Genomic DNA, 72,089 nt, shown 5'->3' with positions numbered 1-72,089 from the left:
GCAACTAAATGCATTTAGGCATGTAGACATGGTCAAGACGATCTGCTGCAGTTCAAACCGAGCATCAGAATGGGGAAGAAAGGTGATTTAAGTGACTTTGAACGTGGCATGGTTGTTGGTGCCAGACGGGCTGCTCTGAGTATTTCAGAAACTGCTGATCTACTGGGATTTTCACACACAACCATCTCTAGGGTTTACAGAGAATGGTCCGAAAAAGAGAAAATATCCAGTGAGCGGCAGTTCTGTGGGCGAAAATGCCTTGTTGATGCCAGAGGTCAGAGGAGAATGGCCGGACTGGTTCGAGCTGATAGAAAGGCAACAGTAACTCAAATAACCACTCATTACAACCGAGGTATGCAGAAGAGCATCTCTGAATGCACAACACGTCGAACCGTGAGGCAGATGGGCTACAGCAGCAGAAGACCACACCGGGTGCCACTCCTGTCAGCTAAGAACAGGAAACTGAGGCTACAATTCGCACAGGCTCACCAAAATTGGACAATAGAAGATTGGAAAAACGTTGCCTGGTCTGATGAGTCTCGATTTCTGCTGCGACATTCGGATGGTAGGGTCAGAATTTGGCGTCAACAACATGAAAGCATGGATCCATCCTGCCTTGTATCAACGGTTCAGGCTGGTGGTGGTGGTGTAATGGTGTGGGGGATATTTTCTTGGCACACTTTGGGCCCCTTAGTACCAATTGAGCATCGTGTCAACGCCACAGCCTACCTGAGTATTGTTGCTGACCATGTCCATCCCTTTATGACCACAGTGTTCCCATCTTCTGATGGCTACTTCCAGCAGGATAACGCGCCATGTCATAAAGCTCGAATCATCTCAGACTGGTTTCTTGAACATGACAATGAGTTCACTGTACTCAAATGGCCTCCACAGTCACCAGATCTCAATCCAATAGAGCACCTTTGGGATGTGGTGGACTGGGAGATTCGCATCATGGATGTGCAGCCGACAAATCTGCAGCAACTGCGTGATGCTATCATGTCAATATGGACCAAACTCTCTGAGGAATGTTTCCAGTACCTTGTTGAATCTATGCCACGAAGGATTAAGGCAGTTCTGAAGGCAAAAGGGGGTCCAACCCGGTACTAGCAAGGTGTAGCTAATAAAGTGGCCAGTGAGTGTATGCCTTAAAGGAAATTGTAAACAAATACAGAGGCCAAAACTCATTGGTTCTTATGTGTTTTATTGATGCTTCTAAAGCTTTTGATCGTGTTAATCATAGAAAGTTGTTTGTTAAATTGAGTCAAAGAGGGGTCCCTAAATACATTGTGAGAATTCTGCCTTATTGGTATGCCCACCAGACTATGCAAGTGAAATGGGGTAATAGTGTTTCAGCCCCATTTGGGGTTAGCAATGGTGTCAGACAAGGGGGAATTCTGTCTCCAGTTCTCTACAATTTATATATTGATGATTTGTCCAAGCAGCTGAAAGCCTGTAACACTGGGTGCATGACTGGCAATACTTTGGTGAACCATATTATGTATGCAGATGACCTTGTCATTCTTAGTCCCTGTAGCGCTGGTCTCCAGCAGCTCCTTGATATACGTATGTTCTGTGTATGGAGTGGAGCGTGATATCAAATACAATGCTAGTAAGAGTGTTGTCATGATCTGCAGAACCAAAGAGGTCAATCATCTAAAATTTCCTGATTTTAAATTGTCTGATAATAATCTGGTGGTGTGTAATAAGGTGAAATATCTTGGGCACTATATTACTGAACAAATGACAGATGATGATGATATTTATAGGCAATGCCGCATGATGTATGCACTAGCAAACACTCTGTCATGCAAATTTGGTATGTGTTCAGTTTGTGTGAAGATGTCTCTGTTAAGAGCATATTGTACAACACTCTATACTGCACACCTGTAGTCAAACTATAAAAAAGCAAGCTTACAGAGGCTTCTAGTGGCTTATAATGATGCCATGAGAATACTGCTAAAAAGACCTAGATGGTGTAGTGCAAGTGAAATGTTTGTGGCTGCAGGAGTCAGTACCTTTCAGGCTCTTCTAAGAAATCTTATGTGTAAATTTATTTGCCGGCTCAATGACTCTGATAATGTAATAATCAAGAGTTTAACTAATATAAGATTCAGTGCCACACGCTACCAATCCTGGCTGTGGGACCACTGGTATAGCTGCCTTCTTTTAACACACTGACTTGGTCCATTTATGTAATTTTGTCGTGTTACTCTATGTATTGTCTAGGGATTGTCTTTTACCTATTTGTCTTTGTCTGTTATGGACCCTGAGTCTGCAATAAAGTTTTGAATTGAATTGAATTGAATTGAATTGAATTGAATTGAATTGAATTGAATTGAATTGTAGACCGACATGTTGGACAGAGGGCTGGGGGCCATTTTGTCCCAGGAGGTAGAGGGAGTTTTTTGCCTGGTGCTGTACATCAGCCACAAGCTGGCTGAGAGAGAGAGCAAAGGTACAGCACCATGGAAAAGGAGTATCTAGCCATCAGATGGGTGGTTGGCACAGTCCACTTCTACCTCCTGGGGTGCTCATTCACTCTCTGTTCAGACTATGCCACGCTCCAGTGGCTCCACCGCATCAAGGATGCCAACGCATGGATAACGCGTTGGTATCAAGCCTTACAGCCATTCAAGTTCAAGGTGGTCCATTGCTCGTGGCTAATTTCCTCTTGCTTAGGGGAGAGCATACACAAAAACACACAGATATACATACAACTATACACACATGTAAATTTATTAAGGCTGGGCCTACACACACACACACACACACAGCACCCTACATACACCACACACAATTTATTATTATTACTGCTTTTTTGTTCTGTTTTGTTGTTATTTATTACCATTGTTGCTGCAGTGTTGAAGAGCCAAAACACAAGAATTTTACTCTCTTGTACTTGTATATTGAGACATAAAAAAATAAAGAATCTTGAATCTTGGGGGGGGGGGGGCTGTCGGCCAGATGTAGCCCTGCCTAAGTCGGGCGGTGGGGGTATATGGTAGTGGGGTGTGGTTTAGCCTTGGTTGCAAACGGAGCGAGAGGGGGCATGGGTCGCTGGAGAGCAGACACGATAGCAGTTTATTAGTTATCAGCCTCAGGTGTACTCAATTGATATGCTATGCTTTATATTCTGGTGTGAGGCTGGGTCCCACACTGACACTGACAATCAGATGAGCGAACACAGCGGACATATGGAAGGGAGATGAAGGCAGAAAAGGCAGCTCCAGCAGTGTTGAGTACTGGCCAGTGCAGTGTGAGCGCAAAGACACTGACTGACTGTAAAAATTGTAAATAAAGTAACGCTGTGTTTTTGCTAACATGTGTCCGTTTGCTGTCTTTGAACCCTCCCATAGCACGAGACTTGCCACAGTAAGTAAATTAATGATAAGTGTCAAGTAAGACTAATTTCAGAGAGAAAAGGCGCTATATAAATGCAATCCATTATTGTTATTATTATTAATATTATTTTACTTATTCTTCTTCTTGTTATTATTATGGCAGCATGGTGGAGTAGGGTTAGCGCGGTCGCCTCACAGCAAGAAGATCCGGGGTTTGAACCCGGGGTTGTCCAACCTTGAGGGTCATCCTAGGTCATCCTCTGTGTGGAGCTTGCATGTTCTCCCCGTGTCTGCGTGGGTTTCCTCCGGGTGCTCCAGTTTCCTCCCACATTCCAAAGACATTTAAGTCAGCTGAATTGGCCATAATAAATTGTCCCTAAGTGTGAATGTGTTTGTCCTGTAATGGACTGGCAGCCTATCCAGGGCGTCTCCCCGCCTGCCGCCCAATGACTGCTAGGATAGGCTCCAGCATCCCCGTGACCCAAATTTGGATAAATGGTTTGGATAATGGATGGATTATTATTATTATTATTGTTACTGAAAATTAGGCTTTTTGTTTCAAATCTACTTAATACAAAATTTGTTTTTACTAATGTGGGTTCACTAGGATAACTGCTGAAAGACAGGCATTGGAGGGGGGAAAAAACAAAAAAACTCCCAACAGTAAAATCCCTCGAGTGCTAATATCAGGACCACACTGTAATGAATCATTGAATGACTAATTGTGATTACAAATCAAATAATTGTCATTCTACCTCATCTCTTGTTCTCTACTGACATTGAGCTGTTTCTGATACTTATAGTGGGAGTAGGGTGGTATGTTTCCAAGGTAAAAATTGTCAACTGATAGTTTTAATTAAAAAAAAGCATATATATATATAGTATATGTATATAAGAAAAAAGATAACAAGAAAAAAATCTATTTTTTTTGTGTTTCCCTCCAACACAAGATAAATAATTGAAAAGGCAATTTTCTTTTGCAAGTTGATTGATAGTTTTTTTTTCAAATAAATTATGAAGGACAATACTCTCAATTTGAAAATTAATGAATTAAATCAGTAAATTAATTAATATTTCATTTTGCTCATACTGAATTGCTAAGATCCTTATTACTCAATTAACATCAAAGTGCACTCAAAATGACCCTCGATTGAGTGTTCTCATGAGTACACATCAAAGTTTAGTAATAATTAAAACCTTTCTAAATCAAACAGTGGTTTTACTTTCTGCTGTGAAAATAGGTTTCCAGTTCAGCAATGAAAACAACACAGCATGGTGCAGCTTTTGAACTGTGTTTTTGCGTGGTGGAGTGTAGATGCGTGCAAGAGACTCATACGTTTTCTTTGTGTGAGTGCTTGTCAAGTACGTGCATGTGTATGCCTAGATATAAGGAAAACCAGGCCTCTGCATGAGTGAATGCTGCCATAACACAATACGCGTGTGTGCGTGTGCGCGTGTGTGTGTGTATGCATGTGTGTGAGATAAAGTCTGTGCGACAGTCTTGTTTGTTTGTGCATATTTATGTATACATGAATGTGTGATTGCTTATATACAGCCGCTCATTAGCCTTGCTGTATTTGCTTATCTGCCACTACTTATGTGTGAGTATGTATGTGTGTCCATCTTGTGTATATATTGGATTGCATCCACTTGCTGGTAAATGCCTATAGACAAGCATGTATCTGACTTTCAATCTGTGTGCGTGTGTATATACGTGAGCGAGTATGCACCCCTAGCCAAGCATGGGGAAGGAGCTAACCTACAGCATCCAAACACATCATTAGTGAAGTTCATGACTTTTTGTTGATCCAACAGGGGAATGTGCCTTGTGTCTGTGTTGATGTCTGGCCTTGCCTCAACCAGGGTTATCACAATAAAATACGCAACAGTGTACGAAGTCAAGTCCAATCAAGATGAGCTCCTTTTCTTTCACATCGGTTTTGCTTTCTCTTCATGAAAATTTATATCATTTTTCTCACTTAAATTAAATTGGTCCACACAGAAAACATAATCCAACTCACTGGGAGATGTAGTTATGCATGCTCAATAATCCAGGTAAGAAAATCACAGAAAGTCGAATCAGTTCATTTGCACACAAAGTTTATTGAGAGAAACACAAAGAAAGTTGAATCAGTTCATCTGGACACAATGTTTATTTGGAGAAACTTAAAAAAGTATAATCAGTTCATCTGGATACGTTTATTGGCTGATGCCTTTCATTACTCATCTAAGTGACCTCTTCAGTCTAAACTAACTGCAGGTATCCCGACCCTTATAAACAATACAGTTGCATAATGACCAAAACCAACGATCAGTTCCATATGCAAATGTGGGCGTGATCATTAACTAGAGTTTCAATGTCCATGTGTACTATTCACAGAGGATTTGGGAATGTTTGCACAATCCCAGCATTCAAAGAGGGCGACATATGTACACATAGCCCCCCCCCCCCTGTTCAAACCAGCGTTACTCCCTATCAAGGATGTGTCTGTGAATGTTCTCATTCATCCAGGTCATGGTTATCCAAAGGAGTTGAATCAAGTGCAACTGGACTTGGTATATATCCGTGAAGACGTTTCGCCTCTCATCTAAGAGGCTTCCTCAGTTCATGCCTTTCTGACTAGACCAAGCTAGTTCAGACCAGCCAGTCAGACCAGCCAGTCAGACCAGCCAGTTGATTCAACTCCTTTGGATATCAAGGATGTGCACATCATCATCCTTGAAAGAGTGGCCACTTGCCTGTAGATGGTTGTAGACTGCGGAGTCCTCGCCTGACGTGTTAGCTCTCCTGTGTTGTGCCATTCTCTTGGCCAGTGTCTGTTTAGTTTCCCCAATGTCCAGTCTCAGCAATCCTCCTGGCATTTAACAGAGTACACTATATTGCTCTGTTTGTGCCAGGGGCCCCAATCCTTGGAGTGGACCAACTTCTGGCGCAGCGTGTTATGGGGTTTTGAAAGCAACTGAGACGCGGTGTTTGGAAAATGCACGTTTCAACTTTTCCGACACTCCCTCCACATACAGAATCCCCACTGATTTACACTTAGGTAGCTGTTGTCCTTCTCTCTTTGATTGGCTGGTGCTCTGTTTAGGCATCTTCCTGGCTTTGACAAATGTTAAACAAACGTCAAACGTCCCCCATCACCAATTGCAATTTCAGAGTCTAAGAATACTAACCTGGGTGGCATGGTGGCGCAGTGGTAAGCACGGTCGCCTCACAGCAAGAAGGTCCTGGGTTGGGCTCCAGGGTAGTCAAACCTTGTGGTTATCCTCTGTGTGGAGTTTGCATGTTCTCCCCGTGTCTGTGTGGGTTTCTTCCAGGTGCTCCGGTTTCCTCCCACAGTCCAAAGACATGCAGGTCAGGCGAATTGGCCGTACTAAATTGTCCCTAGGTGTGAATGTGTGTGTCGGCCCTGTGATGGCCTGGCAACCTGACCAGGGTGTCTCTCCATCTGCCGCCCAGTGATGGCTGGGGTAGGTTCCAGCATCCCTGCGACCCTGAGAGCAGGATAAGTAGTTTGGATAATGGATGGATGGATGGGTGGATGGATGGATGGATGGATGGAGAAGGCTGAACTGTCATTTTTCTGTCACCATCTTACAATGCTGTGATTGCAAACATTCCCACATCCTCTGTGAATAGTACACGTGGCCGTTGAAACTCTAGATAATGGTCACGCCCATATTTGCATATGAAAGTGATTGTTAGTTTCAGTCGTTATGCAACTGTATTGTTTATAAGGGTGGGGATAATTGGAGTCAGTTTAGACTGAAGAGGTCACTTAGTGAGTAATGAAACATATCTGTCAATAAATGTGGTATCCAGCTGAACTGAGTCAACTGTCTTTGATTTTCTTACCTGGATTATTGAGCATGCATAAAGACATATTGAGAGAAATGTTTCATCACTCATGTAAGCGACCTCTTCAGTCTCAACTGACTGCAGGTATCCCCAAGTTAAGACTGAAGAGGTCACTTGATGAGTGATGATGAGTGATGAAATGTTTCTCTCAATAAACTGTGTGTCCAGATGAACTGATTCAACTTTCTATCACGGGAGATGTTTTCCTACTCCTTTGTTCAGCACTTAATATTCCAACCAAAGAAAACTTGAAAGTGCATTCAAAATAAAACAATTTATCTATAATATTGGAAAAGATGGCGGATGGGCTCGGCTGTCAGTTAATTACACTCTTACCTCACCAACAGAACTTTTTCTGTTGTTCTAGGTAACTCTACTTCCTCGATGGCTCAGTTGAGTTGTGGTGTCCCTCAAGGCTCCGTTTTCGCCCCCTTCTCTTTTCTATATACATGCTGCCCCATGGCCAGGTCATTCAAATTCACAATGTGTTTTACAATTTTTATGCTGATGACAGTGTTATACATGCAAACTAAAACCCACAGATCCTAGTGCCTTAGCAAATCTCACAACTTGCCCCTCTGTGGTTAAATCCTGGATGTCTGAAAATTTTCTCAAATCTAATGATGATACGTCTGAGGTCGGTCCTGAAAATTCCATCAGCCTTTTTGTTACTAATATTTGTGGTCTGTCAGGTAGTCTTAAACAGGCTGCTATGAATCTTGGGGTTATATTGGATGCTAAACTCGGTTTTGATAATCAAATCAAACATGTTGTTCAGTCATGCTTTCTACAGCTCACGCCAATCTCCAAAATTAGGTCATTTTCATCAATTGCCGATTTGCAAAAAGCTGTAAATGCTTTTATCTATTCTCAACTTGACTATTGTAATGCACTTTACTCTGGTATCAGCAAGGGCTCCCTCCACCGTCTGCAGTTGGTACAAAACGCCACTGCTCAGCTCATTACCAGGACAAAGTGGCATGCCATATCACTCCTTTGCTTGCCTCCCTACACTGGCTCCCTGTTGTGTTCCAAATTGATTTTACAATTTTATTGCTCATTTTTAAGGCTTTAATTTGTCTTACCCCTACATACTACATGTCTGATTTATTGACCTGGTATACACAGCAGATGGAGCCCTGCTGGTTATTCTTAGGTCTCGATTTGTCACAAAGGGTGATCTGACTTTTGCTGTTTACCCCCCCCCCACACACACACACACACACTATGGAACTCTTTTGCTGTTGAACTAAGACTAACCAAGTCTCTAGCTTCTTTTAAATCTGGTCTTAAAACGTTTCTTTTTTGAAAGCTTTACTAATGTTTAATATTTGTTTTTATTTATGTATACTGCTTTTACTTTCACTCTTACTTATTTTGGTCTTATTATTATTATTTTCCCCTTGTCTGGTTTTATTTCTTTCATTGTAACATTGTTTTAGAAAAATACTATATAAATAGTTATTATTATTATTATTATTATTATTATTATTATTATTATTATCGTTATTATTATATGTTGTCCTTAGTACATCCTTTGTTAATGTAAGTTAATGTTTGGACATCATTGCCCATCAACCAAAAAAACTTAATTTTATCATCACTATGTCCTGCCCATTGCTCATCTGCCAAGTTTAAGGTCAAGTTTGTGGGAGCATCAAGTAGGTTTTCCAATACAAGTAATTTGAATTTGCTGATACCACAGATAGAAGAGGGAAGGGACATAACAGAAGTCTAAAAGCATGGCCTTAGAAGAATATCTTAATGAAAAGTATTTAAAAATAAACACTATTTAAGAATCTTGACTTATCGAGTATGGTCATTTGTGACCTCAACACCAAAAGTAGCAATGAAAACATCTCTACTTTAAAGATAGGTGTGCCCCACGATCTGTATTCATTCAAAATAAATTGTTCCCTCAAACATATCTGCTTTAAGCAGTAATAATATTTAACTTCACATCTGTAGCAGCTCTTTAAAACAGATTGGCATGGATGATCATTCAGTACAGGCATATGAGACAGCCAATCAACTTATTCAACCTTGCGAGGGTAATTGCAGTGCAGTGTTGGGGAGTAATGAACTACATGTAATCAAAATAGAAGTTCAACTACATTTTGCAGTAGCTTGTTGGTAGTTCAGCTACCTTCATATTTGCATAATGATTCAAGTAGTTGAATTACTTTTTTACTATTTTTTGTGTAGTCAGCTACCTAAATTACAAACAATTTTGGGCCGTAAAAGGAAATTAATTTTATTTTACCATTGCTTCTCTCTGTAATTGAGCCCCCTTTGACCATTCTGCCTAGCTTTTCTCTCAATCTGACCGCTGTGGAGGCATATCCAGGCAATACCTTCTTCAAGCAGCCACCATCACATACTTGACCTTTGTGTAGTGCACGTGCAAAAGGGCAGGTGTTGCTCAGTGCTCACTAAGTGACAGCGTCATCATGTTTATTGGGAGAAACATTTCATCACGCATCATTAAGTGATTTCTTTAGTGTCAACTGACCGCTAGTATCCCCACCCTTATAAACAGCAGCGTTGCATAACAACCTAACCAATGAACGGCAAATTACCATGACCATTAAATAGAGTTCAATAGCCATGTGTAGTATTCACAGAGGATTGGAGAATAGTTGCAATCACAGCATTGTAAGATGATGACAGATGTACTGATGGGGGACATTAGATTGTTGATGTTTACAGTAAACCAACACATTACTTAAGGTTTGACTCTCATCAGTACTTAAGGTTTGACTCTCATCATCCACTGGAGCATGAACTAGGAGTCATCAGGATGCTGTACCACTGAGCTGGCAACATCCCCACCAACATAATGCCCGGGGAAAGGGAGACATCTCACATTAAACAGGCACTGGTTAAGTGTGGTTATCCTAGCTGGGCATTTGAAAATGCCAGGAAGATGCCCAAATAGTGCACCAGCCAATCAAAGAGAGGAGAAGGACAACCGCTGCCTAAGCATGAACTAATTTGGATTCCGTATGTGGTGGCGAGTGTTGGAACAGTTGAGAAGCATATTTTCCAAACACTGCGTCTCAGTTGCTTTCAAATCCCAAAACACACTATGCTAGAAATTGGTCCAACCCAAGGATTGTGTCCCCCGGCACAAACAGAGCAATATAGTATACGCTGTTAAGTGCCAGGAGGATTGTCGTGACTTGTACATTGGGGAAACAAAACAGACTCTGGCAAAGAGGATGGCACAACACAGGAGCTAACATCATGTCAGGCCAGGACTCAGCAAGCTATACCCATTTACAGGCCAGTGGCCACTCTTTCAAGGATGAGGATGTGCACATGCTTAATAGGGGGGAACGCTGGTTTTAATGCAGAGGTGGAGTCAAAGAGGCCATCTATGTGAAGCGGGAACAATCATCACTGAACCTGTACATGCTGCAATATTTCAATACTGTGATTGCAACTTTTTCTCAATCCTTGGTGAATAGTACATACGGACATTGTAACTCTTGTTAATACTAGACTGACCAAGGCCATCAATTTGGTAGTTTTGGATTTTCAAAGTTTAATAACTTTGTGGGGAAAAAAAAAAGATACAGACCCTCTGCTCCCTGAATGCTCCTAAAATTGCATATATTTGCTTCGTGCGCATCATATCACTATTTATGATGTGTGCTGGTCACGTAATTTCCTTCGCGAAGTTCATTACTCTTTCCTAGAAACACATTAAAGTTCTCCAGTGCAGAGTAAAAATCTAAACTTGATTTTTGATTATTGCCAGCGTGTCTTGGTACAGCCGCCATTTCAGATGTAGAGATATTTCTACAGCTGAAAGTGAAAGCATGGACTGTTGGAATGAGGTGTGTGTGTGTGTGTGTGTGTGTGTGTGTGTGTGTGTACACGTACAGTTTTCAACTGTGCACTCATCACATCCATTACACAATGTTTGAGCCCCAATACATCTCAATACATGTCATCTGGACAGATTTAAAATCTATCAGCCCGAACTAAACAATGTAACTTTTATCATCATGCTAACTTCAGCTAGGCTAGGCAAGGCAGCATCCAAGTCATAAGTCATACATAAGATAAGCATCATAAATTGCTACTCCGATTACTGTATACTGGATGTTTTTCATTTTTGCTGAGGGTAACCATTTGAAGACAGTGAGTTTGACAGTATTACATTTCATTGTAGAAATAAAATCAATTACTCGTCCCCAAGTTTACATTAAGTCAGAATCCATATGAGTCTTGATGGCATTGTTGCAACCACCAACCCAGAGATAGCAATGAGGTTTTAATTTTGACCCGATTAGAGGATTACCATGCTCTTATTCTGCAGTCCTTATACAGACTGCATTCTGATTGCCATGGTTGTTGCTGAGACCTCTTTTCATAAGAGAAGTAACTGTTGCCCATTTTATTGCATATACATTCATGCTCGCATATGTGGCAACAGGCATGGGTGCAAGTCCATGAATACTGGGATGGCATCCAGCGCTATATCTGTGCCCCAGTCCATAGTGGTTGTGTCAGGAAGGGCATCTGATGTAACATTTTGACAAATCAGTATGCAGACTGACAAGGCCATACCAGATCAGTCTAGGCTCCATACCGGATTGGTCAAGGCCCAGGTTAACAATGGCCATCATTGTTGCTGTGATCTCACAAGGTACCGATGGAAACTGTAAAATCCGCTGTGGTGACCCCCTGAGAAACAGAATAAGTCAAAAGAAGAAAGAAGAACCATTTGAGGACATAAACTTTATTCCTCACCATGGTATCAAAAGGTAAAATCCTTAGTGACACTTTCATATTTTAAGTTAGAATAATTTTCTCTTAAAACGAAGCACTCACTACGCCGAACACACATATAAGCAGCATGCACCACACATGCCATGTACCGTCCCCGGCCTTTACCAAATCTAGCTCAAAAAAATCCAGGGAAGACCCTGTTAACTCAAAAAGATTCTAACAGTGGAATGTGCAATAAGTGGTTTAAATTCAAATGTTTTGTATTGTTATTATTGTATATTGTATATAAAGAAAGAGAAAGCCACTTTATTTTGTCATTGTACATGTTACAATGAATTTGTTCTCTGCATTTAACACCATCCTATTGTATAGGAGCATGGGGCAGCTGCAGGGCCCGGGGACCAACTCCAGTTCTTCTTTCCATTGCCTTGCTCAGGGGCACTGACAGGAGTATTAACCCTAACATGCATGTCTTTTTGATGGTGGGAGGAAACCGGCGCACCCAGAGGAAACCCACACAGACATGTAGAGAACATGCAAACTCCACACAGAAAGAACCTGGGACGGCCTGGGGTTCGAACCCAGGACCTTCTTGCTGTGAGGCAACAGTGCTAACCACTGAGCCACCATGCTACCCCAGTGTTGTTTTAGTGTTTTATGTGTAATTTGAACAGTTAAGAGGCAATAATGTTACATTTATTTGCCTTTGCAAAAAAAGAAATTGTTTTATATCATTATTTGCTATCTATTTTAAAGAAGGTATCAGTTCAGGGACTGCTAAGGCACAGATACCATTTTAAAAGTATCGTTTTAGCAACAGTATCAGAAAAAAACATTAACAATATCCATCCCTAAAAACACACACACACACTAAAAGCTGATGGTTTCGATGGCTTCCTCTGTTGGAAATCATCAAGATTCACGATTCTTCCAATGGATTCTGTGTTTTTTTTGTTTTTTTTTTTAGCAGGGATAAACTTAGGTACTGAAATTTTGAAGTCTGAGTGGTTGAACACTGCACATTGCTTACCTCTCACGTAAAGTTCACTAGACTCTTCTGGGAGAATTGAGCGCAGTATCCTAATGTTCTTTTTGGTTTTTCTCTTGTTCTTTGAACTCTTGCCAAATAGGGTGGTGCCCATCCAACTGCAGTTGGAGTCTCTACCTGTTCTTGGTGATTCACTGTCACATTCAGTATATGGTACCATGACATTCATTTCGCACATATCCTCAGAAAGTTTATATTTTCAGTAGGTCATTGTTCTATGCTGGCAAGGATATAACATTTAGATCATGTCAGCATTTTGTTAAGAGGGAACTGTGCCCTTGTTAACCAGTTAAGAAAGATTCCCTGACATCCATGACAAACAAAACAATGCTTGGCTTATATGATTTCAATTCATTGTATTGTAATATTATGCATGTTTAAATCCTGTAAAGCATCAGTATTGGCTGCAGACAAAATAATATGTGCAATTGAATTGTAATCTGTATATTGCAAATACATTTTCATTCCATCTTCCGCTATTATCTGCCGGCAAATAGTGCATTCTTCTTTCTTCCTATCAGCAGACTTCAGTTTCAAAGCACTGAGCAGGGCAAGATAGAAAGCATTTGGCAGAGAACCTGCCTATTGATTGTAATATGGCTGAAATGAGAGTGCAGGTGTGAAATGAATATTAGATTTGTTGCTGTTCACTGTAATTTTCTGTGATGGAGCATTCTGTCTTATTTGTCCATCCACCGGCGTGTTAAAGGCAATTCAAGGAGACAAGGAGTGAAATTAGCTTGGGGCATTGTGTGAGGCCAAGCTTTGAAATCTGTGCTCACCCTCAAAGAAAATACCTGATGTTCCTCATTTGTCCTCCTCTTTTTCTTTCTCCCCTCACCTGTAACACCTGCAGCTTTCCAGTGAAATTATATTTGTAAACTCCAATCATTAGCTTTTTTACTGAATTCTTCTAAGCTGTACTTATCAGCCATTCCTATCCAAAATATTGGTACACTGTAACCATTTTCATGGAATTTGATATGTGAAGATTTGACAATTTGCAATTGACCCCCAACCCCCCATCCTAGAAGCTCATGTTTTGCTCATGGATCTGTTTGCTGTATGTTTCGTTAATAATCTAATGGATTTTACCTGATTTCAGGAGAGTCAGGCAAATGTACACAGCCTGGAGTCTACATATCATTCATTCTTAGTCAATACACAATCCTTGTCTTGGCTATGAAGTGTGTGTCTGGAGTGGCAACCGGGACGGCTCGGAAGAGTGGGGTAATTGGCTGGATACAATTGGGAGAAAAAGGAGGGAAAAAAATCAAGCAGTTAATAAAAGGCCTGGTGGAAAAAGGGTTGACAGAAATGAATAGATATTACCATAAATTATAAAATAGAATTATGAAAAGGAGACATAACAGACAACCATAATATATGCATGATAAATAATGCTTGTGTTATTGCAGATCATCCAAGTACATTATTCCTATCTACTGTACAGTGTGCAGTGTGTGTGAGATAGATGGACACATAGACAGACATAAATAGTCCCATGTTATTTTTGAGTTGTTCAGAATGTTGTGTGCATATTCACACAACTGAGACGCATTAACATACAGCTAATTTGATGCATAGGCATTTGAATGCAAATGATTGGGTTTGATTTAGGAACTTTACTAAATAATGAAAACATTGATTAATCAATTACAGTGTTTAACAAAGAGCTCTCATCTGAAATGCAATATTTGAGTGAGCAGAAATTCATTACAATGTCAATTGCAGTTCATTATTCACCATGTCTAAAATTTAGGAGTCCGTTAAAGTGTTATCCTTTTACAAGCACTGTAATTGTTTTAATTTAATGCTTTCAACACAGTATGAATTCATAAATGCAAGAGGAATTGGAAATTACTTGAAATCATAAATTATGTTTTTTACAAGCAGAGAATTTGTTCTTCGAGGGGTTGAAAAGGTAAAATAAGAAATAGATTAGAATCATTAAAAAAAATATGTCATGGCAGAACGAGACAAAATTGGCAAAATGCCTCACCCACCAAACCCCTCAAAGACACTCCACCCAGTGCTAGACCCCACAGAATGTGAACAAGTGCAGAATGAAGAAACACTGACGATATTTAATCAACAAATTTTGTAAAATGATGAACTCTAGTTCAGAATTCAAAATTATAACAGGTTAGTGTGGTGCCATATTCTCATAAGTCAAGTCAAGTTTATTTATATAGCACATTTACAACAACCACAGTTGAACCAAAGTGCTGCACAAGTTTAAAATACAATATAAAATAAGTGACATATATGAATATAAAAATATATGTAAAGAAGACATAAAATAAAGAATATAAAATGTAAACAGCGATGGACAGCGATGAATTTAAACTGTTTAAAAAATAGTATTAACATTGTTAAAATGTTAATTTTGGTGTCAGTCGTTTCTTAACGGACATACTAACATATGCAATACATTAATACATCAATTGGGAATTTATCTTGACAGAATATAGAGTTTAAAAACCGCCTGTCATTTCAACCGCCCATGATCATTCTAGTAGTTTTTAAGTTCCGGTCATTTTTTGGGGCTGTTTAAATGGTTATTTTCAGGTCTTTTATTACATGTCATGTTGTATAGGCCTTGTTACATTTGTTAGATTAGCAATATACCAATGCCAATACCCACTTTCCCCTCAGGGATGAATAAAGTATTCTGATTCTGAATATGTGTTTTTCGTTTTGTTTCTCAGGTAATATTTTCCTTTTTTCCCCCAAATGGTGGAAGTTGAAGTAGGAAGACTGTTGTGTTCAGTTCAGGCAGGAGTTAAGACAGACACTGGGTGGTAGTGAAGAGTTGCTGGATGGCTGGGCAACCACTGCAGAAATAGTGAGGGCGACAGCTTTGGTGTGTCATCAGGACAGAGGAAGGAAGACAAGGAGACTTGGTGGTGGAATGAGGAAGTACAGCAAATTATATGTAGGAAAAGGTTGGCAAAGAAGAAGTGGGATAGTCAGAGAGATGAAGAAAGTAGACAGGAGTTCAAGGTGATGCAGCATAAAGTGACGAGAGAGGTGGCAAAGGCCAAGGAAAAGGCATATGGTGAGTTGTATGACAGGTTAGACACTAAGGAAGGAGAAAATGACTTTTACTGATTGGTTATATAGAGGGACCGAGCTGTGAAGGATGTGCAGCAAGTTAGGGAGATCAAGGATAGAGATGGAAATGTGCTAACAAGTGAGGAGAGTATGCTGAGAAGGTGGAAGGAGTACTTTGAGGGGCTGATGAATGAAGAAAATGAGAGAGAGAGAAGGTTGGATGACATAGGGATAGTGAATAAGGAGTGCAGTGGATTAGCAAGGAGGAAGTGAGGGCAGCTATGAAGAGGAGGATGAGTGGAAAGGTAGTTGGTCCTGATGACATACCTGTGGAAGCATGCAGATGTTTAGGAGAGATGGAAGCGGGGGTTTTTAACTAGATTGTATAGCACAATCTTGCAAAGTCAGAGGATGCCTGAGGAGTGGAGAAGAAGTGTACTAGTACCGATTTTCAAGAACAAGGGCGATGTGCAGAACTGTAGCAACTACAGAGGTATAAAGTTGATCAGCCACAGCATGAAGATATGGGAAAGAGTAATAGAAGCTAGGTTAAGAGGAGAGGTGATGATCAGCGAGCAGCAGTATGGTTTCATGCCACGAAAGAGCACCACAGATGTGATGTTTGTTTTCAGGATGTTGATCGAGAAGTATAGAGAAGGCTAGAAGGAGTTATATTGTGTCCTTGTAGATTTAGAGAAAGCATACGACAGGGTGCCGAGAGAGGAGCTGTGGTATTGTATGAGGAAGTCGGGAATTGCAGAGAAATATGTAGGAGTGGTGCAGGATATGTATGAGGGAAGTGTGACATTGCTGAGGAGTGTGGTTGGAATGACAGATGGGTTAAAGGTGGAGGTGGGATTACATCAAGGATCGGCTCTGAGCCTTTTCTTGTTTGCAATGGTGATGGACAGGTTGATGGACAAGATCAGACAGGAGTCTCCATGGACGATGATGTTTGCGGATGACATTGTGATCTGTAGCGAAAGTAGGGTGCAAGTTGAGGAGAGCCTAGAGAGGTGGAGGTATGCACTGGAGAGAAGAGGAATGAAAGTCAGTAGGAGCAAGATGGAATACCTGTGCATGAATGAGAGGGAGGACAGTGGAATGGTCAGGATGCAAGGAGTGGAGGTGATGAAGGCATATGAGTTTAAATACTTGGGGGCAACTGTCCAAAGTAACGGGGAGTGCAGGAGAGAGGTGAAGAACAGAGTGCAGGCAGGGTAGAGTAGGTGGAGAAGAGTGTCAGGAATGATTTGCGACAGAAGGGTACCAGCAAGAGTTAAAGGGAAGTTTTACAAGATGGTTGTGAGACTAGCTATGTTATATGGTTTGGAGACAGTGGCACTGACGGAAAGACGGGAGGCGGAGCTGGAGGTGGCAGAGTTGAAAATGCTAAGATTTTCACTGGGAGTAACGAAGAAGGACTGGATTAGGAATGATTATATTAGACGGACCACTCACATTTGACGGTTTGGAGATAAAGCAAGAGAGGCAAGATTGAAATGGTTTGGACATGTGAGAGATGTTGGGTATATTGGGAGAAGGATGCTGAATATGGAGCTGCCAGGGAAGAGGAAAAGAGGAAGGCCAAAGAGGAGGTTTATGGATGTGGTGAGGGAAGACATGCAGGTGGCTGGTGTGACAGAGGAAGATGCAGAAGACAGCAAGAAATGGAGACGGACGATCCACTGTGGTGACCCCTAACGGGAGCAGACGAAAGTAGTTGTAGTAGCAGTAGTAGATTTTCCCTTTTTCAATTTTTTCTATTCAAGTTCGACCATGTCTCTCTGAAGTTTAAATTGTTTAAAAATAGTATTATAGTTGTTAAAATGTTAATTTTGGTTTCAGTCGTTTCCCAACAGACATACTAACATAAGCAATGCATTAATATCTCAACTGGGTATTTATCTTGACAGAATATAGAGATTGAAAACCAGTTGTCATTTTGACCGCCCATGGTCATTTTTGGTAGGAGTGAAATCCCGATCATTCTAGCTAAGTCTTTTTTTTTTTTTTGGTGAGAAGGCTATGCATGCCCATGTCCTCCCAGCTTCAGCTCTCCCCCTGGACCTGGTGTGTCATCAATGGGGAGCAGCCAAAATTTGACCTCTCTCAATTAAATTAAGCTGACTTAAGGCAGATGTGACTGCAACCCACTTCAACATAATGTCATCCAGGTACACAAAATGGTTTAACATTTCTTGAAGGACATTATTGGTGGCTGCTTGGAAAACAGTCCGGCCCCTGAACAGTCCGAAAGGCATGACCAAGTAGTCCAGTGGGGTTATCAAAAGCTGTTTCCCACTCATCCCTTCAAATATCCAGATGAGATTGTAGGCATTGTGGAGATCCAAATTTGTGAAGACCATTGCCTCTTGTAAAAGCTTGAAAGCAGTGACTTTGAGCAGGATGAAGCTGATGCAAAAGCAAACATGTCCATCTTTATTCTTCACAAAAAAGGGGTCAGGCTCCAGTAGGAGATGCGGAAGGGCAGGTAAAGCCGGTGGTGACTACATCACAAATATACTCTTCCATGGCAATATTCTCAGGAGCTGAGAGTGGGGACTGTGGTAAATTGCCAACTATAAGGCTAAACAATCAGCCTGTAATGATGACCCCAAGCTCCCTGATGAACTTAATGAATTCTACAGTCATTTTGAGAAAACCTCAACCCGCCAAAAGAGTCTGCCTTCAGTGGAAGCTCCCGAGTCTACCTTTTTTGATTGGGGAGCATGAGGTCAGGTGTCTATTGCGCAATCACAACAGCAGGAAAGCTGCAGACCCTGATCTTGTGTCCTCTGTAAACTGGTATGCTGCTGAGCTTGCTTCTGTTCTAACATATTTTTAATTGGTCTATCAACTAGTGTAAAGTACCAGCATGCTTTAAATTTGCAGTAATAATTCATGTCCCTAAGAAGCCCATTGTTAGCTGTTTAAATGACTACAGGCCCATATTTTAACATCTATTGCAATGAAAATGTTTGAGTGTATAGTATGTAAACATCAGTCCAGTGTTGCGCTAGACCCCAATCAGTTTGCTTACAGGGCCAATACAATGGTGGATGATGCTGTATCTTTCTGTCTCCACCCCATCTTGCAACATCTAGGGCACCTGCCACCTATACTCAGGGATTGTTCATTGACTGCAAATCAGCTTTTTATAGAGTCATACCCACAAGGCAATATAACAAACTTTTGCCGCTAGGTTTCCATCAGTCTCTATGACTCTGGGTCTTGGACTCCTTATTTGGCTGAACACAGGTTGTCAAATTCAACAATAGATTTTCTAACTCACTGGCCATTAGCACAGGTGCCCCTCAGGGGTGTGTCCTCTCACCTTTGCTCTACTCATTATACACCAACGACTGTATTTCACACTCTGACACTAAAAATGACTAAGTTTGCTGATGATACAACACTGATGGGACTGATTTACTGTAATGATGAGACATTTTATAGAAAGGAGGTATCCTCTCTTGTCGATTGGTGTAGCAATAACAATCTAGAACTGAACATCAACAATACTAAAGAACTTGTGGCTTACTTCTGTAAAAATCAGGGAGAGCTACTACAGCTGGCCATTAACAACCAGGTGGCAGAGAGAATTTATCATTTCAAATTTCTTGAGACGACGATCTCCTCCTACCAGAAATGGGAAGACAACTTCACCACCATCCAGAAGAAAGCTCACCAATTCTTTCTGAGGCAGCTTAGGAAATTTGGAGTGTCCAGTGTTGCAATGTTACAGTTCTACAGAGCTGTAATAGAAAGTGTGATCACTTTCTCAATAACTGTATGATATGGGAATTCTAAAGCCCACAAGAAAAAAAAAACAAAGAAACAAAAAAAAACTGTTGGACAGAGTCATGCACACAGCTTCAAAAAATAACTGACTGTGAATTTCCCACCATTTCAGAATTATACCATAGCCACATACAGCGGAAAGGTTTTAAAATTGTAAAGGAATCCTCACACCTGGCCAACCCCATATTCAATCACCTCCCTTCAGGCTAAAAAGACTCCATAGTATTGAGACCAGAACATCTTGCTATCATAATAGCACTTACCCTGAAGCAATTCGCATCCTAAATGCTTCATCCATCCATCCATTATCCAAACCGCATATCCTACTCAGGGTCATGGGGATGCTGGAGCCTATCCCAGCAGTCATTGGGGGGCAGGCGGGGAAACACCCTGGACAAGCCACCAGGCCATCACAGGGCCCCTAAATGCTCACTGATTGTATAAGTATAGTAAGTAAGCACCTGCACTTTAATGTGTCACTTTAAGGGTATGGCCATGTGGCTGCATTAAATTAATTATTGTAATGTAATTGTGACAGTATGTTTTTGTTGACACTCCTTGTATGTATTGTGTAGTTATATGTTTACTGTTGTTATCTTTGTGAACACCAAAACAAATTCCAAATCAACTGTAAAGTTGATATGGCAATAAATTATTGGATCTTGGATCTTGTGAGAGGATTTTGGCTGACAAGTATCCAGCAGCAGATGAATGGCGCAATCATACGGCTGATGAGGAGGAAGAGCAGAGTTGCACTCCTTACTGAAGACCTATTTTAAATGAGCATACTTGAAAGGCACTTAGTTAATTTCAGGAGGATCTGAAGAAATGGCAGGCTGAGGAGCTCATAAAAAGGAAGGTGGCATGACAAGTGGGCCACCGTTCAGTCAATGGGCCAGTCAATATGTGGGTTATGATCAATGAACAAAGGATAGTCTAGAACCAGTGGAAACTGGGATGAATAGGTGATGTGGTACTGGATGATGTCCTGGTTATGTTCTTCCACATATAAATGCAGGGAGATGGTCAAATGTTAGATATTTCCATTACCAAGGGGGTCTTCCATCTAGGTCATTGACAGTGACTGATGGTCAAGATTAGATCATCGGATTTTGAACTGTCTGGCTAACTCAAGATCCATACAGATACCTGCAGTGTCAGAGTCCACAGAGGCTTTAAGGGCATGTTGTTTATCCCCCCCAGGAAAGGGAAGATGTCAGCAGGACAACAGACGTTGCAGACTCGGGAGTGATGATAAAGCTTGTCACATTTTCCCCCATCTCTGGATGAGTCCTGGTGTTTTCCTGACAACTCTGAACACAGTAAGCAGAAGTGAACAGAATTCCTACAGTAAAGATAACATATTTCCTGAACATTTAAACATTTGTGTCTATTTATTTCTGGTCTGCATATACAAAATTCATATTTTATACATATATAAACACACAACAAAGGAGGTAGATACTTAAATACATCAACTCAAAACATCATCATTATTCAAAGATTTCTGCAGCCTGGAAAATAAATAAAAAAAGGTTTAGATTGGAACCACAGTCTATAACGCCTACTCTTTTAACACACTATGTTTGACCTTGAAAGGTAACTTCAAACAAAAAAAAATCAATCAAAACAAAACATTCAATAACAAAACAAAACAATCACACAAATAAATACAAATCACTCAAAACAAAAACAAGAACAAAACAATGACAAAAAACAAAGCAACACAAATAGAAAAACAACTTACCCATCCTGTACCCTGTTCTTTTATGCCTGTCCCCTTCTCCGATCATCCACCCCATATCTGTTCAATATATTATTTTCAAACATACATTTAAACCTACTAAATGTAATACTTTTTTTTCCCATTTCCTCACTACAGTTGTTCCATAAATTAACTCATTTGACTGTGATTGCAATGATTCTGCTCTGACAAGTAAAAAGATAGGCCCAATGTTTAGACCAGTGTTCAAGCTGTTCATACTGCCTAAAAGGGTGCAAGTGGAAAACTGTTTTAGTTGTAGTCAGATGATACAAAATTCAGATTTGTTTACAAAAAAAATATGAGGCTGTTTTGTTTGGGACAGGTTTAGGTCTCTGGGGTATTGCAGGAAGCTGGATTGTCAGCTCAACTGTGAAAAATATTTGGTTATAGTTTTTAATGTTTTTAATTTTAATTTGCAAAACTAATCTTGAATATATTAATGCTGAATATGGAGCTGCCAGGGAAGAGGAAAAGAGGAAGGCCAAAGATGTGGTTTATGGATGTGGTGAGGGAAGACATGCAGGTGGCTTGTGTGACAGAGGAACATGCAGAAGACAGGAAGAAATGGAAATGGATGATCCACTGTGGCGACCCCTAACAGGAGCAGCCGAAAGTAGTAGCAGTAGTAAATTTGAATATATTAGGCGTCAGTTCATCATAAGTAATATTTATTAACAAATGTTCAGAGAAGTTGTTGCATGCCTTTAGAAGATACCTGGCTAACCGAGTAAGCCTGCTTGATGCAATAAACCCCAACCTGGACTCTAGTTTCTGGAGGGCAGGTGTCTCAATGGTGGACATTGTATAAAAAAAAACAAAGCTGACATTCTTTGCAAATTCCCATGAATAGTGGGGTATTATTATTATTATTATTATTATTATTAAATATACATTTATTTATTTTTTGGTTTATGTATGACATGTAAACAAGTGGGCACTTTTTGCGATAAATTCAATTGAGTGGCATTTATTGCTGGCATGTGAGTTTTTTATATTTTGTTAAAATGTCATATCACATGTACATTGTCAATTTAATCATTTTTTATAACAAAGTAGTTTGAACTATTTTTTCAAAGTAGTTTTTGTTAACCAAACTAATTTCTCCCTAGGGTAGCTTTGCTGTAGTTCAATTTATTCCAGTGTGACATAATTGGTAGCTTGCAGAGCTATGCTTTCAAAGTAGCTTGCCCAACACTGTTGCAGCGTGGCTGACTACACCATTGAGTTTCATACTCTAGCTGCAGGGAGCAAGTGGAACTCTCATGCCCCAATTACCACTTTTCATCAAGGCCTCTCTGAGGAGATCAAAGATGAGTCATCATCTAGAGAGGTAGTGAACAACCTAGAGTTCCACATTTGCCTTCAGGAGAGGTGTAGAGAGCATCGTCATTCTTCACACGCAGTTCCAGAGTCTAGAGCCACCACTGATCCTACAGCATTTGAGCATCCCTGTGCCCATTGTCATCTGCCGTAGAAGAGCTTCGCTACGCAGAAATCAACTGTCTCATTCTGAACTTGACTGCAAAATGTAGGAAACCTTCAATAAAATAGTGATAAACCTGCAATAATGCTTGCAATAATAATTGGCTTTGTGAACAGAAAACAAAAGAATACACTGCTCAGACAAGGGAGAAAACTGAAGGGCTCAAACGTGTGTGTGAACAAACACCTGACAAAGAAAAATGCTGACATTGCAAGATGGGCACAAGTCCTGAGAAAACAGAACAAGATCCAATCAATGTGCAAACGGCAAGATTTTCATTAAACTGAATGAGTCGCCAGAGGAGACAAAAGTGCTGGTCATCAGGGAGATTAGAGAATTGGATAAGCACCAGTGATGAAAATTCCTAGGAAAGCAGCAACCAAGGTAAGGAAACTGCCACTTGAACTTGAACTCAGGTCAGACCACAAAGAGCATAAAGTGTGACTGACATTAAATATAATTCATGATAAGCTTGGACTGATGTCATTCATCTCCATCTGATGATAATGATCAGCAGCCAACACGGAATATGGGATATGAAAAACTATAGCTGAAAACCTTTGAATAAATAGAGAATAAATTTCAAGATATGGAGAAGGATTTAGTAATTGTGAATACCACACTGAAGAACATTTTAACAGGAATGTGAAAATGTATGACGCAATATGAATGATACATTTTAATAGTAGGAACCTTAATTCAAACTTTTCAGAGATCAAATATTGTTTAAGACAAATTGATAAGGAATTCACATTAATAACAATGGCTAAGACTTGGCTTAACAGGGAGCAAGCTGCTATGGCTGATATAGAGGGATATGAGATGTTTTTTTATTAATATGATGCAAAAAAAGGGATGGGGACATTGATTTACACTGGTGAATTCTATAAAAATAAAACTGTTAGTTGTGCGTCACTGGTTATAGATAATATCATGGAATGTATCACTGTAGAAATTGAGATTTAGAAATCAAAGAATATATTAACAAGCTGTGTCTACAGAACACCAGGTTCTTGTTTTGATACATTTAGGGATAATTTATCAGGGCTGTATGATATCATCAGCAATAAGAAAATGTTTTTTTGTCTGCAGTGATTTCAACATTGATTTGTTAAACCCACTCAAACACAATACAAATACAGAGTACATCAATTTAATGTACAGTATGAGTATATATCCCTCAATTACAAGGCCAACCACAATAACAACACAGAATGCCACACTAATTGACAATACATTTACCAATGTTATTAATAGGAAAGTAGTAAGTGCACTACTTATAAATGACACAAGTGACCATATGCCGGACTTTGCAGTCATTCAGAGCTATATTAAGACCAACAAAGACGTTAAAGATTACAACCTAATTAGACTCACAAAATAAGGTGATATTAATTTTAAAGACCTAATAAAACAAGATGGAAAATGTTAATGAAGCCTATGAGACATTTTTGTTCATAACAGCCACTCTCTATGAAAAAAATTGCCCCGTAGTAAAAGAAGTTGTGAAATAGAATGTCATGGGAAAATACAACATTGCCTTGACATGATGTGACCAGGTCAACAGGAAGGACTCTTTGCTTTATCAGATAGCAACACCTTGGCAGTAGGGGGGTGAGCAGATAATCACTGCAAGTGGCTGCTGAGCAGACAATAGATGAAAGCGGGAGTTCAAGTTCAGTACAAAAGTACTGAGAAAAGGGCAACTTCTTAGAAATGGTTGCAGAATGGGATAGAATATGAACTGGGTCAACCGTTAGCATAAGACAGGAAATGTGTGGGAATCGAACAATAAAAGGAAACGTTCACACGCGTGCAACTGCAGCCACACAATGTATAGACAGAGACTGAGATATGGAGGAGAAGAAACAACTGCCCTATAGTCATTCCTCACAGGGAGTGCCCCTGCTTACTGTATAGGAGGTGCACTCTCAAGGGAGGGTGCACACTTTGGTAACTGTGCTTTCTGTGTGTTAATAACGTGATAGTGCTGCAAAGAACGTTGTCTCTGAAAAATGAGTGGTCTGGTATCGTGTTACCACAGCAATTTGGGTGATCGTTCGGGATACCTAACTCACTGACTTTGGACTCTGCAAATCCCACAGGTTGAATCTGTGCAGCTGATGAAGGGATCAACAATTGCCTGAGATCCAGAAGGTCTACCTCCCTGGCAGGGAGACCGCAACCGACTCACAGGGTGAGAAGAGGCTGCCCGGAGGGAGCAGAGGACAGAGCCAATAATACGGGGATCCCAAGTCATAAAATTGTTAGTTGTGCAGCATTGCAAGTAAAGACCTGATATATACGTATCCATGATGATGCAGTGATTCTGCAATGGATTGTTAGGAAAGACCTGATATATACATATATATGTTGAATTCAGTGATCCTGCAATATTTTGAATGAAAAGAGACATCAGAATGGTCAGACCATATAAATTAAAAAAAGAATAGAAAGAGTATTGTTTTTGTGAGACCAAGTTAGGTTATGAGTGAATTAGATGTGAAAAGCAAGGACTTTTGAAGCAATATTGGTAAAATGCCATTATATCCCTCCTACTGCTAATGATCATATGTTTGTTTCAGTTTCATCATATGGTGGCTCTGAATGAGCTTAGGATAGATTGGAAATTTTATTAGGGACTGCATTGTGTCTGTGAAAAGAGAGTGAAAAAAATATGCAGACCATAAAAAGAAAAAAGTTAAGTATATGGTTAGGACAATATTTTGTCCACATGAAGCCAATGGGCCATAGGAATGAAACGATAGCTTAGGGAAAGGATAAAACAAAGACAATGAAATGGATATATACAACAGCAAATCAGGTGAGGGAGGAGAGGAGCAGACTGAATATCAGGGGCAGCAACAATAATATGTGAGAAATGTGGTCCGGAAGGGTGTGCACAGTTGGGACTCTGGGAAAATGTAGGGTTCCCATATAATGTCTATTTTAGTTTAAGGCAGCTGGAATAATTAAGAAATAAGCGAAAAGAGTATGAGAAGAGGCAGGAAAGTGAGAAAGACATAAAAATAAGGAATGTCAAAAAGGAGATAGCACAAAAGTGGAGCAGAGGTTACTAAACAGATGCTTAAGGATCACCAGATGGAGATGGTCCTGATGCCAGCACCAATGGCTCCACTCCTGCCACCTACAAACAATGAGAGAAGAAGACACATTCTTGACCAGAGACAGGTTTACCCAGGCCCACCACCCTTCCCAGTGCTGCAACCTGGCCCATAAGATGCACTCTATCCTGACCTGAGGTGACTACAACCAAGCAAGGATGAAGATGATGATGAGGCAATGACTATCAACTAGGACGGGAGGTCAACCCCGTGTCAGCACACACCAGTGGATAAGCTCATTGCAAACAGCAGGAAGGAGCAGCCCTAAGAGACAGCAGAAGCGGCTGCATCAGCAATGCCAGTGCCTCAACACCAGGACACATATTGCAGTACACTGATAAAGGCAAGGCTCCGAAGGATGAAGATGGCACAATGTGCTCCTGCCCAAATGGGTTTTACTGCAGGTTTAAAGAGCAAACTTTCACACCCCTCACCCTCTGTGGCCACAATACACAACCAACTGCACTCCCTGCCAGCCACTCCCCCCTCCCCACCGAACCCGCACCCGCACTCAGGATCTGTGTTGAGAACATGTGCCAGCTCTCAGAGACAGAAGACCAAGAAGGCACTGGGCTCATATGGCATGTCACTCTCCTGTCTTAAAGTCTGTGCTGACCAACTGGCCCCCATTTTCACACTGATCTTCAACAGATCACTGGAGCTGCGGGAAGTCCCCTCCTGCTTCAAGAGCTCCACTATCATTCCGGTCCCCAAGAAACCCCGTATCAAGGGATTAAATGACTACAGACCCATTGCCCTAATGTATCTGGTCACGAAATACTTCGAGAGACTGATGTTGGCCCACCTGAAGGAAATCACAGGCCCCCTGTTCAACCCCTGCAGTTTGCCTACCGAGCAAACAGGTCAGTGGATGATGCAGTCAACATGGGATTGTGCTACATCTTCCAACACCTTGAAAACCCATAGACATATGCAAGGATCCTGTTTGTGGAGTTCAGCTCAGTGTTCAACACCGTCATCCCAGATATCCACTACTCTAAACTGAACCAGCTCACTGTACCAGCCCCATCTGCCAGTGGATTAAAAACTTCCTGACAGACAGGAGGCAGCTGGTGAGGTTGTGGAAAATCACATCCAGCACCTGGATAATCAGCACTGAAGCCCCCCAGGGCTTCAGTGCTACACAAACGACTGTACCTCAGGTGACCTGTCTGTTAAACTCCTAAAGTTTGCAGACGACGCAACCATCATTGGCCTTATCCGGGATAGTGACAGGTCTGCATATAGACGGGAGGTTGATCAGCTGGCCCTCTGGTGCAGCCATAACAACCTGGTGTTGAACACGCTCAAAACAGTGGAGATGACAGTGGACTTCAGGAGGAGCCCCCCAACACTGCCCTCCAACATTGCCCCCCCCCCCACACCACCACCACCACCACCATACTCAACAGCACAGTGTCTATGGTGAAAACCTACAGATTTCTGGGTTCCACAGTCTCCCAGGACCTAAGGTGGGCATCCAACATAGACACAATCATCAAAAACGTCCAGCAGAGGATGTACTTTCTCTGCCAGCTCAAGAAATTCAACCTGCCTCAGGAACTGTTGATTCAGTTATACACTGCAATAATCCAGTCTGTCCTCTGCACATCCATCACTGTCTGGTTTGGTTTGGCCACCAAACAGGACCGGGACAGACTACAATGGACTGTTAGGGCTGCAGAGAAAATCACTGGTGCCAACCTGCCCTCCATTCAGGACTTATACATCTCCAGACTCAGAAAACGGGCAGGCAACATCCCTGCAGACCCATCACACCCTGGTCACAACCTGTTTCATCTCCTCCCCTATGGTAGGTGCTGCAGAGCACTGTACTTCAAAACAACCAGATATAAAAATATTTTCTTTCCATGGGCTGTCATTCAAATGAATGCTTAACACTGTCAATAAATCCAACTATTTTGTATATACTGTACTGTACATAGTGTGTATACTGGTATACTCTGTCATGTCCATCTACCTCGGGCGTGTATGTACTAAGTAACTTGTTGACATCTATTTCAGCATCTCTGATATAGTCTCTGCACCATTGCACCTTATCACCTCTTATTTTGCCTGTATAAGTCAATCCCTGTGTATATATCTGAAGATTGTAGTGTTGTTATTCTATATCTGAAGATTGTAGTTTTGTTATTCTATATTAAGTACACTGAGAGAGCCACAAAACCGGAATCAAATTCCATGTTTGTGTAAACCTACATGGCCAATAAACGTGATTCTGATTCTGATTCTGATGTGCACGCTGCTTCCCATGATTGAAGTCCCCAACCCAGTACCAGGGGAAAACACAGCCAATGCCCTGATGTGGGTCTTGAGGCCATGGTCATCAGCAGAAATTCAGCAGGTTGTAGAAGACCTGCCAGATATCAATACGGTAGGAGGAGAAGAATATGTGAGGGCACTATGAGAAATAATAAACTAATATCGCTTGACAGGATCTGAATTGAGAAGGCTGCTGCAATTCCAGCTCCAGTTGAAGTCGGGACAGGTGGAAGGAAACTGACCCCAACAAGATCAGAGAGACAACTGGGCAGTAGACCAGCAACCAACAGGCAATAGACCCATAGTAGAGGACTTCTTGAACAGGCTGCGAGACCAGTTCAACCCAACCATGAGATTGGATGCAGTCTGAAGCTGTAAACAACAAGAAGAGACAGTTGCTGACTATCTGATACACCTAGAAAATGTGTTCCTTGAAAACATTTACATGACGAGACCAAAAATAAAAAATAAAAATCCTAGTGGTGATTCAAAGTATGAACAACAGCTGAAGATGTGTGCACTTGACGGTTTCCGAGAAGAAATCACTCGCTACGTCAGGCAACATTGTGTTGGCTGGGCAACCGGCAGGCTGGTCCGAATAAGAGATTATGCCATTCATGCAGAAAAGGTGGCAATCACCTATGCTCAAAAGAACCGAGACAAACAAGAAAATTTAACTGCAAAACTCCAGATGGGCCAGCTCCAAGCATTACAGGCTAAAGCACTAGCCGAGGACATAACCAAGGAAGAGGCAGGGACAGAGGGCAAATGACAAGAGGTGGTGTCAGCATATAAATGATAGAGGGATGCTGGAACTGTGGGGCAACAGACCGTTGGTACAGAGAATGTCCGCCGCCCTAGCAGGGAGCACCCAACTCCAGAGGACCATGCAGTGAGGACGTAGCAGAGGCGGCATACCAAGGGCAGCAGACAATCACTGCTGGGTGGGGGATGAGGCATAACGAGTGGCAGAAGCAGATGGCAATGGACAATCTGGTGAACACACGAATATGAACGGACATGTGTGCATGCACACACACACACATACACACACACACACACACACACACACACACACACACACACACACACACACACACACACATGCTAGACAATCAGGTACTAAATGAGATAACTGAACAATTCCCAAAGCTAACTCTAACAATACAGGGAAAACAGTTCTCTTTCCAGGTAGATTCAAGCATAACGCTTTCAGTGCTGACAAAGGAAATTGACTGAGGCGGTAGTGGCAGATACATCACCACAGTTGGGGTAGGGGGAAGGATGTCAAAAGAAAGATTTATCACCCACTTAGGATAATGTCACCATTTGGCCAGAAATTCAAGCATTATTTTATACTATCAGATGTGTGTCCAGTGAATCTATACTAAGGAGAGATCTGATTTGTGGATTGGGATTGAAACTAAACTGTTCTGATAAGGGGGTTTAGAAAGAGCAGGAAGACACCAAAGCAATGCAAATTAGGGACAGGCCGACCTCTATACATAGTATATCAATGAGACTTATTATTGCATGGTCCCCTCTCAATCTCCAGGGAATTAGTGAAGGAAACTCATCAGCTCGTGCCATCAGGAGGCTTGTTCATATCACCAGCAGCCCTACACTGTACAGTGCATGTGCCACCAGAGGCAGATAAAGAGTTTGAGGAAATGTGGTTCAAAGAGGACAGGAAAGTGACATGCTGATGAGTAAGGTGATATATTGGGACAAAGAAAGGTGTGCATTGGCTTTATGTCTATTATCTGAGGTTACTGACGGGTACTTTTGTGTCGACGGCTCAGACTCCTATACATAAACATATTATTGGCAAAGGACAAAAAGGACAAATGAAAAGATAGTGGCCCTAGGGTGACAATGAGCAACAATATTACAGATTGGAAGGTAGTAGAATGGTAGTAGGGGCTGATGTATTCACCCACCATGGAAGCATATGTAACCCCATGGCAATCTACATTTGTGGGGAAAAAATGTGCACCTTGCACCTAAAAGACCAATAACACTATATTCACTTACCCAAATGACACAATTGACATTGAATTCAGCTGAGTTAAAAGATTTCCCCACCACATTGTGGTCAATGCAGAAATATGATGCGGGGTTGATAAAAGGGGTGCAACTATTAGTTGTAACTACCAAAATAAACATACAGACCATGCAAGTGCCAGTACCCACTCAGCAAAGAGGCAGGTGAGGGAATTACTCCTGTTTTCAACAGTCTGTTAGAAGCAGGTGTGATTGTGCCTTGTCTTGACTCCCTAGTGCACACCCCAATATTCCCTGTAAAGAAAATCAGGCCAGAGGGACAGCCCACAGAGTGGCATTTTGTACAGGACCTGCAAGCAGTTAATGTTGCAGTGCACACCAGGGCTCCAAATGTACCAAACCCACAAGCAATTTTGACTCAGATTCTGCCCACCAGCCCTCACTTGTCTGTTGTTGATCTTGTAGACTCATTTTTCAGTGTACTGGTACAACCAGACGCTCGGTTATGGTTTTTTATTTTCATTACAAGGGGAATCTTATAGAGTCACAAGAATGAGTCTGGGGTTTGTTGACTCACCAGCAGTGTACTCAGCAGCATCGCAGGAAAACTTAGAACAGAGAGTTTTGCCTGAAGGAAGTACATTGGTTCAGTATGTAGATAATATGATTTGTTCACCAAATGAGGATGTATGCAAAAAGGACACAGTGGCTAAAATTCCTCACAGAACAAGGGCACAATGCCACAAGGCTAGCCTATCCAAATTACAGTTTATGCAGACAGAGTTGACATTCTTGGGTCATGTAATGTCCCAGAATGGTAAGCATCTTAGCACAAATTGCATGAAAGTGATACTGGATATTCCAAAACCCAAAACTAGGTGACAGATGATGTTATTATTAGGCATGACTGGCTACTGCAGACAATGGAGACGTGACTATGCGTACTATGAGGGACCATTGCTGAACATCACGCATGGCCATAATTTGAAACCAAGGACAAGGTTAAGTGGACACCAAAGGCTGAAGAAACCTTCGGCAAATTAAAATAGCAGCTGACCACTACTACGATATTAGGGCTAACAGATGTGAACAGATCATTCACACAGACTGTGAATGAAAAACAGGGCTACATGTCTTCAGTGTTAATACAGGAGCATGGCGCGAAGCAGAGACTGGTGCCATATTTCTCAGCAAAGGAATATGCGGTGGCACAAGGCCAATTGCTTTGTCTAGGCACTGTAGCAGCAGCAGAGAAGTTAGTGTTAGCATCACGTTACGTTGTAGGTTACCAGCCACTCACCCTCCTCGTCCCCCATGCAGTGGCAGGTCCCCTGTTAGAACAAAATACTGCCCATATGTTTACATCACGCTGACTAAGGTACAATAACAACCTGCTCACAGCTCCTAATATAACTATCCAGCGATGCACAGTGCTCAATCCAGCCACTCTCCTCCGGACTCCAGAGGATGGAGAGCCACATGAATGTGTTGCCGTGTCTGCAGCAGCCTGCCAACCATGTGCAGATCTCAGTGAATTAGCATTTCAAATTCCAGATCTGGCATACTATGTTGATGGCTCACCAAGGAAAAATGCTCAAACAGGAGAGGCAGAGGTCGGCTATGCCATAGTGGATGACCACATGGCTGTGGAAAGTGCAAGATTACCATCACTCTTGTCAGCACAGGTGGCAGAACTTTTTGCTTTAACACGTGCATGTGAATCGGCAAAAGATCAAACACTGATTGCGTATACAGACAGCAACATGTGTTTTGAGTGGTGCATGGTTTTGGAAAGCTGTGGGAAATGAGAGGGTTTCTAAAATCCACAGGGAAGGCAATCTCACATGCTGATCTAATCAAAAATATTTTGCAGGCTGCTCTCCTACCCAGACAGCACACAGTATTTAAATGTGATGCCCACACTAACTGTAAATATCTAGTTTCTTTAGGCAGTGCAAGAGCTGACATGGTAACAAAAGCTGCCACAATGTCATTGGAGGTACAGCAAATGATCAAAATGTTAACAACACTGATTGCCACTAATGAAGATTGGAAGAAAGCTGCATGGAAAGCAGCAGGTTGTACATATATGTAAATAACATTGACAGGCCCCGGATGGGAGGCCATGCCCACCATGTAGGCTGTTCCCTATTATACAAAATTGTTACAACCCAGGATGGGGATGGTAGAAGGCACAGTCTGCTCACCCAGCACTACTGGCACCATTTGAACACATAATGAAGGATTTCATTGAACTAAACCCATGTGAAGAGAACAAGTATTGCTTGGTAATTGTAGATTTTTTTTTCCAAAATGGGTAGAAGCATTCCCAACCAATTATGCAGAGACAGTAGCAAAGATACCACTGAGAGACATTCTGCCAGATGGGGCATACCTGAATGCATCAGCAGTGAAAATGGCACACTTCACAAATCAGGCCCTGGTAAATGTGTCAAAAGTGATAGGGGTTGATTTAAGAAAATATTGTGCCTACCACCCAGAGACTGGAGGTGCACTGTTATTGTGGGTGAAGGTGTTAGTGTTAATGGCTATGAGAGACAGGGTAAAACCAAAATTTGGATTATCTCTGCATGAGATCTTCATAGGGAGACCCATGAAAACAGGCATACACCCACCCATAAGGGAGGTGCCAAATGCTGATCTCTTGGATGACACCATGATCTCTTGGATGACACCATGTGTATAATTTAACAAAGTGCTGATCTCTGTTCACTCACAGGTAGCAGCAGCACTGCCACAACCTCAGCAGGGCTAGCTCCACGGTCTGCAACTGGGGGACTGGATCTTGGATAAATGAAGATGTGTAATGCGGTCATATAGGTGAATGCACAAAGTGATGCTTCTGTTGCCTGTTACATATCAGGGCCCCAGATGGCAGAGGAAAACAGTGAGAGGATATTCCAGTTGGCAGCTCAGGCATAGTATTTTTTTTTCTGTAATGAGGAAATGAAATCTGCATTGTGTTTCGGTCCAGTAGGTATCAGTTACATAGGAATGGGTAGCATAGTCATACTGATTTTGGTACTCCAATCCTTATGTTTTTGAACACTGAGCTAATGGTTTCAATGGTTTCCATCTGAATCCATCAACCTGATCCTGATAGTTTCCTGCAGAGCTGATGGATTCTAGTAGACATACCAATACAGAACATTACATGCCATCAAAAACCATCACAGTTCCCAATAGAACCGTATAAAACAATCAGAAAATGCTGTTATGGATTTTGAGGATTTTTTGGGTTTTTTTTCAGCAGGGTCAATTCATGGTGCAAAGAAAATACCCTTTGGTATGTTGTGCTTTATCTTCAAACTAAGTGCCTACTTATCTAGCAAGCAAACATGAAAAAAAAACTAAAACATTACAAAAGGTCTTCATTCCCTGGTTATTGTCAGTTTCCTCATTTTCAAATTATCTTTCATAAGGGAAAAAAAACAGGCTGAGAGAGGAGGAGGGTAGGCAAAAGAGGGAAGAGAAGAAGACACAGGCAGCTAGGGGAGAGAAGAAAAGACAAAACAAAGTACAGAGGAAATAGAGGAGAGAATCTTGAGAGGAGCGATGGAAGACAGGAAAGGGCAAATGTAAAATACTACCTTATTTAATACTGTGTGTAGTGGAAAATTATAGCCAAGCAAAGGACATGAAACAATTTGATGGATAGATGAACTGAGGAATGAATTCATAGAGGAGTGTGGAGAGAATATATGAATGTAGGCGAGAAGAGGCAAGGGAGATGGGATATGAGGCACAGAGAGGGGGTGAGGAGAGGGAGGAGGAAAATGTGAAGGACAGCAAAAGGAGGAAGATGGGATGGAAGAAAAGGAGAGCGAGGAGAGAGCTGAAGTAAAGAAAAGGTGAGAGAATGGAGGAAAGAAAATGAGAGAAAAGGGTGAAGGGAAAAGAGAGCAGACAAAAGGAGGAAAGTAGAGAATAACAGAAATGAGGAGGGAGGAATTGGAGAGGGGAAAATGAAAAGAGCGGAGGAGAGAATGAAAGAGGACAGGAGTATATGGCGGAGGACAGATGTAAAATACTACCATAACTTTATACTCTGTGCCTGGCGGAAAGGATAGCTGAGGTAAGAGCATGAGACATTTTGATGGATAGATGAGTTGTAGAATGAATGAAAGCATGGAGGAGAGGCAGATGGAAAGAGAGGAATGAACGTCAGATTATGTGATGGATGAACGGATGTATAAAAGATAGAGAGAGGTGGAAGGATACAGACAAGGATGGACAGCATGAGATGAAGGAGTGAAATACTGTAGACAATCTTCTGTTATTTCCTCTCTCCCCGTCTGTCTACTGCTTTCCCTCTGCCTCCACACACACACACACACACACACACACACACTTGCTTGCTTTAGGTTGTCCGTCGTGTCCGATGATGACAATCCTGCCTCTGTCACTTGTGAGTCTTCTTATGGCTGTAAAGCCCAATCAGTGATCCACAATGTCTGCCGCAGACAGAACAGCTGAGATCACTGACTGGGGGTGTAGATGTGGTACTGGCTTCATGTCTCTTCAGACGTCTTCTGGTCCGTCGATCACCGCGGTCCTTCTCGAGGTTTTGCACCCCTTGTTGACAGAGCTGCCGCCAGATGGAGCGTCTGGCAGCAGTGTCTTCCAGCTGGCTCGGGTTCAGGCTGCACTTTTTTATGATGGTCTTCAGCTGGTCTTTGTACCGTTTTTTGGCCCCCTGCCAAGCGGCGGCCAATATGTAACTGGCCATACAGCACTTTACGTGGTAAGCGCTCCTTTGGCATCCTGATGACGTGACCGAGCCATCGAAGTTGGTGCTGGGTGATGGTAGCCTCCATGCTGATGCAATTGGTCTTGTGGAGTATTTCAGTATGGGGCACTCGGTCACGCCAGGTTAACCTCAGGATGCATTGTAGGCATCTGATGTGGAAGGCCTCAAGCATCCTGAGGTGGTGGCTGTACAGGGTCCATGCCTCACAGCTGTAGAGGAGAGTCGTGATGACAACTGCCAAGTAGACAGATATTTTGGTGTGGAGGTTGAGGTCTTTGTTTTGAAAGACCCTTCTCCTAAGTCTGCCAAAAGAGGATGATGCTTGTTGAATCCGGTTTTGTATCTCCCTGTCGATGCTGCAGTCATCAGAGAGGAAGCTGCCCAGGTATTTGAAGGATTCCACTGTTGCAAGTGGTTTGTCGGAGATGTTGAAGGTTGGTGAATGAGATGGAGGAGTAGATGCCCACTGGCATACTACTTCAGTCTTTGCCACATTTATAGAGAGCCCCAGCCTACCATACGCCCTTGCAGCAGCTGCAAGAGTAGCTTCCAGTGCCTCCAATGTGTGGGTCATCTGCGTACTGTAACTCGATGATGTGCTCAGATGTCATTTTTGTGACCGCTTGGAGCCTACGGATGTTAAATAGGTTTCCATCTAGTCTGAAGTCCACAGTAACCCCACTGTCCTTCCTGATTTCCTTGTGGAGCAGCAATGTCACACACAGGAGGAATATGTTGAAGAGAACTGGAGCAAGGATGCACCCCTGACATACCCCGGTGCACACCCTGAAGGGCTCGGATTTCTGGCCTCCAATGGTCACACGTGCCATCATCCCCACATGAAATCTTTGAAGGATGTCGACAAACTTTCATGGACAGCCAAACTTCAGGAGGATGTTCCATAGGATGTCCCTGCTGACTGTGTCGAAAGCCTTTGATAGGTCGATGAAGGCTATGAAGAGGTTCTGATGTTGCTCCCTACACTTCTCCTGGAGTTGCCGTGCTGTGAACACCATGTCCACAGTACTCCTATTCCTCCTAAACCCACACTGTGACTCAGGCAACAGCTCCTCTGAGATGTGTTTTACCAGCCTGTGTAACATGAGTTTGGCCAGGACTTTTCCAGCAACAGCCAGTAGTGAAATGCCACGGCTGTTGCCACAGAGGGACTTGTCTCCTTTGCCTTTATATATGGAGATGATGTTAGCATCCCTCCACTGCTGACGGACGGTTTCGTTCTTCCATACGTGTGAGATGAACAGGAAAAGTGCACGGGTGGAGAGGTAGCCTCCCTGTTTAAAGATCTCTGCAGGGATACTGTCAGGGCCAGGGGTCTTGTTATTTTTCAGCGACCTAACTGCACAATGAACCTCTTCAAAGGTTGGTGGAAGGTCAAGGTCTTGGATGGTGGGGCGGACAGGTAGTTCATCCAAGATCGAGGGATCTGTTGGGGAGGGCTGGTTCAAAAGAGTCTCAAAATGTTCTGCCCATCTTTTTGTGATGAGTTTCTGGTCCTTTATGAGGGTGGTACCATCATCAGACTTCAGGGGGGAGACAGAGCGGTTTCTTGGGCCGTAGATGGTTTTCACTGCATCATAAAAGTTGTGCATATCATTTCTATCGGCATGGGATTGTATTTCATTTGCCTTCGATATCCACCACTCATTCTGCAGGGCACGCAATTGTGACTGCACCTCTCTCCTGGATGCTTGCCATTGTTGCCGGAGTGTAGCTGATGTGGGATTGTTGGGGACAGCACTGTGTGCTTTATGCATGCCTTTGAGTATGGAAGTTATTGTGCCTGTGTGGTCATTGAACCAGTCCTGGTGTTTTCTGCTCTTGTAACCGATGGATTGGGATGCTGCCTTGTAGAGTCTGGAGCTCACAGAAGACCATTTCCTGTCAAGGGAATCATCCGTGCTCAAGAGAAGCTCAATGTCTTCCAGGTTTTCAGCCAGAGAGGCGGAGATTGTTCTGGACCTCAGCCTTTTCTAGCTGGGTACAGTCAAGCCTCTTCTTTCCTGACCTTTGGAGACAAACAGCAGGGCGTACCTCCACCTGGAGCCTGGTCATGATGAGCCGGTGATCTGTCCAGCACTCAGCACCTCTCATTGCACGAGTGAGTAAGACGTCTTTTGTATCAGCACGTCTCACAATGATGTAGTCCAATAGGTGCCAATGTTTGGAGCGTGGGTGCATCCAGGATGTTTTGTGCTTATTTTTTAATTGGAAGAGGGTGTTTGTGATGGTCAAGCCATGCTCAGCACAGAGGCTTAGGAGGCGCAGTCCATTTGCATTGACTTTCCCAATGCCATGCCCACCAATGACACCACTCCACACCTTGTTGTCTTTCCCCACTCTGGCACTGAAATCGCCCAGCAAAAACATCTTGCCCTCCTTGGGTATATGACGGAGAGCCTCATCTAGTGACTGGTAGAAGCGGTCCTTTACGTCATCCTCTGATGGCAGTGTTGGTGCATAGGCACCTAGGAGGGTGGCATAATGTTTCTTGGCCAGAGGGATCCTGAGCGACATGAGCCTTTCACTTATGCCAATCGGTGTTTCAGTGAGTCTTGGTAGGAGGCTGTTTTTTATTGCAAATCCCACACCATGCTGATGTTGTCTTCCTGCAGGGTATCCCTTCCAGAAGAAGGTGTAGGTGTCCTCCTTCAGGGAGCCTTCATCTAGGAACCTGGTTTCGCTGAGTGCAGCAATGTCAATATTGTAGCGATTGAGTTCCGCTGCAATTAGTGCAGTCCTTCGGTGAGGTCTTTCGGCATTAACGTCCAGCAGAGTTCTTATGTTCCATGTTGCCAGTTTAAAGGGAATTATTTTCTTTTTTTTATTTCGACCGCAGAGTGGAATGTCCCGATAGGTGCGGTAGCCTATCCAGGATGTTTTGAGTGGGCAATGTTTAGGCCACCTTTTCTAGGCCCCTCCCCAGTTGGGGTGAGCAGTGTGGCTCCTAATAGGGCTGCTCAGACACACAGGAGTCTGCCGAGAGCAGCTGCCACTCAAGCCCAGCTGCTGGCGACCATGAATAGCCCTGTGCCGCTGGCGTGCAGGGGTCTGATTAGGAGCTTCCAGTGCATTCATACCTGCTCCCGTTACCAGACACCCCATCGCCGCCAGACTTTGATTCATATTCCGGTTGCTGGTCTTACCGAGGCAGAGGTGGATATCTGCGCAAAGAGATTATTTACAGTGCCGCAGGGGGTGCGCATGTCCCAGCAGCATTTCTTCACTGTGAGAGGGTGGGATCTGGTGGCAAGGGGGGCCCAAGACGACCAGCACTCTTCCACAGCTGCAGGAGGCTGCCGGAGCTCCAGTCTGTCAGAGGACCGCCTATCGTGCGCCGCCATGCACATTGCTTTTCTCTCAGGGTGTGCTCCCCTAGCCTTTGTCGTCCTACACTTACCCACAAGGCAGTGGGACAGTGGTTGGTCAATGCCAGGGCGTATCCACTTCACATGGGCCTGCGCATTAGACCTCTGGGGACCACTGTAGCTCCGAGATCTCCTACAGTTTAGCCAGGGACCGCAAGGTACCCAGTTACCGTGTGTGGCCACGAGGAGGCACTGCAGGAGTCTTGGCGGTAGAGAGGCTATGTACCGGCAGGGGAGACTTACGCACTCGGCTCCTCTTTTCACCCCCGCAAAGAGGGCTAGCCGGCGGCAGTAGCTGAGAGCAGAGAGTAGCAAGCAGAAGCAGCATGCAGCATGCACTAACTACAAGCACTACTACCCCAGTATTACTGCACTGACGCATCACACACGCCCTGTGCTGCACGCACACACACACACACACACACACACACACTTCACTAAAGGGCTACTACCATTGCTGACCTTTTAAGATCATTTCTGTAATGCTACAAATGCTTGGCAGGCCACCGAAAGAAAGCGCTCCTATTCACAGGAGCAGCTTGAGACATCTGTGGGATGTCTGTGTTCGATAAGTGCCTACATGGCTGACCTTTCTCTTAATGGGTCGCTACTAATGCTGCCACAGAGCAAACATGAACGCTTTAAAGTTGTTATAAGTTCAGCCTCACTAAAAAAGGAGTCATCACTGCAGGACTTTAAAGACTAGGAGAAGGAGAACCGTGCTTTTGCATTGTCTCTCCCTCTTTCGTTCGTTTTCTTTTGAGTTTCATATATTTTTCCTCTCTCTGTGTTGCTGCGTTTGCCTTTCTCTCTTTTTTCTTTTCCTTCTCCCCGTCTTTGTCTTACAGCATTCTCCTATGAGTGCGATCATCTGTGCATACATATGTATGTATTTAAGCATGTGCATGTGTCTTTGTGCATCAGTGTATATATGAAACATCAGTTACCATAGACAAAAAAGTGCATGCTGACGCAATGCATCATATAAACCACACACACACACACACACACACACACACACATGTTGGAGTAAAACTAAATTAATAAACACCTTTTAAACTTTCAAAATACAGTATATACATCAATGAGGTCTGCAAGACCAGTCAGTCAGCCATTTACATATATTCTCCTAACCAGTCCTGGGGGGGGGGTGGGCAAGCATGATGCCCTAACCAGTCCTCCCAGTATGATGTCCTAACCAGTCTTCCCAGTCCTCCCAGTATGATGTCCTAACCAGTCTTCCCAGTCCTCCCAGTATGATGTCCTAACCAGTCTTCCCAGTCCTCCCAGTATGATGTCCTAACCAGTCCTCCCAGTATGATGTCCTAACCAGTCTTTCCAGTCCTAACCAGTCTTCCCAGTATGATGTCGTGTCACAGCCGCTGTCCTCTGGCACAGAGACACGAACAGCGGTGGGGGTTGTGGTTCAACAGCTCATTTATTAAAACCAAGACATTAAAAAACATGGAGGGTAAGGCATGTGGTAGTCTGTAGCCCTCCTCGGATCAGCAGAGGGGGTGGAGCAGCGACCGGGACGGCTCAGAAGAGTGGGGTAATTGGCCAAGTACAGTTGGGGAGAAAAAGGGAGAAAAAAATTTGACGCTGTCAAAAGGCAGAGTTAAGACAATTTCCGCTGATCTTTTTGTTTATTTATTCATTTATTATTTTATAATTGTGTTCTTATGAGGATGTTCCAATACTAAAAAAAACAAAACAGACATGTAGCCTATAAGTATGCAGTCTTTAACACATGGTTAAAGACCCTTACTGTCACTCACACTCACCAATATTCTTTCCTCGTAATCTGACTCTCCTCCTCCTCCTCCTTCACCTATGGGTTGTGATTTGACATATTTACCCTGTCAGGAATATGTTTGGTTGCAGACTCAGGATCCATTCAGAGCCCTGCCAGACCGTTGCAAAGTGTGGTAATTGAAACAGCTAAAGAAGCCAGCCAGCACCATGAGTCATATTAAGTGTGAACGACATTAGCGGATTTGTGCACCCGTCAAGGTTTTCTGGCACTGTCTCAAATAATATTACATGTGACCATAAAACTGTTTTTATGCCTGTTCAGCTCTACATTTTTTTTTTTACATATTTGGCTTACACCCCTGTCAAGACTTCGCTCCTCTCACATCCAGTGAATTAGCAGGTGGGGTTTTCAAAAATCCCATTTCACGTCACTTTTCTCCAACCACACACCATACCAGCCGCTGCAGAATTTCCACTTGCAACATTTTCATTACAGAATAATGTTTTGTAATCTCTAGAGAACACTGCTGCTTAGTCTACAGCTCTACAACCTACTCTGACCGTCCCTATAATTTGTATATTATTGATCGTCAAATAGAATAAATTAACATATATATATAAATTTGGTAGTTGTACAGGGAGTTGCATGTGCTTCCTTGGCAGCAACAATTTCTCAGGGCTGTCATTTTGTCTACTTTCAAAATATGGACACTTCAAAACCCATATCTTTCTTATCACTTGGACCTAATGTGTGTATATATATATATATATATATATATATATATATATATATATTGTGGCGGACACTAGGGGCTATGCCTCTCACCCAGCAGGACTGTGAGCTGGGGGCGTGGTTTACGTTCCCGGGCTCGCCGGGGCAGGGTTGTTCCTGCTGGAGTTGGTTTTTGGAGTTGAGGAATAAACATCAAACTCGCCTTGGTCTCATGTGTTTTTCCTCATTCCTGCCACAATATATATATATATATATATATATATATATATATATATATATATATATATACAGTGCATCCGTAAAGTATTCACACCCCTTCACTTTCCCCACATCTTGTTATGTTACAGCCTTATTCCAAAATGGATTAGATTCCTTTTTTTTCCTCATCAATCTACATATAATACCCCATAATGACAAAGTGAAAAAGGTTTTGTAGAAAGTTTTGCAAATTTATTAAAAATAAAAAAACTGAAATATTGCATGTACATACGTATTCACACCCTTTACTCAGTACTTGGTTGAGGCACCCTTGGCAGCGATTACAGCCTCAAGTCTTCTTGGGTATGAAGCTACAAGCTTGGCACACCTATATTTGGGGTATTTCTCCCATTCTTCTCTGCAGATCTTCTCGAGCTCTGTAAGGTTAGATGGGGAGCGTCGCTGCACAGCTATTTTCAGGTCTTTCCAGAGATGTTCAATGGGTTTCAAGTCTGGGCTCTGGCTGGGCCACTCAAGGACATTCACAGACTTGTCCCGAAGCCACTCCTTCATTGTCTTGGCTGTGTGCTTAGGGTCGTTGTCGTGTTGAAAGGTAAACCTTCGCCCCAGTCTGAGGTCCTGAGCGCTCTGGAGCAGGTTTTCATCAAGGATCTCTCTGTACTTTGCTCCATTCATCTTTCCCTCGATCCTGACTAGTCTCCCAGTTCCTGCTGCTGAAGAACATCCCCACAGCATGATGCTGCCACCACCATGCTTCACTGTAGTGATGGTATTAGCAAGGTGATGAGAGGTGCCTGGTTTCCTCCAGATGTGACATTTGGCATTCAGGCCAAAGAGTTCAATCTTGGTTTTATCAGACCAGAGAATCTTGTTTCTCATGGTGTGAGAGTCCTTTAAGTGCTTTCTGGCAAACTCCAAGCGGGCAGTCTTGTGCCTTTTATTGAGCAGAGGCTTCCGTCTGGCCACTCTACCATAAAGGCCTGATTGGTGGAGTGCTGCAGAGCTGGTTGTCCTTCTGGAAGGTTCTCCCATCTCCACAGAGGAACGCTGGAGCTCTGTCAGAGTGACCATCGGGTTCTTGGTCACCTCCCTGACCAAGCCCCTTCTCCCCTGATTGCTCAGTTTGGCTGGGCGGCCAGCTCTAGGAAGAGTCCTGGTGGATCCAAACTTCTTCCATTTACGAATGATGGAGACCACTGTGCTCTTTGGGACCTTCAAAGCTGTAGAAATGTTTGTACCCTTCCCCAGAGCTGTGCCTCGATACAATCCTGTCTCGGAGGTCCACAGACAATTCCTTTGACTTCATGGCTTGGTTTCTGTTCTGACATGCACTGTCAACAGTGGGACCTTATATAGACAGGTGTGTGCCTTTCCAAATCATGTCCGATCAATTGAATTTACTAGAGGTGGACTCCAATCAAGATGTAGAAACATCTCAGGGATGATCAGTGGAAACAGGATGAACCTGAGCTCAATTTTGAGTGTCATAGCAAAGGGTGTGAATACTTATGTACATGCAATATTTCAGTTTTTTATTTTTAATACATTTGCAAAAATTTCTACAAAACCTTTTTCACTTTGTCATTATGGGGTATTGTATGTAGATTGATGAGAAAAAAAAGGAATTTAATCCATTTTGGAATAAGGCTGTAACATAACAAAATGTGGGGAAAGTGAAGGGGTGTGAATGCTTTCCGGATGCACTGTATATGTATGTATGTATGTACTATGTATATATATATATATATATATATATATATATATATATATATATATATATATAGAGAGAGAGAGAGAGAGAGAGAGAGAGGGGGGGGGGGGGACTTTAATACTGCCCTTCTCAACTAAAATGAGGGCTTTTCACACCTTTTCACATCTTGCAATTTAGATTTAGCTCAAGGCTGAGAGGTCATATAACCCTGGGACAACTTTGCTTAAAGGTTTCAAAATATACTCATTAATTTTGCTCTGGGCCATAGTTAAGATTATGGCCTAATAGGGTAGCAGTCTCAAAGAGTTTGGGGCTAGCTTTTGCAAAATGAATACAGACAAAATTGTACCTGTTCTTAGTTTTAAGCATGCAATAAACATAACTATGCATATGGACATTTATAATGGGAAACAATCCTGGCAGTTGCAATTCTCAACATATACAATGTTTCCTGAGCCCATGACTAAACCAATTATTTTTTGACGAATTGTAAATTGTTAAAAATAGTATAAACATCAACTTGAAACCCCCCCCAAGCTCTTTCAGCCCTATATGTTCCCCACTTACTCATTCTTGAAACGAATGAGTAAATGGGGACCACAAGTCTCACTTGAGTGTAAGTCAAACTCAGCAGTAAACATGTTGTTGCGTGGAAGATAAAAAATACAAGTCACTTCAGTGTATAAGTTGTTTTTATGTTGTTGTACCGTCATTTCAGTTGAGTCACAAGAATAATCAGTACGATCTAGTGGCCTCAGTTGAAACGTAGTGTATTCGTCCAACAAAATTGGCTTTGGAATATAAGTCGCAGGACCACCAGACGAGTAAAAAAACAGCCACTTATAGTCTGGGAAATATGGTACTTCTAAGGAAAGACAGACAAACAGGCAGCAAACCATCCAGCCATAAAGTCAAAGTGACAACTGAAACAGACAGAAAGACAGCTTCATAACAAGACCGCCAAACCAGCCAAACACTCTCTCCCATACACACACATTCGCACATGCACATTGCTGTCTCTTTCCATCCTCAAGAGTGGGAGCTCCCATTTTAGATGGTGGGGAGGAGAGAATTGAGAGCTGATATTAAGAAAGAAAAAAATCCGGTCCCATCAAATTCCAACTTATCTAGCGGTGCAGCCCAAATGAATGCCTGACAGGCAGTCGTATGTCTGGGCAATAGCAAAAACAGACAGCTGGGAAATTGTCTTGGCAACACAAGGGCTACATGCCTCTTATAGTTTAGAACCAGACCTATCAAACTGTGTGTGTGTGTGTGTGTGTGTGTGTGTGTGTGTGTGTGTGTGTGTGTGTGTGTAAGAAAGGGAACAGCATGGGTGAATATTAAGTGCCATCATGTTCAAACCTTCTAACTCCAAATCCTTTTTTTTTTCAATTTGATTTGAGGTTTGAATAGACTCTGACTTGAAAAGAAGATTTTGTAAGCCAGTAAGGCCCATTCAAAAATAATTGTAATGTGTAATACTCTTTCTTTCCATGAAAGTTGATGTTTTGAAGGTACAGGAATTTCAGTGGATAGCAACAGATAAACATATAAATAGACAGAAGGGTAGGTATCAAAGCCAAGAAGAAATAAGGTAGGTGTGGCGGACACTAGGGGCTATGCCTCTCACCCAGCAGGGCTGTGAGCTGGGGGCGTGGTTTACGTTCCCGGGCTCTCTGGTGACGGGTTGTTCCTGTTTCAGTTTGGTTTTGGAGATGAGGAATAAAGTTCAAACTCGCCTTCGTCTCCTGTATTTTTCCTCATCCTGCCACATAGGTACTATTTTCTGGGATCTGACGAACATGCCAAGTATGCTGAGGAATCAAGCCACTAACATGATCAAAATATCTATCCCACGGCAAATGACAGAGGATTTAATTATGATAGACAAACTCAGCAACACATTTTTACACACACACAAACGTCGCCTGTTGCCGCTCTTGTTTGTCCTGGTTCTGTTTGTCTCTGTTGTATGGATGACGTACAAGCCACTTTTTTTGTGGCTATAGTGCGCTTTATATTGCTGACTGACTCCGAAACAAAATGTAATGCTTCAGCAATACGTATAGTCCATGGGCCAGAGCCCAAAATGTCCTATTTCGGTACACTCAAGGTGGCAAAACTTACTTATAATTTTTGAAAGGATCCATGTCTGTAGATGATATTTTGGTATGATAACCATTCCTGAGTGGCAGCTGTATCACAGTTATCAGCTCATGAAGTTAACCACCCCCTGAAGTAAATTGCATTTTAGACGCTGGTGCATATCCTGGTTTAGCCTCATGGTCAGGACAATTTTCAATGTTCTATAATATTGTCTTTGGTATCATTTTAAAGGGGACCTTCTTAGCTTTCATTCAAGCCCTGTTGCGGATATTTCTCACAAATATAGAGGTCACTTGAGCTCTTCAACCCGTCAATAACACACATCTTTCTGCAATGTTCGCCTAAACTATATACTTTCTTTTAGCCCTGTGGCATCTAGGAATATCAGGGACACAAAACACAAAAACCGGAATACTCACAGGACTGTAAAGATTCAGGAAATGTATAAGATACCCATACTATTTCATTGTGTGAGGTGATTGTGAACCTTAAATTAGAAGGGCATTATTACTAAGAAACTAACTAGACCAAAGCCAGTTAGTCCATGGGTCAGACCAGATATCGATATCACCCAAGGTGACACAACTTCACTGGTGCCATTTTATTTGGTACACTAACAGAAGTAAAATAATACATGATAACCTTTCCAAATGAGCAGCTATTTCATTTTTCTTTCAGGAAACCTGTTTCTGTGCCTCTCACGATTGTGTATTTGCCCAGATTTTTACAAATATAGCATTTCAACACCCCTTGTACTGATTAGCCTAGCTTAAACTCTGGGACAGTTCTTAGTTGGCCAACAACCAAGGATAACCAGTACTGTGTACTTCCATTCATTGTGCTAAGCTAGGCTAACGTGCGGCCAGATAGCTTTCTACTAAACACATATAGAGGAAACTGGTATCTATCTTCTTGTCTCACTCTGGAGAAGATTGTAAGCTAATTTCCCATAATGTTAGTGTAGCCGGGTGGTAAATCTGTTAAATATGTTAAATGATTTTCCACTTAAATTTAGTATAGTTTAACTGTTAATATATGTAATTGTTACACTGTCAAGCCATGTAAAATGTCATTTGATGTAGTTAAATTGTGAAGCAGATTGTGAGTGTATTTTTATAGTTTTGGTTGTCATTGCATGTTTTGACCAGTAAGTGGCAGTGTTGCGGACTTTTATTGTAACTCCGTGCAAGTTATCCAAGTGCATCTTGGGTATTCTTTCTTTTTTTCTTGTGTGGAGCGCCTGAAGATTGCGGTGTGACGGTGCTCTGACTCCGTAGTAAACGCTACTGGAGTTGATGTTCGGTGATTTTGGGCGCGAGCCGTCGACCACTGTTCGCCATTGCAGGCATGACAAGGTAACTGACAGAGTGAGAAGTTGCGCGATCTTCAGGAAGTTCCACATGTCTTTGTTAAACCCTGTTTAACGTACATAGTCCACTGCCGTATTTTGCACCGTATGTTGTATGTTGTATTTATTTTCCTTTTAAAATCTTTTCTGTTAAACTTGCCACATCTGTGAACATTTATGAGCTGTTTGCTCGAAAGACACAGGGATTTATGCACTCAGTAAAACGATCTGCATTCGAAGGTTCAAACAATAAAATTAAAGCTACAAGAACCCCGGAAGTAATTGTGTCCTGTGTGGTATCTAATTCCACGGGCTACATTAGCATGTTCTTTTAATGTATATGTTAATATGATTAGTTAAAGTGGCTACGAGGAACTTTCATCTTGTGTTGATTTTAGCGGCCTCATGTGGACAAAATACAGCTGTTGCATAGCAACTAGGTAATGTATCTATTTGTGGCTATGTAAGATAAATAATGGTAATATGACGCTGGTGAAGCAAAGTAAACTTTGTTTTAGTAGTGTTCATACACCTAAGTTACATGTATTTGTTTGTATGTGGCAGGTGAAAACTGACTGAATATGGCCACTGGTGAACAAGCAAGTTTTTACCCAATACCAAAGCGCCCACGGGTGGAGTGCATTATCCACTGTTCTGATGATACAGATAAGCTGGTTTCACTACAAAGTGTCGACTCATGGAGAACTCTGCTCAGGGCAGCTCAGATACGAAATCATGCACCAGTTTTGAAACTGGCAAAAGACATTCCTGAGGGACAGATTCCAGCAATCTACTACCACAGAAAGTGTAATGTCCGTAGACGCCTTGTCTTACTGACATAAGAATAATTCAAGAACGAGCCGACTTCGTAGGTTCTTAACTGTGTAGCTTTTACTAGCGTTCATCCGACATACAACCTTCATAACATGCGCTTCTAACTTCCTGTATACGTCACATGCACTGCACGTACATCCGTGAGTAGGTCAAGTTAAACACGTGACCTTTCATTCATTACATCTCCCCCTATAAGATTATTTTCTAAACATTTCTCTGAACATTTACTGCCAACAATTTTAACCTGTATATCACCCCCCTTTTCTCAAAAAATTAAAAATCTCCCACAGTACACAAGTCCATACGCCTCACAAATCCAGCCGGATTGCTGGCTTGCTCACCCTGCCAGAGCGAGTAACATATGGTGTGGAAGTTGGCATTTCTGCTGCTCGGGACTCATCCGTGTTTCCACTCTCCCCTGGAGTGACATGGTCAGGATCCCTGCTGACAGAGGTGAGTGTTTTGGGTGTGGCCAACAGGTGGCGCCTGTTCCTTCTGTAATGTTCACCTTGAGCTGTCTCCACTATGTAGGATCTGGGAGTGGAGCTCTGACTGTGAACAACTGCTGGCATTGTCCATGTTTTCTGTCCATCAGGTTTGGTGAGTACTGCGTCACCCGAGTTCAGTGGGCGCAGTGTCCGCACGCCGTTCCTGCGGTTGTAGTAGAAAGCCTGCCTCGATTTGGCTGCGGCGTCAGTGGTTTTGATCAGTTCCTCTTTAGGCCAGGCCGGTTTCAGGTTATGCTGCAATGTGGGTAAGGTGGTTCCGAGTCTCCTACCCATGAGCAATTCCGCTGGACTGGCTCCAGTGGAAGAAGAGGGTGTAGCTCTGTATGTCAACAGGGCGAGGAGAGGGTCTTCCTGCCTTAATATGCTTTTGGCTATCTGAACAGCCCTCTCTGCCTGTCCATTACTCTGGGGGTAGTGTGGGCTTGAAGTCACATGGATGAAATCATAATCCTCACTGAACCTCCTCATCTCTTCTGAAACTAGCTGTGGCCCATTATCACTAACTACAATTTCAGGGATACCAAAACGTGCAAATGTAGCCTTCAGCCTAGCTACAACCTGACTGCTAGTAGTTGTTGGTAGATTTAGGATCTCCAAAAACCTGGAATAATAGTCAGACACTATCAAGTAGTTTTGCTTTTTGTACTCACACAGGTCTATGCCAACTTTCTGCCATGGTCTGGATGGGAGCTCACTTGACATTAAAGGCTCTTTTCTCTGTGTGTTCTTGTGTTCTCTGCAGAATTGACATTGCTGTATCTTTGTTGTAATGTGCTCTGTCATTTTGGGCCACCACACTGACTGGCTAGCTCTCTCTCTGCACTTAACTATCCCCTGGTGCCCGTCGTGTATTCTGTCTAAGATCACCTCCCTCATCTCTGTGGGAATGACGATACGACTGCCTCTGATGACTAAACCATCTACCTCAGATAACTCCCCTCTCACCTGATAAAAGTCTCTGACTGTCTCCGGCACTTTATCGACATACTCAGGCCAGCCGTGTCTGATGAAGCCCAACACTGTCTGGAGCTGCAGATCCCCATCCGTGCTCTGTTTTATCTCCTGCATCCTTTGAGGTGTGGCAGGTACCTGGCACACGATGGCATCAATGTGCGCTGCAACATCTCCGTAGCACTGCTCTGGGCCTCTGGAGAGTGCATCAGCCACAGCTAAAGTTTTGCCTGGTGCGTATTCAGCCACTGCATTGAAACGCATCAGCCTCATTAACAGTCTCTGGCACCTAATGGGCACATTATCCAAGTCTTTGCTGTTCATGAGAGGCACTAGTGGTTTATGATCGGTGACAAGTCTGAAATTGTCAAGCCCAAACAAGTACTTCTCGAACCTTTCACATGCCCAGACGCTGGCTAAGCACTCTTTCTCGATCTGTGCGTACCTTGTCTCTGCGTCACTCAGCCGTCGGGAGCAGTAGGCCACAGGCTTCCAGTGTTCCCCGTGCTGCTGGAGCAGAACGCCTCCCAGCCCGTAGCTGCTGGCATCTGCTGACACCACCGTAGCCTTAGTGACGTCATAAAAGGTGAGTACCGGGGCGGTGGCGAGTGCTGCTTTAAGGTCTTGGAATGCTGTGTTCTGTGCAGGTCCCCACAGCCACTCTGTCGTTGCTTTAAGCAGTCCATAAAGCGGCTGACCTACAGTGGACAGCTCTGGGACGTATTTTGCCAAATAGTTCACCATCCCGAGGAACCTCTTGAGTTCCGTCACGTTCTGGGGCTGAGGAAAGTTCTCTATTCCGGCCACTTTGTCCGGGTCAGGTCTGATGCCTGCCTCGTTGATGATATGACCAAGGAAGCGGACTTGTTTCTGTTTGAACTTGCATTTCGCTTGGTTCAGTTTGAGACCTGCTGTTTCAATGACCCCCAGCGCCTCTGCTAGGCGCCGGTCATGGATTTCCTCAGTCTCTCCATGTATAAGGATGTCATCCATGTACACCTCTGTGCCCTCTAGCCCAGTCAGAGTTTCCGCCATCTTTCTCTGGAAAATATCTGGAGCACTCGTTATACCAAATGGAAGGCGGCAGAAAGCATACCTCCCAAATGGGGTGATGAAAGTGGTGAGCCCCCTGCTGTCTTCATGCAAGGGGATCTGGTAAAACCCACTTGCTGCATCCAACGTTGTGAAGAACTTTGACCCTGCGAGCCTTGGCATTATTTCCTCCATAGTGGGCAGCACGTATTTCTCACGTTTCACCGCTCGATTCAGCCTCCTGAGGTCAGCGCAGCAGCGAACCTCTTTCTTGTTCGGTTTCAGCACCGGCACCATAGCGGCGCACCATTCTGTGGGCTGAGTCACTTTTTCAATAATGCCCTCATTTTCCATGCGCTGCAGTTCTTTCTTAACCAGTGGTACAAGTGGCAGCGGTATCCGTCTGGCTGTATGCACCGCGTATGGCTGGGCACCCTCCACCAGAGCTATTTTCACTGGGTCTGTTTTCAGCAGTCCACTTGAACCGAAAACTCCACTGACCTCATTCATCCGCTTCACTAGACCCATCTCCACTGCCTCTGGACGACTCAGCAGACAGTTGCCTCTCCCCTTGATCACATACACTGGAAAGGAGTATTGTTTCTCCTTGTAGTTGGTTGTGGCTTGAAACTGTCCTATGCAGCTGATGTTTCCACCTGGGCTTATGAAGCATGTGTCAGGAGGTCCCAGTTTTATGTTTGGCTTCAGCTTTTTAAATGTCCCTTGGTTGATAACAGTAGCGTCAGCCCCCGTGTCAATTTTAAAGGTTATTGGTACATCACTTATTGTTAAACTAACAGTCCAATCTTCCTGACTGCTCTCTTTGCCAACTTCTCCCAGAAAGTACAGCTGTTTAACCTCTTCAGTGACTTCTCTCACCGCTTTAGAGTGACATACACGCTCCCAATGTCCCTTTTTATGACACTTGTTGCACTTACTGTTCGTTGCAGGACACTTCCGCTCATCGGTGTGCTGCGTCTTGCCGCACCTCCCGCATTCATCTACTTTGTTGGTTGCCGGACTGCCGCCACCATGACGCTGTCCGCCCTTTTTGTTTTGGCGTTCGTCCCGCCATCGGACAACATTGACGTTAGCCAGCTGGGCCTCTGGTTGGTTAGCTTGGAGGCTGAGCTGCTTTGTTATTGCCTCCGCCTGGCGCACTTGTTCAATGACTTTCACCAGAGTAAGGTCCGCTGTGAGCTGGAACTGACGGGAGAGCACCTTATCTTTTATGCCCACTACCAGACGATCTCTGATATGTTCATCCCTCTTGTCCCCAAACTCACAGTGTTCAGACAGCTCATACAATGTCCGGATGTACATCTCCGCTGTCTCTCCTGGCTGCTGGCTACGTTGATAGAAGCACGCCCTCTCATGTATGATGTTACGGCGGGGAATAAAGTAGTCGTCGAACCTTTTCAGTACAAAATCATAGTCCACTTTATCACCCTCCGCCGCGAAGTCAAACGAGCTGAATATCTTTTCAGCCTCGCCGCCCATTGCATAAATCAGCGAACTCACTTGAATCTCCCCGTCGTCTTTATCCAGCTTTGTCGCGAGCCTGAATCGCGAGAACCGTTGTTTCCACTGCGGCCATTCAACGGGGCAGTCAAACTTGAATTCACTCGGCGGATTAAACTTCGGCATGACCACTCGTGTTCCGATACACAGACTATTCTGACACCATGTAATGTCCGTAGACGCCTTGTCTTACTGACATAAGAATAATTCAAGAACGAGCCGACTTCGTAGGTTCTTAACTGTGTAGCTTTTACTAGCGTTCATCCGACATACAACCTTCATAACATGCGCTTCTAACTTCCTGTATACGTCACACGCACTGCACGTACATCCGTGAGTAGGTCAAGTTAAACACGTGACCTTTCATTCATTACAGAAAGTGTCGCAGTATCTTCACTATGAAGCAAATTCTTGATGACCTCCTTGCAAAAGAAAAGAAAAGTTGTGTCTCTGCTGAAGAGAAACAATCTAAGAGAGTAGCTCGACATGCTCCAAGTACATCTAGGACTTATGATGCAGAGTGCATATTTTGTCAGAAAAACAGCAAATATTCCAAGAGACAGAATACGAGAGAAGTACTGGTGCAGTGTCGAGAACTGCGAGCTGATGCAAAGATCAGGAGTGCAGCCACAAAGAAAAGGGACAGCAGAATCCTTGCCATTGTGAGTAGAGACCTTGTAGCAGCTGAAGGGCACTACCACAGGTCATGCTATAGACTTTACACCAAAGAAGAGGTTTCCAAAGGAGAGGTTGCCAGCAATGAAGATGATGATGCTGCAGCCCAGTATGAAGCTGCTGTGAATAAGGCATACAATGAGCTGTTCCTCTTCATCAGGATGGAGCTTTTTGGCAATCCTCAAGTGATGACAATGACTGATCTCTCTTCTAGACTGGTAGCTTCAATGAACTCCCAAGGCATTGCCCAAGTCAAGGAATCAACCAAGAAGCACATAAGGCGAAACCTGGAGAGTGAGTTTGCTGGAGCCTTGCAGATATTCCCTGATGAGAAAGGAAAATTCCTCCTCAATCCCGATAACTTGTCCATGAGGGAACTTGCCAAAGAAAATCAGTCTCTCAAAAGGGAGCTGCAGACCCTGAAAAGTGTCAGTGCACAAGATGTTATAACCAAAGCAGCCATCAAACTGAGAGCAGACATTAAAAGTCAAGATGTTCCTCAAACCTGGCCGCCTGAAGTCAAACCAGAAGCAGAATGTCCTACCATTCCAGAGTCGCTCATTATCTTCCTGTACTCTCTACTCACAGGCTCAAATGATCCTGATCATGCATCCCAGAGAGTGCAGTGCCTTCTGCAGTCATTTGGCCATGACATAGTATATGCAGTGACATGTGGAAATACCAAGCCTTCCAAGCACATTGTTCTGCCATTCAGTGTCAAATCGTTGACAGGAAATGTAGAGTTGATAAACATCCTCAACCGACTTGGTCACAATGTGTCCTATTCACAGATGGAAGAGATCAACACTGCCCTGTGTCTCCAGAAACTCTCATCATCAGGGAGTGGCATTGCCCTTCCAGCTAACATCCATCCTGGCATATTCACAGCTTTAGCCTGGGACAATATCGACCGTCTTGAAGAAACTGTCAGTGGTGAGGGAACATCTCACAGAGTCAATGGGATTGCTGTGCAAGCAAAGCCAGTCAACCCACTTCCTGTCCAACCCATGCCCACTGTTCCCAAAACAAAGAAGAGAAGCATTGATGGACCCCCACCAATGTTACCAACTTACAATGCTGGACAACGGGTAGGGCCACCACAAAGCAAAAAGTCAGATGCCGATACTGCAGCCAATACTAAGCTTGCCAGAGAGAAAAACCTTCTTTGGGTCCTAGCACGCATGTCACAACAAGAAGAACAGTCAGTCAGCAGCTGGACAGGCTTCAACATCCTGACTCGAGGAGAGATGACGGTCATCCCCGACAATATAGGCTATCTGTCTACCATCAATGCTCCAGCGACACAAATGTCTATTGTCAACGAGGTGCTTAACCAGTCACTGAGCATCATGCAGTGCTTAGGCCTGAGGAAGATTGTCTGTGTCTTTGACCAAGCCCTGTATGCGAAGGCTGTCGAGATCACATGGAAACACCATGACAAGTTCCATGATATCACCGTTAGGCTTGGGGTATTCCACACCATCTGCACACTGCTGGCAATAATAGGAAAGCGTTTCCAAGATGCTGGACTCAAAGACCTCTGCATTGAGTCTGGCATGATTGCAGAAGGCTCAATTGCTGGTGTTATGGATGGCCGCAAGTACAACAGGACAGTGCGACTACACAAGCTCCTGTATGAGGCTCTCATGCAACTGACCTTGAATGGTTTCCTGTCCTGGTTGGAAGAAACTCACAGGAATGACATGGTTCACCTGAATGAGACACTGAAGACCATTGACAGCCTTGGGAAAGAAGTCTCACAACATGCTTTGAAGGAGGTCCTCGAGAACAGCTCTTGTACACGCATCATGGATCTATTTGAAGTCTACCGTGAGTTCCTTAGAGGTGGAAACGGCAGCCTCTCGAACTTCTGGATGTCCTATTTGGACATGGTTGAAATCTTGTTGGGGCTCATCCGAGCATCCAGAGAGGGAGACTGGATGCTACACTTGGCTAGCATTCGAGCAATGATCCCATGGTGCTTTGCTTATGACAGGATGAATTATGCACGCTACCTCCCCTACTACTACGCCCAGATGTCTGAGCTGCCCATCACACACCCAGATGTGTACACAGAATTCATGGAAGGAGGCTTCTCAGTCCAACTGGGCTCCACCAATCCCTTTGGCCGAATCCCTGTTGACCAAGCTATAGAAGAAACGGTGAACAAGACACCCAAACAGCTGGAGGGACAAAGGGATTCAGCTTGAAGCCAGGAGCTGTGACCAAATATTATCTCACAGCTGAGTATAGAAGCATGTACCTCAGACAGCTGAGAGACCTGACAGGTCAAGGCAGGTGCAAATGGTCTCATCCAGATCTACAGAGTCCAAGGATCAAGAGAGATGAAGCAGATGTCCAGTCTCTCATGGACCTTATGGAGAATAACTGGCTCAATCCTATGTCCCCTGATGAGATTGATTTGGTTAGCCTCTCCACTGGCAACATGGCTCCACCTGATGTGACCATAGATCTCTTGAGAGCTCTTGAGAAAGGAGACGAGGCCTACCAAGCATTCCAGCAAACAAGGTTAGATGCAGACCCACCACCTGTGAAATTCCAAGACAAGATGACCAAGCAAAGTCTGAAAACATTCTTCAATGTCAGCACAAAACAAGCTCATGGAAAGAAAGCACAGGATGTGGTTCTGAAGGCAGATAGAAACCTTTTCAGTCACATGATCCTGGTGGCTGAAAGCAGGAAGGTGAATCTGAAGGATGTCCTTGCCTACCCATTGGGCCCACTACCATGGGCACTGGCAAATGCTGATGGGTCCTTACGAAAAAAAACAAGGCTGCACTTGCCAGAGAGCTTGAAAAGAATGTATCTCCTGCAGAAGACATCCCAATCCCATCTACTTCCATCATTGATGGGATGAGCCTGGTCCAAAAAATGAATGGCAACAACAAAACCTTTGCACAGGTGGCAGAGTCAGCCTTGACCCAGGTCCTCCATGAGGGAGCACAGAGTGGGAGGATTGATGTTGTTTTTGATGTCTATCACCAGACTTCGATCAAAGATGCTGAACGACTGAACCGGGGTGGAGACATCACTCTCCAGTACAAGAATCTTGCAGGGGGACACCACGTCCAGCAGTGGAGAAAATTTCTGTGCAGTTCCTCCAACAAGACCAGTCTCATCAAGTTTCTGGTGGAAGAGTGGAAACTCCCACGATACAGAGCTATGCTGCATGGCAAGGTGTTGTACATGACCTGTGAGGAAACCTGCTACAAGTTGACAGAAGATGGGTGTGAGGAAGCAGCAGAACTGCACTCCACACATGAAGAAGCTGACACCCGTCTGCTCCTGCATGCATTGCATGCAGCAAATGCGGGCTCAAAGTCAGTTATCATCACAGCTGAGGACACTGATGTCATGGTGCTTTGTCTTGGCTTCCAGAAGGACATCACCTGTCCCATCTACCAGAAGTGTGGGACTCAGAACCGCACACGGTTTGTCGACATCACCAAACTGGCAAGTTCACTTGGAGATAGCATCTGTGACAGCCTAATTGGCTTACATGCCTTCACAGGCTGTGACACTGTCAGTGCATTCGCTGGTCGAGGGAAGTTGAATGCCCTGAAGATAGTGAGAAAGCACACTTCCTGCCAAGAGACTTTTAGTCAACTGGGACAGACATGGAATGTGAGTGATGAGCTATTCCAGAAAATTGAGCAGTTCACCTGTCGGATGTATGTTGCTAATAGCAGCACTGCTGAGGTGAACAAACTGCGTTACCAGCTCTTCTGCACCAAAAGGGGAGAGGTTGAGTCCAGCCAGCTGCCACCATGTAGAGACTGTCTCTTTATGCATGTTCAATGAGCCAACTATCAGGCAGCAATATGGAAGTGCTGTCTGCAGGCTAACCCTGTGGTGCCAAGCCCTACTGAGTATGGATGGACAGACGATGAAGGCAAGCTGGCCATTTACTGGATGCGCTCCCCACCTGCACCAGATGTGGTCTTGGAAATGCTAACATGCAAGTGTGTGCATTCATGCAAAATGCCAAGCTGCATGTGCCTGTCAAATGGACTTCCATGCACAGACATGTGCAGGTTACAGACCTGCAGTAACCAAAAACAGCAGGATGGTCCAGAACTGGACTTTGAACTTGGGGAGTCAGATGATGAGAGAAACGAGCAGTTTGATGAATGACAGTGTGATGATTCTGATGGTATTACTGTGGTAGTGGTCTATTGATGCACAGGATGTTGATTCTGGACTTGGTTACCCAGAGCTTGATAACACTAATGTAACCATATTCACATATACCCATTACCCTACCCATTACCATTACATATACCCACTAATGATATGGGATTACATGTATCATTGACTAAGTATATGTAAATGTCAATGTTGTTTAAAATATTAAAATAGTTCATTACCTCACTATGGTATTCCTTTTTATCATGTATTTTGATTGTGTATTTAAACAAATGTATAGAGACCAGTTTGTGACCTAACTGGCTTTGGTCTAGTTCTCATTTAAGGTTCACAATCACCTCACACAATGAAATAGTATGGGTATATTATACATTTTCTGAATCTTTACAGTCCTGTGAGTATTCCAGTTTTTGTGTTTTGTGTCCCTGATATTCCTAGATGCCACAGGGCTAAAAGAAAGTATATAGTTTAGGCGAACATTGCAGAAAGATGTGTGTTATTGACGGGTTGAAGAGCTCAAGTGACCTCTATATTTGTGAGAAATATCCACAACAGGGCTTGAATGAAAGCTAAGAAGGTCCCCTTTAAAATGATACCAAAGACAATATTATAGAACATTGAAAATTGTCCTGACCATGAGGCTAAACCAGGATATGCACCAGCGTCTAAAATGCAATTTACTTCAGGGGGTGGTTAACTTCATGAGCTGATAACTGTGATACAGCTGCCACTCAGGAATGGTTATCATACCAAAATATCATCTACAGACATGGATCCTTTCAAAAATTATAAGTAAGTTTTGCCACCTTGAGTGTACCGAAATATCGTCTGGCCCATGGACTAGTAGTGTAACGACCACGGATGACTTGGCTCGCCAGCCCTTGGCTAACGGGTCAGTCGTCGGTCCCTTTAGTTGAGTGGTTGGCGCAGTCGCCGCGGGTTCGCTACATTGGTGTCAGAAGTGAGATGGTGAGAAGGCCTTCGGAAGCGCGTGCGCCTAGAGGCGTGATGGAGCCGATATGCGGAAGTGTCGGGATGCGCTTCCTGAAGGAGGGGGGGCAGTGTAACGACCACGGATGACTCCCGACTCTTTAGTTGACTGGTTAGCTGAGTCGTCTGTGGTGTGGGCTATCGGGGTTCGATTCCCGGCTGCGGCGGATTCTCGGCTACCCTCTGAATTCGCTACAGTATACTATCAGGTATGGTAGAACCATTATACGTTGAATGAATTAATATATAACAAAATACAGCGGTATGTTCCTCTCTTTCTTTCTACTGATTTCATTGAAAAGGTTAATGTTTCCACCCGGCTTTGAACCGAGGATCTTTCGCATGTTGGCCTGCGATTTTCGTTTCTTTTTTAAAATCTTAATCAATATTAAAATGGAAGATCTCTAACACATCGAACTCTACAGCATCAAAAAGGATAAGAAGCCGCTATTGTCTACGATTGTCAAACACTACTTCGTATTCGAGCCTCTGTTATGGATTTATACGCTTGGGATCCCGGACAAAGAAGCTCTCTGTTTTCCCTACAATCAGAAGTTATATGTGCTCGGCCCTGCGGGTTCCACCGAAGTAAAAAAGCTAGGAGACGGGGTAAACGTGCAGGCACCTCCGTTAAACTGAGAACTCTTTCCCGCTCTCGCTCGGCACCGGCCCACCTTTTTCAGCTCGACGATGTCGGATCTGGTCAACCACGTCGCTTCATTCCTCGGCGCTCCCTCGAGACCAGGTACGGCTTTATCCGACCAATTATCACAGACACAGACCTGTACGTCGGACCGATGCCCTGTGGGCTCTCTGCCTTGCAAACTGTGAAGCAGGGTGGTGGGGTCCTCCAGAATTTCTGCGCCCTGGCGTGGGGACCGTTGTCAGATTATACCGCTATCCCAGTGAACGTGGCTCTGTTCAACGTGAGATCCTTATCCAAGAAGTTTTATTCTCAATGACTTCTTCACCACTCATGTACTGGATTTCCTGCTAGTGACGGAAACCTGGCTAAACACTGGTGAGCTTGCTCCACTTTTTGAACACTGTCCAGATGACTGTAACTTTTTCCCTTTTTTTTCTTCTTTTTTTTAGCACGCATAAACACTCCGGGTGTGGTGGGGTTCTAGCTGCGTTGTTTGAAAAATAGTTTAATTGTCTGCTACTGAAATCTGATGCCCCCAGCTTTGAGGTGCAATTAATTGAAGTTGACCTGGTCCATCCCCTCTTAATTGCTCTTGTGTATCCATCCATTATCCGAACCGCTTATCCTGCTCTCAGGGTCGTTGGAGCTTATCCCAGCAGTCATTGGGCGGTAGGCGGGGAGACACCCTGGACAGGCCGCCACAGACACACACTTCAGTATGACCGACATGTCTTTGGACTTTGGGAGGAAACCGGAGTCCCAGGAGGAAACCCACGCAGATACGGGGAGAACAGGCAAACTCCACAAAGAGGACAACTCGGGACAACCCCCAAGGCTGGACTACCCAAGAGTTCGAACCCAGGACCTTCTTGCTGAGAGGCGACCACGCTAACCACTGCGCCACCGTGCCGCCGCTCTTGTGTATCGTTTACCAAAAATAGATAGACTTTATTGTAGCATTCCAGCCGGACTTTATTCAGACGATGCACTCCAATAACGACTGATGGGTCCATGGTGCGGTATCAGACCATTTATTGCAGCATTTTACTAGTCACACCGTAGACACACCATAGAACCGCCGTAAGAGCTGTTCGCCTTCCATCTAGGTGCTAAATAAATGATGATGATCAATGAATTATAAGTTGTAAATTCGTTCTGTGCATAGCGAACATGACCATCGTGTCCAACTTTCAGTTTTGTTCTGCCGTTTTCTCGCAGCAGCGCACAGCATCATGGGAGACCAGAGTTCTTCAAAATAAAGGTCACATAACAAAAGGAAGTGTAATTCGCTGTTAATATATCAATCAGGACTGTACTTTAGGCACCAAATACAAATCAATAATGAGTACCATACAAATCAATAATAATAAAAAAATGTTATGACAAAATTATATGGGTCATTTACACTCCCACCAAATCATTAATGTTTTGAATATAGAAAATCAAGCATAAGCAAAAACAAATGATTTCTCAACTCAAAATGACCATAAACCATAAGTATCGTGGGAAAGGAGCGTCAAGTATTTTAAAACAAAATAAAAAACGCATCTCAAGAGATGCAAGGCATGTGTTAGTTAGTAACTAACTAGTCACTATCTAGTAACAAGACCAGTTTTTGAACTGGCCGTTCAAGCACTGTCTGCTTGGTGAGCTGTTCACCTTTTTTTGCCTAGGTTTCTATCCCCTAGACAGATCTTCACCCTCCTAACCAGTCCATCTCTATCTACTACAGTCTCTAAAACTCTACCCAACCTCCATTCATTTCTATGAACACTGTCCGTAAGCAGTCGTGCTTGCATCGGAGAAGTGGTGTAACTCCTGTCTGGTGACCCTCCCAAAGTTTGCAGGTGCATAGCTCCGGGGAATGTATATCTTCTCCATGTTGGTAAGGTCATTTTTCCATATCTCCCACCTTGGGCGAAGTTCATCAGTCAGAGGATCATCCCAACCCGTTCCATGTCTGCACATTTCCTGCAGTACTCCCTTTCTGATGAGCAAGAATGGGGTGACAAACCCTAGGGGGTCATACAAGGAGGCAACCGTAGACAGTATACCTCGGCGTGTTGCAGGTTGATCCTTGAGATAGACGTTGAACTTCAAGCAGTCTGACTCGATGTGCCATTGGATCCCCAATGCTCTTTCTGAAGGTAGGTCATCCAAGGTAAGGTTAAGATCTTTGATTTCTGATGCATGTTCAGATGACGGCATGCTTTCTATTACAGCTCTGTCGTTGGACACAAATTTGTGGAGTCTAAGGGCACCCAGCGCACAAAGTTCTCTGGCTTCTCGAGCGAGCTGAATAGCCTTCTCTGTACTGTCCATACTTGCGACACCGTCATCGACATAAAAGTCTCTCAGAATGAACTGTGAACCTAGGGGGTATAGGTCTCTGTTCTCAGTAGCCAGGTACTTCAAGCCGTAGTTTGCGCAACCAGGCGATGAGGCAGCACCGAAGATATGCACCCTCATTCGGTACTGTGCTGCTAACTCTCAAACAAGCCCCGCAGCTGAGGCGAGGATGAACAGGACGTCACTCAATGGTCGAAAATGTCTTTATTTTTAACCAACAGGTTACGAATCTTGAAAAAGAAAACACACAAAATACAAACATACATCATTCAAGTACTCTCAACTCAAAGCTAACACACAATATAACTCACTCACTCTTGCAATCACTCACCAGTCCGTCCTCATCTCGTCATACTAAAGAGTCCCCGCTCTGAAGCTGTATTAACGTTCTTGACGTCACCCCCAGAACGTAAATCAGCCAATTACAGCAGCTCCCTAACTGAGACCCCGGATGCACGCATTTCTCGCCAATAGAATTTAGCAATAAAAGTCCTTATCAAGCACACAGAAATCACATACAATCGGAACTGGAATAAATCTAATTATTATTATCAATACTCAGATTCACTTATGTAACTAACAATTCAAACAATGTTACAATTTAACTACATGTAAACGAAATAACTTTCACAAGTTTGTACTTAAACTAAACAAAAATCTCTGACTAAACACAACTCAAATCCAACCACCCCATAGAAAGTAACACACCTCCCACTTTGTCTACTGGACTCTAGACCTAAGGAGACCACACTAATAATCACCGCTTTCTCTTTGGTGGTGTTTCTTCGGTCAACTCTTTAATTTCTTCTTTAAGTCTTTAATGACCCCGGAGCCAGGTCCCCCCGAAGAGGCACGGCCAGCATCACAGGGTCGCTCGCTGCCAGCAGGGTGCTTATCCATGCTCCATACGGAACCAGCGGCACTCCTGTCTCTCCTGTGGTCTGGACCCTTCCATAGCACAACAGTAGTCCTGACATCTCTTCTCTGACGACTACAAGCCTGTTCAATTTAGACTCAGGGAAAGCTACCCCCTCTTGGGCTGCCAAGCATAGGTCCCAAAAGGCAGCTCTGACCTCCCCCACATCGATAACTGGCTTGCCCACCTTCTCTCTCGAGTGCTTAGCCTCCCACTCTGCTCTCTCCATGGCTCTCCCGCGAATCATCCGTCTCTTAACAGCTTGGCGAACCCAACCGATCACCCCACAGAGCTTGGCCAAGCTACTGAACTTTTCAGGCTCAACCAGATCAACGATAGCCGCGCCCCAGAGCCTCTCCTTGTTTTCAATCTCAGCGGAGGTCGACTCTTCCTCCTTCACCGTGTGCACAGGAGCCTCGTCAGTCCCATCCAGACGCCCCTGGACAGGATTTGCCGTCTTCTTCCACTGGGCTCTTGTGAAAGCCACTGTGAATGCCCTCCGCTGGAGCTTACTCACAGCCTCTCTGGTGCTGGCCGCCACCTCCGCCGCGGACTTCATGGGACACTCTTCTACCGGCCTCACTTGGAACTCAGGACCCTTTTGCCAAATGGAGCCCTCACCCAGGTCTTCTAGAGGACCTCCTCGGGTGATAAGGTCGGCGACGTTCAGATCTCCTGAGATCCACCACCAGTCAGCTACTGGCCCAGCCTTCTGAAACTCCCCGACCCTGTTCGCGAATAACGTCTGATACCCGTAACTCTCCCTCTGGATAGCTCCCAGGATAGTCTGGCTGTCTACGAAGTGGAACCATCTCTCCACCTCAAGTCGACCCTGCCTCTCCCAGAACCCTCTCAGCCTGGCAGCGAAGACGGTGCCGCAGAACTCTGTTTTGACCACGTCGCCCTTCTGGTCAAGGGGCGCCAGCTTGGCCTTTGACTCAACAAGGCGGATGTCTGCCTCTGTAGACGTCTCCCACCTCAGGTACAGAACAGCTCCGAAGGCGTCATCACTCCCATCTGAAAACGTGATGCCCCACAGCCTCCCCCTCCATCCAGGAAGAGTAAGGCTCCTTTCGAAACTGATTTGACGAAGCCGCACATACTCTTCAAAAAGCTTGATGGCATCTGCCCAGAGGTCTGTCAGAAGGGGACTGTCCCACGTGTCTTTCTTGGAGTCTCCTCCCCCAGTCTCCTGGAAGGCTCTCCTTACCAAGATGGCCCCTCTCGCTTTGGCCGGGGTAGCTACACCAACAGGGTCGTAGAGCCCTGCCACCTGGCTTAGGAGCTCCCATCTGGTCTGAGGGTTTAGCGTTTTCTCCTTGATCTCCTTCTCTGAGAGGTCGACCCCCGTCCTCATCTTCTGCTTTCTTTTGGAGAAGTTGATTGAAACCATCAGGAAGAGTCTGTCGCTGTCCACGTAGTATCCGACACCAAGAGCCTTGTTGTCTTCCTGCCCTAGCCGGTTGGGCAACACCAGGGTTCCGGACTCTGGACTTGGGCTTTTAACAGCTTGCCCAACCTGACTACCCTCGCACCTCCCACTTTGACCGGACCGAACCCACGGTTTGAGCGAGAAGCCTCCGGCCCAGAGTATCTCCTCCACTCCTCTTGTGATCTTGTCCAGCTTCCCTGGGTCATTGTGGGACGTGAAGATGTCGTCCACATAGCTTTCCTCTTCAAGCACTCTTCTCTCGTCGCTCATGTGAGAGAACCTGGGCAGTCTCGCGGTTTCCCTCATGGCCAACTGCGCTATGCATCCCGCTGGCCTGTCTCCAATATTGACCCGAGTGATAGCGAAGTCTCTGATCTCTTCCTTGAGTGAGTCCCTCCAGAGGAACTGATGAAGGTGAACCTCTCTTTCGTTCAGCCACACAGAATTGTACATCTTCTTGATGTCTCCTATGGCCGCATGCTCTCCTGCTCTGAACCTGAGCAGAACCGCCCGGATTGGGTTTAGCATATCCGGACCCTTCAGCAGGATGTTGTTCATGCTCGTCCCTTTGAACTCTTGGCTACTGTTCCAGACGAGCCGCACTGGCGTGGTGACAGAGTGAGGGTTCGGTGCGATTAGGTGACTTACGTACCAAACTGGCCCTCTCCAACTGTTGATTGTGTCCTTCTTTAACTCGATGGCTGCTCCTCTTTCCACCATCTCGTGTACTTGGGCTGCGTAAGCAGCTCTCCACAATGGGTCCTTCATGAGGCGCTTTTCGGTTCTCAAGAATGTCGCTTCCACCACTTTCCTGTTATTTGGAAGTGAAGCCGGGTCTTCAGTCCAGGGGTATCCCGCGTTCCAGTGCGGCGAGTCACTGTAGTCGTCAGTAGCCACATAGGTCAGGCCTTCCTTGATCTTTTCTAGTTCCTTCCCTTCAGCTAGAGTCATTTCCTTCCCCCCTGGCTGGCATTTCCCGCACCGGCATCCTCCACACTTCGGCTCACAGGCAGCTCCAATGCTGTCCCATTTCTACCACTCAAGAACTTCCTTGCTGGTTGTGGCCATATTCCTGATCTCCTCACCACTCTCTTGCTCCAGGCCCAGCGTTTCCTCTCTGGAGCCATTTGGCTCTCTGGAAATCTCTTCGACCTTGATCACTTTTGCTCTCATTGAGCGTGCAAAATGTGTCTTTGAGTTGTGAATGGATACCTTCACCTCTTCGAACAGATCAGGGTGCGCTCCCCCCACAGTCTTGCCCAGTGGGCCGTCCCACAACACCAGGTCTCCCACTGTCTTCATCCACTGCGGAGCAAGCCTACCCTCTCGGTGGCTGATTAAGAGTTCGATTTTCTTTGGCCTGACCAGTTCCTCTGTCTTGACCTCCGGGAAGAACTTCTTGAGCTGCCGCGGGCTAACGACATGGTCTGCTTGTGCGATCTCGTCCAGTCCATAACAGACGATCTGGTGGGGACTCCACTCATTCTCTGAAGTCCACATTCTGACTTTGAGCAAGTACCTTTTTGTCTGGACTCTTACTTTCATTCCACCAACTCCATGCACGACCAGCATTACCTTCTCTCCTTTCAGTCGGAGTCTGTTGCGGCTTGGTGGGTAATGTAATTAGTGTCAGACGCAAGGTCCATCAGGGTCTCAATAGTTTGTCCTCCATTGGTTGTGACCTCCATGATCATCATAAGCACTGGATGCTCTGTCAAACCCCTTTCTTCAAGGAGACCATCACCGTTTGTGCTCGCTCTCATTGACGCTGTTGTCTTGTTGGTAAATGCCCTTATTACCCTTTCCACTACTTCAGGGAAGACATCAGCTAGGGCCTTCTCTTGTTCTTTTCAGAGCCTTCCTGCCTTTGTGTCTCTCTTTCCCCCTTCTTGCTCTTCCCTCTTTTTCTCATCACTTTTGTGCCCTCCTTCCACGGAGCACAAGAGGTAATGGTGGTCCGAGCCGTCTCTTTTCTGGCAGCACTTCTTCTTGCAGAGGAACCTGTTACTACATTCTCCATCCGCACCATGGGATGCCAAGCATCTCCTGCAGGCTCCATTCCTTTCGATGACGTCTTTCTTTTCGGCTAGGCTGAGCCCTTTGAACTTCTCGCAGAAGAAGATCCTGCCTCTGTGTTTCTCATCTCCACACACGCTGCACTCCTCTTTTGCCAAATTCCTTCCTGTGACCCTTGTGAACGCCCTCCTTTTCGGTTTGCTCGATTTCTCAGGCTCTTCTGACACTCTTAACTGCTCCAGCCTTTCGAAAACCGCTTCTTGCTCCTTTAGGAACTTTAAGAGAGCATTAAAGCGACCATCAGCGGTGACACCGTTCTCGGGTTTGGTTTCGAATTTGAGCCAGTCCATCTTCACACTGTCAGGTAGTTTGCTCTCTATAGTTTCCATTGCCAGCGGATTCTTTATGGCATCAGTATTTCCGAGATCCGTCAGATTGGTCAGGGCCTTCTCCACAGCTTGAATCAGATCAATTGTCTTTCTTGGTTGGTTTCCTTTCACCGCTGGAAACTTCTCCAACTCCCTGATTATCTGAATCGCGATGGTAGTCTTGTTCCCAAACCGGTTCTCCAGGACCCTGAACATTTCTTCTGCAGTATCGTAGCTCAAAAGTCTGAGGTCTTTAGCGATTTTTTCTTCCACGCTGTCTAGGAGCTGGAATTTTTTCACTTCCGGTGACTCTGATGGATCTCCCTGCCTCTGCAGACTTTCCCATTCTCTTCGCCATTGGTGGAAGTCTCTCATGCAACCGCTGAACGTCGGTAGTCTTGTTGGTTGGAGGCGCACTCTCGGTTTGGCTGCTGCTTGCGCGCCTCCCGCTCCCAGGCTTGCCATACTGGCGCTATGTGCTTCCTCCCATGCTTTCCGCTGAGCCTTAGCTAGCTCAGCACGCTCTTCTTCGGCAGCTTCTGCCATCCTTTGCTGAGCTTCAGCAGCCTTTTTCCTGGCCTCCGCAGCCCTCTCCTCAGACTCGGCGCTAACTTCGGCAGCCTTTAGCCTGGCCTCAGCGGCTCTCTTCTCAGTCTCGGCGATCTCATCGGCCTCCTTTTTCCTGGCTCTGCCGAATTCTGCCAACCACCTGATCCAGAGCTCGTTTCTCTTGTCCTCCAGCACCCGAAGCTGCTTACTCATGTTGCGCGTAACACCTTCAGGGATCCACTCTTCCCAGACAGCCAGCAGATTTTCTGCCTTGGCGATGAGACCTTCCAAGAGTGCGTTTTGCTCCTTACCGTTGCTGTAGGTTACTCCTTTCAGGCTGACTCCTTCAGCGCTTTCATAGCTTCTTTCTGCCCGTCCAATGGCAGATATTAGCTCGGTCTCCGCATATCTCGACCAAAGGCTGGACTTGACTGCCCATCTCACCTCTTCAACTTTGAGCTCACACTCTCTGGTTACTCTATGTCTGCTTTGAGCTGCCCATCCAGTGCCTCCGCGTCATCGTTCGCTTCAGCTAGCAAGCCAGCCTCATAGTCATCATTTGCAGAAAGAACCCTTTTTGCATCATCAGAAAATGATTTCCACTCAACTTTCAGCTCATCTCGAACCATGGTTGTTGCCATTCTAAGGATGTAGTTGGCTCTTTTCGTGAACGCCGTCTTCACTTTGGTCCTCTCTTTCTTTAGTGATTCCATTTTTATTGATTTACCTTGGATGCTAAGCCCTGAGCGTACCTGTATCTCCTTTTCTAACTCAAAGTCTTTCGCCCTCTCTAGCTGCCTACACTAGCTCAGAATCTTCTGCCCTGACTAGCTCAGCCTGACTAGTCTTCAGCGGCGTTACCGGGCTCACCAGGGATCCCCCCGGGGATACCGCCCAAAATAGAAAACAACACAAATCAATAAAGTAGGGAAGGTCTCACCTTCCCCCGCCGGCTTGCTACCCAGGTACGCTCAAAACTAAGCTAAAGCTTAGGCCATTAATTTAGACGGCTGCTAAATGTGATCACTGGCATCAGCAGGTAGCTGTTTAGTTAACCAGCTCCTATTCTACTGGCTGGGCTAGCTTTTCTTGCTAGCTCACGTCAGCTTTTGTTATGGTAATTACGTTAGCTTCCGATGCTAACTCACGTTAGCTTTCCCTTGCTAACTCTCATAATTGCTAGCTAGCACACTAGCTTCATAGCCTACTAGCTGTGCTTACTTTAGCTAGCAGCGTTACCTTCCTAAACTGCTAGCTGAGCCCTTACTTTAGTTAGCTACACGGACCTGAGCTAGCATGCTAGCTACAAACAGGTACGTTGTTGAAAGGGAAATTTCACCACCTGCTCGCTGACCCTAGTGGCCTTAGGTGCGGGTTTATTACGTTTACACCAACAACATGGATACCACAACCTTTCTCTTCCAGGCGACGGTTCAGCAACTCTTCTGCCGTCGTGGTGGTTCGTAACTGTGCTGCTAACTCTCAAACAAGCCCCGCAGCTGAGGCGAGGATGAACAGGACGTCACTCAATGGTCGAAAATTTCTTTATTTTTAACCAACAGGTTACGAACCTTGAAAAAGAAAACACACAAAATACAAACAGACATCATTCAAGTACTCTCAACTCAAAGCTAACACACAATATAACTCACTCTTGCAATCACTCACCAGTCCGTCCTCGTCTCGTCATACTAAAGAGTCCCCGCTCTGAAGCTGTATTAACTTTCTTGACGTCACCCCCAGAACGTAAATCAGCCAATTACAGCAGCTCCCTAACTGAGACCCCGGATGCACGCATTTCTCGCCAATAGAATTTCGCAATAAAAGTCCTTATCAAGCACACAGAAATCACATACAATCGGAACTGGAATAAATCTAATTATTATTATCAATACTCAGATTCACTTATGTAACTAACAATTCAAACAATGTTACAATTTAACTACATGTAAACGAAATAACTTTCACAAGTTTGTACTTAAACTAAACAAAAATCTCTGACTAAACACAACTCAAATCCAACCACCCCATAGAAAGTAACACAGGTACTCTTGAGGTTGCATGCTGAGATCTCCTTTCTTCCACCACAGGAAGCGCAGGTAATCCTGATCCGTCTCGCTCACGTGGAATTGGTGAAACATCTTTTCTATGTCGCACATCAACGCAGTAGAATGCAGTCGGAAGCGAAGGAGAACGCCGTTGAGATTGTTCATCAAGTCGGGTCCGGTGAGCAGATGATCGTTTAGACTGGTTCCCTTGTATTTGGCAGAGCAGTCGAATACCACGCGCAGTTTGTCTGGCTCCTGTACCATTTTTCTCCTTCCTTCCCATCATCATGTACTTCCTCTGCGTCACCCTTTTCTATGACATCCTCCATGAACTTGATGTACTGTTCTTTGTATCTTTCATCCTTTGACAGCTTCCTCTTCAGATGGCTGAGACGAACGATGGCAAGCTGTTTGTTGTAAGGTAGGTTGGGTCTCTCCTTAAAAGGTAAGGGCATTTCGTAGTGACCTTGACTGTTCTTCTGGATGCCGTTTTTGAGTTTGTCCAGGAACAAGATATCTTCCTGGGACACCGTCTTTTCATCCTCCTTGGCATCTTTGAAGTCGGACTCCAGAATGCGAATAGCATCTGCGGGACTGGCGGGAGCTCCTTCACAGCTACCCGGAAACACTGTCTCGCCACGCTTGGAGTGTCAAGGCACGGTGAAGAGCAACCCACGATGCTCCATCCAAGGTCGGATCGGATTGCGTAAGGCTCTTCATTTCCTCCTGCTATTACGTCTCTTGGTGCCATTGCCCTAGCACAGTTGTATCCTATTAAAAGACCAATATCACAATCTTGCAGCGGTGGAATCTCGTCTATGACTGCGGAGAGATGATTCCATTGTCTGGCTGTTTCACTTGTAGGAATGTGGGCGCGGTTCACCGGTATACCGTCCTTAGCGTAGGCAGGAGGAAGGTCGATGTGGAGGGAAGATCTGTAACCGCGCACACGAAGCCCCGAGACTCGTTGGCTTTTCACGATAGTGTCACGTCCTATCATTGTCGTTAACTTCAGTTTCACTGGACAGGACTCTGCCTTTAGAGCGCTGCTCACTTCTTGGTCGACGAATGTGGTGTCACTCTGTGTATCCAGCAGGGCGTAGACAAGTTTTTCTGTTCCTGAGTTGTTCTTGGACGACACCCATATGGGCACAATCATCGATGTGTTGGTAGACTGTCCAGTCGTGACGGCATGTGACATTGCAGTCGCGGCAGCTTCTGATTCATTAGCGTTGCTTGGGGGAGTGTTTTCCTGAGCTGCAGACGGTTCCCTTTTCACGTGGTTGTCATTGTGAAGACAGGTGGGGTGTTTGCCTTTGCAGGTGTTGCAGGTATGTCTATGTCGACAGTCCTTCGCACTATGGCCGGGTTTGATGCAGCCATAGCAGAGCTTGTTCTCTTTCACGAATTCTCTTCTCTCCTCCAGAGTCTTGGCGATGAACTTGGGACATGCATGTAGCCCGTGTTAACTGTCTTGGCAGAACGCACAGGTTTTTTTTTTCTTTCCGCTGGCTGGCTTTTGCTTGTCACTGTCCGTTTCAGTTTGCGTACTCAGAACACTCGCCTTGTTCCTCTTAGGGTCCCTGTTATTCGGTTTCGCTGTGCTAGACTCGGAGTTGCGTAAGGCATAAGGTGAGGTGATCGGATTGCATGCGATTACTGTCTCCTTTGCCATGAAGGTGGTGAAGTCCTTGAAGCTGGGGAATTCTTGATTCCTGTCCAAGGCTTCCGTAGCCTTCCTGTTCCATCGAGATGCTGCCCAGTCTGGCAGTTTGTGGACCAGCTTCATGTTCTCTTCACAGTCATTCAATATTTCGAGGCTCTTCACATGAGACATTGCGTCTTGGCAGGCGTTCAAGAAATCGGAAAAGTCTCTAAGTCCCTCTGCATACCTTGGTTGGATTTTTGGTCACTTTATGAGCCTGTCTCTGAAGGCTCTCTGTATGACGAAGGCCTGTCCGTATCGGTGATTCAGTTTGCTCCATGCGTCATTGTAAGACTCGCCGTCGTTTCCGTAGAAGGTCCCTTCCAGTGTTTTACGAGCTGGGCCGCCTACATATTTCCTCAAGTAGTAAAGCTTGTCTGCTGAGGAGATGGCCTTTGAGTCAATGAGTGACATGAATGAAGTTCTCCACTCAATGAACTGAATGGGGTCGCTGTTAAATACTGATGGCTCTGGCACTGGAAGTCTATTCAGGGCTATACTATCTTGGAGGGCCCGGGTGAGGGACGACACGTTTACGTCAGGTGACAATGCCGTTATATTGAGGGTTTGGTTGCTGGTAGCTGGGGAGCCGTGAAGATTTCTTTCAGGATCATTAGAGTGGACACTGCCGCCCTGTGATGTTCCCTGGTTATAGACTTGAAGTCTGGCCCGTGCAGCCCTTAAGTCCTTTTCTGCCTGTAGACGTTCAAGAGCGCGTTTTTCGACTTCAAGCTGCCACCTTTGTTGCTCCTCTAGCGTCCTTCGTTGCTCCTCTAGCGTCCTTTGTTGCTCCTCCAAACGTTGTATCTTCTCCCTTTGCTTATCTTCTTCAAGCAACCCTTCGAACTCCGCTTCCTTTGCTGCAAGCTCTGCTGCCGCGTCCACACGTTTGACTGTTAAAGTGCTGCCTTCGTGGCTGTGGACTGACTTTGACACTCTTGAGACAGTGGATCCATAGATTGAGCGCGCACAGTCGCCCTTGAGTAGCTCCTTGAGACATCGTTGTGCTTGTTCTGCATCAAATTCTAAATCAATGTCTACAATCCTCTCGTAGGCGATTTTCTTAATCGCTGTTGTAGCTGCCTCACATGCATCAACACGGCTTCTCATTTCGGCTGAGGGTGTGAAGTGACCTCGTATGTCATTATAGGTGTTCAACACAGCCTCTTTGTCCTTCTCCAAAGTATCAAGCAGAGATGCCAGCTCAGTTTCCTTGAGGTCTTTCTTTAGCCGCTCTCTTGACTCACGAGCTCGACTCTTCCATTTTTCGTACGCTTAGAGGAGCTTTCTCTCCTTCTTCCTCACCTCCTCTTGTTGCAGTTCAAGCATTTTAGGAGTCGAGATCTTCACTCGAGTCGAGCGTCGGAGGCTATCCCCATTTTGTTCTTCAAGTTGACTTTGGAGGCTACTTAGTGTTTCTTCCTTAGTTTGAACTTCCTTCTCTAAGTGTTCTATCTCGGTAGTCTCTAGTGTTTCGTTGAGAGCCTCTTGTAGCTTACTAATTTTAAGCTGTAGCCTATTTATCTGATTCTCTAGCTCTGACTGTGGGGCAGGATTCTCTGTTTCGGTCATATTCAATTCTGCCATTATAAATGTGATGTAATGAATTGTTTGCCTTTACTATAGCCCATAGACTACCCGAAGAGAGGAGCAGAGAACCTGGTATAGCTACAGACTGCTTAGAGGACTAGAGCCTATTACTGTAGGCTGACTGTTATATTACTGACTGCAAGGTTATAATATCAATCTCTCCACTGAATACAACATTCAGTTACCAGTCAGACTGTATAAATCATGCATTAAACATTTTCCCCTTTTTTTACAGTCAACAGGAAGGATGATCAGTAAATTGATAGTAATAATAATAACAGTCAATAAACAAAGTCACTTGATTCACTTGTTACTTTGTGTGAACTTATTTGTTCTATAAAGTCCCATCAGCTTCACATTGAGAAACATCAAATTCAATAAATGTCCATTGTTGTTGATGTCTTTTTCTTCTTAAACCTTTTCTTCTCAAACCATATGTTTATCAATGTTCTCAGTGAAGCTGAATTGTTCCTTATCAATCAATGAAATGTTCCATACCTTTAGAGTCTGACCGTCACACCAAACCTTCAAGCCAGCTGCCTGATGAGAGCAGAGTTCTTTTGTCTAGAAGACCCGTAAAATGGCGCCGAGGTGCCCGATGAAATGGCGCCAAGACGCCCGATGAATTGTCCCTTGTAGACTAGTAGCAACTTAGCTCCGTAGCTCGTCCTCATAGACCTCCTCTGGCAGCGTTGTGGCGGGGTTGATGAAGAGGCTAGCTCTTACTGTAGCATTCCAGCCGGACTTTATTCAGACGATGCACTCCAATAACGACTGATGGGTCCATGGTGCGGTATCAGACCATTTATTGCAGCATTTTACTAGTCACACCGTAGACACACCATAGAACCACCGTAAGAGCTGTTCGCCTTCCAGCTAGGTGCTAAATAAATGATGATGATCAATGAATTATAAGTTGTGAATTCGTTCTGTGCATAGCGAACATGACCATCGTGTCTAACTTTCAGTTTTGTTCTGCCGTTTTCTCGCAGCAGCGCACAGCATCATGGGAGACCAGAGTTTTTCAAAATAAAGGTCACATAACAAAAGGAAGTGTAATTCGCTGTTAATATATCAATCAGGACTGTACTTTAGGCACCAAATATAAATCAATAATGAGCACCATACAAATCAATAATAATAAAAAATATTATGACAAAATTATATGGGTCATTTACATTTATCACTCAATTTGCGGACTACCTTTCAAACACTATGTCCAGCTTTGACTGAGTTCGGATTCTTGG

Source organism: Lampris incognitus, chromosome 2 (genome assembly GCF_029633865.1).
Source record: "Lampris incognitus isolate fLamInc1 chromosome 2, fLamInc1.hap2, whole genome shotgun sequence".
Taxonomy (NCBI): domain Eukaryota; kingdom Metazoa; phylum Chordata; class Actinopteri; order Lampriformes; family Lampridae; genus Lampris; species Lampris incognitus.
This window is presented reverse-complemented; position numbering follows the sequence as displayed.